Source organism: Silene latifolia, chromosome Y, assembly GCF_048544455.1.
Source record: "Silene latifolia isolate original U9 population chromosome Y, ASM4854445v1, whole genome shotgun sequence".
NCBI classification, from domain to species: Eukaryota; Viridiplantae; Streptophyta; class Magnoliopsida; order Caryophyllales; family Caryophyllaceae; genus Silene; species Silene latifolia.
Genome location: NC_133538.1, coordinates 129,425,728 through 129,497,816, shown reverse-complemented (window position 1 = coordinate 129,497,816; position 72,089 = coordinate 129,425,728). Strand labels below are relative to the sequence as shown.

Here is a 72,089-nt window from a genome sequence, read left to right as displayed (position 1 = left end):
TAAGACCAGACAAAAACCGACCTGCAACACTCTCAAAATCGCAGCCCTAACCCGCGACACAAAACTCCTGATGATCCCTTTTCTCCACTCGGTCAAAGCCTGTTTTGGGTGGTCAACGGCCGTCCATTGGTGGTCAAAGGCGGGTCAAAGATGGGTCAAGGTCGGGACGGGTCAAAGATATAAAAGTAATAACATAAAGGCTAGTATAAGATGGTTTACCTTACGATCTCAAGGTGGAGGGATAAAAGACGATCTTTCTTTCCTTCTCTTTTTCTCTCTTCTTTCTCTCTAGGATTCTCTCTAATTTTGTGTGGTGGGAAATGCAAATGAAATGGATGGGGAGGGTAGATGAGGATAAGGGAGTATATAATACATGTATAATGTATTATTATTATTATTATTATTATATTCAGTATTATATTATTCCGTCTCAACATAACTCGCTAAATACAATAAAATATTATTATTAAATAATTATTAAATACGGAATATTACAATCTTCCCCCTAAAATAAACTTCGTCCCCGAAGTTTCACCTCACTCTTCCCTTTTTGACTATTTTCTCGAATCCCATGTGCACGCTCTTCCCAAAGTTCGGTGTTCCATTCTCACTACTTCCTCTCAACTCTCACTAATTACTCGCATTCCGTACTTCCTTTTTCCTAAACTTCCGAATTGTTACATTCACTCCCCTAAAAGAGAACTTCGTCCCGAAGTTCAACTATCAACCTCAAAAAAAATATACGGTATCATACACTCATTACTAAATTCCACAAATTACTATGTTCCAGGTTCGACACTCTCTTCTACTTATTGCAAATTCATAAATAAATCAGATATGGTCCTAATGCCATGATATAACCCTACTCTACGAGCCTCCCAAACGTCAAGGTACAAGGTTCAGCTCACGGTTCGAAACCCTAATCCCATAACGATGATGAGTAGTGTTTTAGTCAATTTTTACTCCGCATGTATATCTTATTCCGACTCGATTTTGCGTACTTAATTGATTAAATACCTCATTTTACCTTTTTAATTAATAATTATTAGTTTTATTACATATATTACGAATAAATGTTATTTGTCGGGAATTTGGTACTGCTCTATTTATTTACGCAATTGCTAAATCCCGCACACTCTTTTACTAAATCCTACACACTTTGCTAAAATATTCCGTAACTACCCTTTATCATAAAAAAACCAAAAAAGAGTTCTCTCCCCCTTCTCTTTCACAAACCTAACAAATTCATTAACAATTAGACAATTATGAATCGGAATTCACACATACCACACATAATTTCTCCGTTTTATCAATAATTTTATTAATCCCGTCTTTTAATTGATTTAAATAATGTTTTTTATAAAAAATAATAACAATGATTTTTTTTTACAATTAGGCTTTGGATTGATGGAATATTGATGTAATGTTCTTGAAGTGGTGGTTGTGGGGTTTTCGAACTGGCCGGAGTAAGGTGGTCGAATGCACAGTGGGCAACCGAATTTGTGGCAGCGATGGAACGTTGTTGAACATGACGGAATGTTGTGTGATGTTGTCGCTGGTTGTTATGCGCGAGGAGTGGGTGGTCGCCGCAGTAGAGTGTGGTCGGCGCTGGGAGCGGTGAATGGTGGTCGGCGCAGGGAGAGGGCTAGGGGAGGGGTTGTCCGATGGTGGCTGTTGGGTGTTGAGTTACGTTTGGCTGTTTGCGTATTTTTTTTTTCTTTTCAATCTCTTTTGATTCTCTCTCTTGTTTTTTTTTTGTTTGGGGGTGAGAAATGGGAGGGGTATATTAGGAATAAGGGGAAAATTTGTGCGGGATTGAGTAATATGGTGTACGAGATTTAGCACGTCCCTTTATTTAATTTTGTAGGACTCGTGTTCGTGAATAAAAAGAAGACCAAGTGAGGCGAGACGGATTAAGACCGAGTCAATTTGAACAGAATGGTGATGAATCATAGAAAGGAAAGTCAAATTGCCAATTTGCCAAAATGACATCCTCTGCTCCTGTGATTTACTCAATATTTCGTCACCAGTTTACCACGACAAACAGTACCAATTTGAGTACCATTGCTGCGCCGATATCGATTCCGTGGCAGACAAGTTCACCCCAGCAGCCGTGCTCCTGCTCTCTACTCTCATCACCGCCATGGTCGGGCCCTTCGACCACAGATCCCAGAACCATCCTCATCTGCTCAACCAACAATTCGACATCCACCCAACACAAACCTCATTCCTACCATTAAACCACCATTGCTTCTCCTCCGTTCAGGCAGCCGCAGAGCTCACCGATGCTCAGACCACCGAGCAGCACCAGGTGTAATCACAACAACCACCAGCAATTCGCCTCTATCAATTCGCAACCTGCACACCACCTGCTGCTCCGTCGCCATCCATTTCACGCACCCTCAGCGCCCATCACCGTCTGACCGGAAATCGATACCCGAGTATCGCCCTTCAACAACCAGCAGCCCACCATTCAATTCGAGCACTACCATGCTCGATCCCAGAATCCAGGCCGCGAATAAACGGTTCCACCACCAAGTCATCACCTTCGTCTTGGTGATGCCCATAATTCATCATGGTCCAATTCTGATTGCATTTGAGGGCTCGGTTTGTTTGGCTGAAGTTTGAAGAAAGCAAATAGAGATTAGACGAGGAAAAGACTCCCATGCCCCTGGTTTTCATTTAAATCAAGTGCTGCGTTTTATGTTTGTGGGAATGTCGTTTTATTTAGTCATTTCAGCAATATAAAAACAAGAGGACAGCAAACCCTTATTTATCTATCAGACGCATCCTAAATAGAAAGGAGTAGACATAAGAGTAGTTTGTAGAAAGAGAACCCATCTTATTTTTCCTCTTAAATTTTCTTTAATTAAATTTGTAATCTTTCTTTGTTCTTAGTTTAATTACTCTCTAGTTTATCCAAATTCTTCTCTTCTCATTAGTTTAATTACTCTCTAGTTTATCCAAATTCTTCCCTTCTCATTAGTTTAGTTTTAGTTTTGGGTTGTAATTTTCGAAGATAAGAAGACATTCATCCTCCATTTTTCAATCCACGTTTGCTCATTTAATTTAAGTTGGTATATTTCCTATCATAATTTCACTCTATTTCAATTGTTTACATGTTTTTCGTTTCATCTTGTATTGTTTGTTTAATCTTGTTGCTAACCATGTTTGGCATGGTTAGTATTGGTGTATTTGTATTATTTGTGTTAATTATGTTTGAGTAGAATTAGTCTAGGGTTAAAGAGAGAGTTTGGGTAAACACGAGGGATGATAATGAGTTTTTACACTTGAATATGAGTTAAAAATCGAGTCTTTATATACTTGCATTGAAGGTGTTCGATGAAATGAGTGAATGAAAGTTCATACCTTTCTTTGAATTTTGCTTAACATTTCTTTACATGAGAGTGAATAAGAGTGTTTGCTAGCATGTATGTGATGAGTTTGACATAATATGAAAGTTTTATGGTGAGCTTAAGGTGACTAGGAAACTAGCTTCGATTCCTTGACCAAAACCGTGACCCAATTCTCGTAGACTTTTGCATCTCCCTCTCCCAACCTAAATGAACCCGAAACCCTAGCATCTACTCTCTTTGTCTTCATGCTTGTTTGTTTGTTTAATTAATATTCTTAGATTATTTTGTTAGCATAGTATCCATTCACATGTTTTGCATCCGACTAAACTAAAACGAGACAAAGATTTATACTTAATCTAACCCTGCCATCCTTGTGGTTCGACCCCGATTTATACTACTTGGGTTACTCTATAAATGTTTTTTTATTCGGAAATAACGACAAATCCGGCCATCAAATAACACCCAACTCAATTGGTTCTAAGTCTACGCATAAGTCTCGGGGTATAACTCGATCATTACTACACACATATATATCACATTTAATTTCATATATGCACTTGTATGCCAATCAATCAGAAACATGCGGACTCTATGAAACAACCAAATAATGCAATGTCACTCGTCATGTGACTCAACTATGCTCAACATTCCCATTTTCCGGAGACCATGTGAGACGGCTATCGCAACCCTATCAAAGATAAAACCTAACGGTCTCAACTAAAATGTAGCAGAGGCAGTCGAGTATCGAATCCACAGGGTGGTAATGTAATTATAGCTGTCTAATCCTAGTCCTATGGTAACAAATGGGGGTTGTTTAAATTTGGTTCTAAACTACGAAGTTTGAAAGGAAGAGAAATAAAGTAAAAAGTAGTAAAGGCAATAAAGTATGATTAAACTATCAAGAAGAGAGGGACATGTCGGGAATTCGGTTCACTACGGTAGTCCAGTGACTCAGCTGTAAATGATTCAGACGAAGTAATGTGAGATGGATGTTAAAAGGTCCTTTCGGTCCACTTTCTATCCTAAAATACCACTAACTTAACTTTCGTCCTCATTAGGGTAGTCTACTGTTTATAGTAGGCCTATTTAGTCCAATCTTTCGATCCATGATTAATTTTAGCCAGATTAAAGGGTGACATAGAAGCGTGCACTCAACTAGGTCGGAAATTACAGTTAAATTGCTATAGTGACAGAGTCTCGTAGTTAATTCATCTAATTCATTCACTACATCGTCACATTTCTACCGCAGATCCCCTAATCCCAACAGGAAGAGGTTTAGCTACTCATATTCTTAATTAAACTAACAGCAATTAATTTTCCAGCAGTAAACATGATGAATAAACAATAAATTGCGATAAGGGAAATTAGGGCAGAAACTAATTATAACAAAAGTGAAGAATTAAAGCAATAAAAGATCAATTATTATTAAAGGAAGATAAAGGAATTACAATCCAAGCGAATCCGGCGTAAAGAACACGAAACCCGAGTGAGAATAATCCCGAAATAAGGTAAGAGTCAAGGAAGAGAAGCAACGTAGCAATGTTTAACAGTAGAGAGTTTGATAATATCAAAGATAATCCTAATTAACCTAGTAAAGCGTGCTTAAATAGCAAACAAAATAAGTTTAGCGAGAAAAACAACTCACAGGCTGTTTAAAGCCCAAAACTAACGAAACCACTCGATCGAGTGGATTAAAACCACTCGATCGACCAACTCTTCAGCAACAACTACTCGATCGAGTGGAAAACTGCTCGATCGAGTGACAGGTCTTTGTGCAGCTTGAGGATCGAGTGGGAAAACCACTCGATCGACCATCAGAGGGTGTGGAAACCACTCGATCGACCGTCAGAGGGTGTGAAAACCACTCGATCGAGTGACTAGACTTCAGTTCAGCTCACGTCTGCGTCTAAGTGCCTCGTAATGCGTGCCACGACGCTTTCAAATGCAGTATCTCACTCTGGAACAATCCCGCCTCCTCTAAATGCATGCAAAAAGGACGAAAAAGAGTACGGATCTACTACTTTCACGATCATTCCTACAAAAAGGACAAAATGCACCAAAGTAGCCAATTCGGGGCAAAATACCATAAAAACAGTATAAATATGCATAGAAATACGTGCTGAAATAGGCTAAAAAGACTATACATTAGGCACGTATCAAATCTCCCCAAACCGAACCTTTACTCGCCCTCGAGTAAACTCAAAACTAAACTAGTGGAATGGAAATGATAACTCAGAGCTAGCTCAACTTGTCTACTTGAACCAATTTAATGCAACAAGAATTAACAGTTAAAGCTAAACAGTCAATACGCAAACGAATTATAAGCTGTTCAGGAATATAGCTGACCTATCGACCTTGCAAGACCAACAAAACTGGACTCTCACGTGATCACTCTTGTCTTATGAAGCAAAGAGCAAATGTTATATGTAAAAGAGAGAAGAAAAGACAGTCACTCACTTAACTGCGACCTACATAGCATGCATGCAACAAAAATGAAAGACAATTCAAGTACTAATGCACAAATTCCAACCGATAATGTCCGTCACAGCTGAGGGTTTGCAAATAATTTGGGAATAGTGAAGTTCAGGTGAGAAAAGGCAAAACAAGTTACGGAAATGTGGAGGTAGAAGCGTCAAGCTAGTTCCTAACAGGACCATAATGAAACCATCTGAATCTCAACTGAGTGAAAGACTAAGTACAAGTGCCCTTCATTTGGCACAAAACTCACTAGACTCAAAACACAATCTCCTCAAAAAAATATGGGATAGAACGGAGGAGTCAGACGGTCACAAACTTTCCTCTTTTAAACACCGTCTGAAATAACTAACTAAAACAAACAACCCTTTTCGATTGTACGTCTTCGAACATCTTCTCAACTCTTTTTCATTTTCACAATCTCTTTTTTTTTTCTTTTTCTTTTGTTCACTGTACACGTGAATTCCTCATTTTTTTCATTTTTTTTTCTTTCTCACGTTTTTCTCTTTTTTTTTTCAATACTCTTTTTTTTTTCTTTCTTCCTCTATACTTACACCAACTCCAAAACAAGAAACACGGACCAAAATGCAAAGGAAAAATATACCGCAGAAGAACATACTAACTAGCTTGACTAGGCAGGCTCAGTTTGGGATGTAGCTAATGGGTCAAAAGGCAATTTTGGCTTATGTGGAGCTAAATGGGTGTAAAGTAATAAGAAAGGGAAATTTGCAAGACCCTCCCTGCATGTGACACCAACCACAAACCCGAATATGTGCATTTGACGAGAAATTGAATGGCATAATTGTGCAAATGAGATGAACATGCTATGCAAGGAGTACTACTCAAAATTCCTAATGAACTGGTCATGAATGTCACCAGTTATGGCTCTAAAACTCAGAATTTTTAAGTAGTTTGCCAATTTATAGGTCAAATCTAAACAGTCAGCTTATATTTGAACAGAAATTCGTAGATTATGCGTATGACAAAGCTAAAAACTATTAACAGAAGTGCAAGGCTCAAGTAAATTGACAGGTTATAGTGCAATTTCATCATGGGAATCTACCGTTCCGACTCAACCTATATGCAAAAATAAACGTGAATATTTTTTTGAATTTTTGAATTTTTGAAATTTTCTAATTTTTTTTTTTTTTGATAGAAAATAAAGAACAATGCAAGCTGAAAAGTAGACGTGAATGCAAAACAAATGCAGATGCAGACTCAAAAGGATGCAACATACCGTCCCCAAACCAAAACGGACAACGCCCTCGTTGTCCTCCAGCATACACCAGCAGAAATATGGGGGAACGGGAGTATACAACCAAAAAGAAAAATAAAGACAATAAATAAAGGAGACAAAATAAAAGAGTGAAAAATACATAAAAAAATACGAACTTCCCCAAACCAGCCCGAAAACTGGGGAAGTGAGTAGACCAGTAGCTACTCGTCGTCGTCGTCGTCTCCATCCACCTTGTACTCCGGGTCCTTCTCCTCCTCTCTCCTCTTCCGCTCCTCCTCACGAGCTCTCTCCACTGCCACCTCTTGGTCCTCGTCCTCTGACTCGTCGGAAATCGGGTACCCCTCAGGTGGGTACCGTAAGAAGGAAGGGTGTGGCCAGTCCTCCAGGATCGGTCTGTGTCGCCGTAAGTGGTACTCGTACAGAGGGTGTAGGGTCAAAGCTAAGTCCCTCTCCATACGAGCCTCGACGCTCGCAAGCTCGATCAACAAATCAGAAATCGCGCCCCCCTTGGTCCTGGACCGCGGGGCGCTACAAAGGGAGGAGGTAGTCTAAAAGTAGCCGGAAAGACCGGCTCAGTCTGGGTCTGGTCAGTGGGAGTGGGAGGTGGGGAGGAGTAGGAGTGGTAGTAATAGTGGGAGTAGGGATCGGATCGGGAGTAGCCGTGGAAGGCTGGGTACTCCCTGAAGGTGTGGACCCCTCTCCAGTCTCAACTCGCCGCTTCTTGGCGGCAGGTGCGTCAGGAGATGGACGAAGTGGAAGGTGAAGTAGAGGCAAGCAAGGGCGAGACGGTGGCCCTTTACCACGAGGGTAAGGGCTCAAGACGGGGAGACTGTCGCAGGGTAAGTCAACGACAAGGAGCCGTCAATCTTCCAAGTCCGGTAGTCCGGGGTAAGCCAATGCTTTGAGCGAGCATGGCAGCCCGGACTCGGTGACCTCTCTCCCTCGAGGTATTGCAAGTCACGTGGCCAGGTGGGGAAAAGTCGGTGGGCAAGAATGGTGGCTATGCCACCACAGGCAATGGTTCTCGCCTCCTTCTTCCCCTGGTCGTGGAGGTACTGGGCGGTGAGGTAGGCAATGTTGAAGGTAAAAGGACCTTCACAGTCAACGTTCAGATAACCGCCCAGGATGGAGAGCTCGGTGTTGGTAGTGTTGTTCGGCTCCTTTCGGCCGAAAATAGAGCTCCCCATCAGTCTAAGAAAACAACGGACGGGGGGATGGTGGACCTGGTGGAGCTTTCGGTCCTGGAAACGGGTCTGGGCCAAGCACCGCCAAACCTGTTTGTAAACCTTCCTCGAGTCTGATTTCACGCCCGAGGAGGTAAGGTCAAGCAACCTACCAAACTCCGCTAGGGGCATCGGGAAAGTCCGGTTAAACAACTGAAGGAGACGACAGACAGATCGGGGTCGGCGTCGTATGCCCCCGAGGAGAAGATAAAAGAGCTGAGAAACTCAAGGCTCAGCTCTAAGAAGGTGCGGCCCCTCATGGTAATGAGGCCAGGCATCCCCGTGCCCCGAAGTAAAGAACAGACTGACTCGTAAATATCTAGTTTCTCTAATGCCGATTTATCTAAAAATCGGGAAGGCACATGTACACACTTGACTAAGTTAAAGAATTTCGAACGATGAACAGAGTTGACGAATAATACCTGTGGGTAGTCCGGGTGGGAGTCGAGGGAAGTGTCCCCTCGGACTGTAACTGTCTCAGAGGTAAGCGGAGCGGCGACTGAAGTAGAAGCCGAAGCAGCAGCAGCAGCTGTGGAAGTGCTAGCTGTGGTGGAAGTAGAAGTAACTGGAGCTAGTGTAGCTCTGACAAGTCTACGACCCCGGCCTCCGTCTCTGGAATGCAAAGCAGCGGCTCGCTCTCGGACTATGTAAGGAACCAGGGCAACTCTGAAAGCGGCTGCGACTGCTGGTGAGTCTGCCACAGGTGTAAAAGTGGTGGCTGGTGTACACGTAGTGGCTGCTGTGGTCGCCACTGAAGAGGGACTAGCAGCAGTGCTAGCTGTGGTGGTGACCGTAGTGGAAGTGGCAGCCTGAACTGGGCTTCCAGCTAAGCTAGCTGTAGCAAAGACCGTCCCTGCAGCTGAAACAAGGAAGACTGGGGCTGCAGTGGTGACTAAAGCAGAGCTAGTGGCAACAGCAGGGGCCACTGACTCAGTCAAAGGTGGACTGGAGGTGGTACTAGCAGAAGGTAAGGTACTCGACTCCATCCTGAAAACATAGGGGAGGGGTATGAGAGGAAAACAATGGTCAACAGAGGCGAAGACATCAGAAAAACTGCATGTGAAGCCATAAACACTCCCCTATCAGTCGAAAATTTCGACCTACAGCATACAATTTCCAACAATTCCTCAGAGATTTCGAAAAGGCAGTACGTGAGTGATGATAAAGTGACAATGTAATGACTGCCAGTGGAGACTAAAAACAGCATAAAAAACTGCATATGACAGCATGTAAGACTCCTAGCAGCCGAAAATTTCGACACACAATACAAGATTCCCAACAATTCACAGCATGTAATGGAGATAGGGGACGGAAAAACAGTTAACAGCAGCAGCAAGTAAGCAAGAACTGAAGTTAAACAAAGCATGACAGCATATAGACCGTCTGACAGTCGAAAAATTCAACTTAGAGGCCCTAATCGCGGAAACCTTGCGCAAATTTTGAATTAAACAAGCAACAACAGCGAGGGATTGGGATATGATCATCAAGCAAGCTAATTAAGGTCATATAAACACAATTAAGTCGAAAAATTCGACTAGACATGGATTTTCGAAACCCTAGTTCAATATCACCTCATGAAATTCGAGTTAATCGAAGATAAAATGCAAAGAGGGTGAATGAAACACTTACTTGATGAAGATAAACCTACAAATGCAAATAATCCTCAAGTAAACAGGCAAAAATGGCGGATTTCAGTCGAAAAACCCGCAAACCCTAAATCCCTTTTAAAACCGCGAAAATGGACACAAATAAGGGTGAAATTAAGGGGCTTTTGAAGATTAAAATGCAAATAAGGAAATGTAAGTGATGGATTTGGTGATTTGGGCAAGAAAATGGGGATTTGGGGGAGTTAAAATTGCAATTAGGGGAAAGGGATAGACGGAATTAGGTGAAATATGAAAAGAATTGGGAACAAAAGAGTTTAAGTGAGAAAACTCCCTGTACACGGCCCATTTCACTCGATCGAGTGATTTTAAACCACTCGATCGAGCCCTTTTATGGTCCAGCTGCTTGGTCGAGTAAAAAGTTACTCGATCGACCAATCCTTCTTTTTGCTTTACTCGATCGAGTAAATAAACTACTCGATCGACCATATTTTCACTCGATCGAGTACAAAAAGTACTCGATCGAGGACTTTCCTCTCGTAGGCTCTTGAATTTTCGTCTTTTCTTCCTTGAATTGCGTAAAACTTCCCCAAACCTGCATAAAAACACATCCAAGGGCTTCCCAAAATACCGAATACGCAAAAGCACAGTCTATAGTCTTAGTCTACGCTAAAGATTGTCTAAAAACTAATTGCCCTAATTAAAACGCAATAAAACAAAGTCAAAAGAAATTCAAAAATATAATATCTATTACAAGGTGTTACACGGGGCATTTCCCCGTTTAATTCTCATCAAATTTCAGTAGCCCCTTCGTGGGCTTCTGACTGGAGGACGTCACCTCAACAACATTGACTGTCCTCTTCATCTTCCATGAGCATGAATTATCACTTGAAACGGTAGGAGGAGAGTAGCTCGCATCCACGTAAGCGTCAGCTTTCCTCGTCCTTGCTCTTCTATCACCGTCTTAAGCATCCTTATTTCCAATGTGATTGATAATGGCTGCACCATGTCCCTTGACAGACCCTTCTTTGCTTTCATCTGTACCTGCAGTAAGGGAAACAGACGAACTTTCCTCCTTTTTGCTTTCAATATGAGGCGGAGGGTTAACAACAGCGGCACAATTCTCCAAATTTTCATTTGGAGTGTCAATAATAGGAACAATAGAAGAGAGAGCATTGCAAGGCTGGGCTTACATGGGAGCTCTCTGGAACTTGGACTGATGAAAAATCAGCTCCTCATCCCCTACCTGAAAGGTCAAAGTCTTCCCCCCAACGTCTATTACTGCACGGGCAGTGGACAAAAATGATCTCCCTAAAATAATAGGGGTGCGTGCATTTTCGGGGATGTCTAAGACAACAAAATCAACGGGAATAAAGAACTTCCCGATCTGAACAGGTACGTCTTCTACTATACCTAGTGGCCGTGATAGACTACGGTCGGCCATCTGGACAGTCATGTTGGTGCAACTCAGCTTTGTCAAACCAAGTCTCTTAGCCAGAGACAAAGGTAAGACACTTACGATGGCGCCTAAATCGCATAGCGCGTTATCAATCAAATGCATACCGATATGACACGGAATTGAAAAACTACCCGGGTCTGATTGCTTAGGGGGTAACTTATTTTGAAATAGGGCTGACCCCACCTCAGTCAAAGCTACGGTCTCACTGTCATTAATATTCCTCTTACGTGCTAAAATTTCTTTCATAAACTTTAAATAAGAGGGTACCTTAGTCAGCAATTCAGTGAACGGCATGGTGACTTCCAAGCTCTTCAAAAGTTCGACAAATTTGCCGAACTGCTGATTAACTTTGGTATTCTGCAGCCGCCTCGGGAAGGGAACCGTGATTGGTATCTCGAGTCCCTTGTTTCTCGCTTCCAATGTATCTTCCGGTGCAAGTTCTGTATCCTTTGGACGCTTCTTACCTCTCGAACGAGGTCTGTCCGGTGATATCTCACTTAAACGAGCACTAGCAGGCTCTCGAATAAGCTTCTCGTCATCAATACTACTCGATCGACCAATTTGCTCACTCGATCGAGCTGTTTCTTCATCACTGTCAGTCGATCGAGCACAATTTCCACTCGATCGACCAACTCCACTTCCTGCTTCAGTCGATCGAGCACAATTTCTACTCGATCGACCAACATGCTCTTCCTGTTCACTCGATCGAGTGGAAAAACCACTCGATCGAGGACTTTCATCTTCGACTCTACTCGATCGAACACCAGATTTCAGTCGATCGAGTAATTCCTTTGTCGTGAGCCCTTTTCTCTTATCAGAACACTATTCATCACCAGTTACAGCTTCCCTAGGGTCTGATTTCGACATTTCCGGTCCCTCATAAGAAAGACCGCTTCTCAATTCTATCAGATTTACCGTCTCATGTGGATTCTTCTCATTTTGAGTCGGTAATTGACCCTGCTTCCTCGAGGATTGATTCGCAGCAAGTTGGGCAACTTGAGTCTCAAGTACCTTGAATGACGCATTCTTCTGTTGTAATTGCTTTGAAATGGACTGCATCATAGACTTTAACTCACCCAATTCACTCACCCCACTGGAAGATGATGCACCTTGATTAGGAGGGTTGAAAGAAGGAGGCTTCTGATAGCCCTGTTGATTCTTGTGTGGAGGAATATACGGCTGCTGCTGATGCGGAGGAGCGGTAGGATTGAGTACATTCTGACTAGTCCACCTCAAATTGGGGTGGACATTCGGTTCGTAGTACTTGTTGTTCTGCCTGTAGTGTTGGAAGGCAGCACATCACTCATAGGAATTGGGACAATTATCTGAAATATGCCCCTCTCCTCCACATCTCTTGCAGCTGAAGGGACCGTCTGTAACGGCATTTACATGGTCAATTCCTCCCTTCGAGGCTCCTCCCAGCTCATATTTATCAAATCGGGCCGTGAGAGCCTCTAGTTCAGCAACAGAAGAAGATTCAGCAGCTCTTCTTTGATTTCCTCTCGAGTTCCCATATTCAGCTTTATGGGTGGCCAAATCATCTATGATCTTCCACCCCTTAGTCTCTCCTAGATTCTCAGCAAACCGGCCATTAGCTGCAGCATCCAAAATAGCCCTCTGATCGTCATACAGCCCGTTATAGAACTGGTTGCACAAGCTCCACTTTTCGAACCCATGGTGCGGAATGGTTCGCACCAACTTCTTGAAGCGGACCCATGCCTCGTGAAAGTTCTCGTCGGGCCCTTGCTTAAAGCTCGTGATCTGAGCTCTAATGGCAATAGTCTTTGATGCAGAAAAGTACTTCTTGTAGAATGCTAAAGCCAGTGAATTCCAGTCAGTTATACCGTGAGCAGCCCGGTCCAAATCCCTATACCACTCCCTTGCAGCATCGCGAAGTGAGAAAATAAACATGGTTTCTTTTATCTGATCCGCTGTCACGCCAGTGGGAGAGGGTATGAAGCAGCAGTAATCAATAAAGGTCTCCATGTGCTGAGCTGCATCTTCAGTTGCAGCTCCCCCGAATTGATTTCTCTCAATCAAGTTGATATAAGCAGGCTTCGGCTCGAATTTTCTTGCCTCCCCCGGTAGTACAAATCCCTTGTAGAGATCCGCAGCTGTCAGTTCAGAATGACTGGCAATGGATGCTTCTTCGGCCATTTCTAGAAAGTCCGGAGAAGTGACTATCTCAGTTGATGAATTGGAGACTGGAGATGAAGACGGATTTTCCTCAAAAAGATCGTTCTCGTGAAAGCTTGACAGAGTACTTAGCTCTTCCTCTGTCGGTAATACCCTTTGTGATCGCCTCAACTCGCGCAGAGATTTCTCAAGCTCAGGATTGTAAGGCAATAATTCACCGCCCTGTGACCTGCGCATAAGAGGAAACTACAACCAGGATATAAGAATAGTCTAAGGAACGGGTGTTCCTTAAACTGGAAAAGGACTAAAAATAAAACAACTAATAAATTGAACAATTGCCTCCCCGGCAACGGCGCCAAAATTTGACACGGCTATCGCAACCCTATCAAAGATAAAACCTAACGGTCTCAACTAAAATGTAGCAGAGGCAGTCGAGTATCGAATCCACAGGGAGGTAATGTAATTATAGCTGTCTAATCCTAGTCCTATGGTAACAAATGGGGGTTGTTTAAATTCGGTTCTAAACTACGAAGTTTGAAAGGAAGAGAAATAAAGTAAAAAGTAGTAAAGGCAATAAAGTATGATTAAACTATCAAGAAGAGAGGGACATGTTGGGAATTCGGTTCACTACGGTAGTCCAGTGACTCAGCTGTAAATGATTCAGACGAAGTAATGTGAGATGGATGTTAAAAGGTCCTTTCGGTCCACTTTCTATCCTAAAATACCACTAACTTAACTTTCGTCCTCATTAGGGTAGTCTACTGTTTATAGCAGGCCTATTTAGTCCAATCTTTCGATCCAGGATTAATTTTAGCCAGATTAAAGGGTGACATAGAAGCGTGCACTCAACTAGGTCGGAAATTACAGTTAAATTGCTATAGTGATAGAGTCTCGTAGTTAATTCATCTAATTCATTCACTACATCGTCACATTTCTACCGCAGATTCCCTAATCCCAACATGAAGGGGTTTAGCTACTCATATTCTTAATTAAACTAACAGCAAATAACTTTCCAGCAGTAAACATAATGAATAAACAATAAATTGCGATAAGGGAAATCAGGGCAGAAACTAATTATAACAAAAGTGAAGAATTAAAGCAATAAAAGATCAATTATTATTAAAGGAAGAGAAAGGAATTACAATCCAAGCGAATCCGGCGTAAAGAACACGAAACCCGAGTGAGAATAATCCTGAAATAAGGTAACAGTCAAGGAAGAGAAGCAACGTAGCAATGTTTAACAGTAGAGAGTTTGATAATATCAAAGATGATCCTAATTAACCTAGTAAAGAGTGCTTAAATAGCAAACAAAATAAGTTTAGCGAGAAAAACAACTCACGTCTGTTTAAAGCCCAAAACTAACGAAACCACAAAACCACTCGATCGACCAACTCTTCAGCAACAACTACTCGATCGACTGGAAAACTGCTCGATCGAGTGACAGGTCTTTGTGCAGCTTGAGGATCGAGTGGGAAAACCACTCGATCGACCATCAGAGGGTGTGGAAACCACTCGATCGACCGTCAGAGGGTGTGAAAACCACTCGATCGAGTGACTAGACGTCAGTTCAGCTCACGTCTGCGTCTAAGTGCCTCGTAATGCGTGCCACGACGCTTCCAAATGCAGTATCTCACTCTGGAACAATCCCGCCTCCTCTAAATGCATGCAAAAAGGACGAAAAAGAGTACGGATCTACTACTTTCGCGATCATTCCTACAAAAAGGACAAAATGCACCAAAGTAGCCAATTCGGGGCAAAATACCATAAAAACAGTATAAATATGCATAGAAATACGTGCTGAAATAGGCTAAAAAAACTATACATTAGGCACGTATCAAATCTCCCCAAACCGAACCTTTACTCGCCCTCGAGTAAACTCAAAACTAAACTAGTGGAACGGAAATGATAACTCAGAGCTAGCTCAACTTGTCTACTTGAACTAATTTAATGCAACAAGAATTAACAGTTAAAGCTAAACAGTCAATACGCAAACGAATTATAAGCTGTTCAGGAATATAGCTGACCTATCGACCTTGCAAGACCAACAAAACTGGACTCTCACGTGGTCACTCTTCTCTCATGAAGCAAAGGGCAAATGTTATATGTAAAAGAGAGAAGAAAAGACAACACTCACCTAATCACACCTACATAGCATGCATGCAACAAAAATGAAAGACAATTCAAGTACTAATGCACAAATTCCAACCGATAATATCCGTCACAGCCGAGGGTTTGCAAATAATTTGGGAATAGTGAAGTTCAGGTGAGAAAAGGCAAAACAAGTTGCGGAAATGTGGAGGTAGAAGCGTCAAGCTAGTTCCTAACAGGACCATAATGAAACCATCTGAATCTCAACTGACTGAAACACTAAGTACAAGTGCCCTTCATTTGGCACAAAACTCACTAGACTCAAAACGTATCACCATGCCACACATATATCGCGTCAAATCCGCCACATGATCACACATGTAATTGCACATCCGTTTTCGTCCATCATAAATACTTCCGTTACTAGCAGCATGAGACTCTGATTATGCATTCAAGATTACTATGCGACACACACATCACGACAAAACACACATAATACGGACATTGTTATCATACCAAAAATGAATTCACGGCAATTAACGTGTACCACACACAATCGTCACATCATTCTTGTCATCCAATTACACATGTCAATTAACAACTTTCATCTAAGTCTCACTTTTCATAGCAAAGCCACAAAATGTGGTCAAACTTAAACAATTCATAAGGTCTCATTCACCTGGGGTCAACATGTCTATCCGACGTGAATGAACCATTATAATTTGCAAACATAAGGGTATACACACGGTCAGTTCTAGCACTGACAAAGTAAGGGCCAAAACAGACCACTCGGTCGAGTGTAGGAGGTTACTCGGCCGAGTAGGCGGCCACTCGGTCGAGTGCTTAGGGCACTCGCTCGAGTGTCACCTGGGTATAACATTTCTGTTCTCAAACTCATTCCCAAATTTTTCTATTCCATCACATAGATGGTAATAAATCCCGATGGTGACTCATATACTATTAAACAACCGATTCAAACACAACTATCGGGCTTATGGCCGTCATTACTACACAACTTAAATAAAACATCCAAGGCATACTACCAACACGGCCATACTATTTCATCACCAACAACTGCACCGTAGTGCGACACTCTAGTCAGATCGGTAAGCACAACACTTACTGTAACTCAGGGACATGGCCTACTCACTCATCACTCTCAAGGAATAATAACAACATCATCACTCGCTCAAGCACTACAACAAAATCACGATGTAGACCGTGGGCGTTGCACAATAACGCTTGAGAGGCAATTTTACAAGCAACATCTACACTACTGCTCTCAAGGTCGAAATCTGACACAACCACTCTCACATATCATGTCTATGTACTTAGGTTAACGATTACATTACGTAGCACACATGATCCAATATATCAATCATAAGATTGAATCCTCAAGCATCACATGCCACACTCTTACTCTCATGCCCACGAAACCAACTTGATAGTACTAAATCCGCAATTGCATAGATCCCAATTACTAGTAATCAAATTGTCCACGATTATACCTCCTCACATGGGTTCACTTGAAACTTACAGCAAATTCCTCACTGAATGACGGTTACCACTTGCAAAACCTTCAACTCATATCTCGCTCTAGTACTCTCTCTCTCTCTCTCTCTCTCTCTCTTTCTCTCTCTCTCTCTCTCTCTCTCTCTCTCTCTCTCTCTCTCTCTCTCTCTCTCTCTCTCTCTCTCGTAATCCAGGTTCCTAAATTTTATCACCATTTATTCAATTCACATCATTCCCTAAGTCAAATTTCACACACTCCAATTACTTTTACCATCCATATTATCACTCCTCTTTCAACTCTCTGAGTACATCAACTATTCCCTCATCATTCCACAAGTTCTAACTCAACCATATGGAAACCAAAACATCTAAGTTGCACTCAAAAGGTCATCCTCACATGTCCTCAAATTGCATTCACTATCCATGAGTCCAAACAATCGCTAAGTATCCTGTTTTGATTCGCCATACTCAAAATATTACATGGGCCAATTACCGTCCTAGTGTTACCAAATTCTTAAACTTGATGACTATGTCCAATTACACAACTCTTGTTGGAGACACATGCCTAAGGGTTAGGGTGAGAAAACACTCTTTTTGGCTCATACACAACTCTATGCCCGGATATCCCGGGTTAACTCAACGGATAAGGATGATGGGAATTTAAAACAAGCCAGAACGGATAGGGAAAGGATAGGGAATCAAATAACATGGAGGGGATAGGAAATCAATGGTCGACACCAAAAAAAAGAATTGCCCTAATAGCACACTTGAAATATGATGAACCTTGGAAAATGATGGAACTTCAAAACTCAACTCTAATGAAATTTTACTCGAACTTGAATCAAAAGCGAAATGTAATATTAAAACTTTAGCATAAAGGTCATTTGTTTCAAATTTCTCGAAAACTTTATACAAGGTAATTCCTCATAGGATGGTACATGTCATTATAGGCCAAGTTTCAAGTATTACTTGTAGATACCCAGTATCAGCTGAGACTCCAACAAACACCCGACGATTATCGGACTATAACATGTTTTGGGATCGCGGCGTTTGATCGACAGTTTGTGTACAACTTTACGTCGGAAAACTTAAAACGATTTCGAAAATAAAAGATTTCAAAACATTTCAAAAATACCAGGAGTGTTTAATGCACGATGACGGGGTCGCAATGACACTAACTAGAGCCAAAACCGACACCGGACCAAAAACCGACTCAAAAATTCAAATCCCTACTCCAACAACGAGTCAAACCGAGTCAACCACCAAAAAAAAAACATTTCAAACCTTCTACCTTAAGTTTTCCCGGATTTATGTTTGGTCAAGTACCAAACATATGACTACAAAACTTAGGATAGAAAAATCATGATTGCGTTTGTGTGAAAGCGACAACTCACCTCGAAGACCCGCGACGTGGCTCGCGCCTCTTTGAGCAGCCCAGGTGGCCACGTCGCTCAAAACTCACACAACCAGTCATTTCCCTATAAATACCCCTTAAATGCCCCCCATTTGAGACTTACGCGAGTGTCCGCCCCCTCTTTTCTCCCTTAAAATTCTCGACTCAATCCGACGCGTATTTACGATCTACCGATCGTAAATACAAGCCTTACACATTGTTTGGTACCGTCATCATGCATTAAATCACTTGACCGACCACTACACCGTCACTAATCTTAAAACTCTCTTTTTACTTAGCAAAACGGTTTTAAACCGAGTTTTTTTCCGACCAAACGGGTTGTTACACTTACGTCGGTCACTCGCCATAACCAAACATGTAAGTATGAGGGTGTAAAAATCCTCTTTTTATCATGTTTTCATTTGTTTCATGACTATAACATGCTAAAACGTGCATAACATGAACCGAAACATGGGATAAACGAGCTAAAACTGATTTTTGGCCTGAGACAGAAGCCCCTTGGTTCGCCGGCTTGCCCGCGCCTAAATGGGGTGTTCAGGTCAGAGATCAACCGTGTTTGTTCTCGTCTTTCCCCTTTAATTCGTTTTCATATTTGTAATCGGTTTTTACCATTTCAAATATTTTCAAACCCTTTTTATTTTATTTCATTTGTTTTAACCATAAAACATTTTTCACCCTTGGTTCCTCATACCATGACGGTTAAATCCGTGTTTCGGTGACAATATTTGGTTAATGACATTTAAAAGGCATTTAAAACCTTTTATTTCATTTCTTTACATTTTGGGAGGTATTTTAAAGCCTTTCATCATTTCTTTACATTTTCGAAACAAATATATTAGTTACCAACAAAAAGTCATCCTTGGTTCTACGTACCATGCCGGATTTTAACCCGGGTACGATGATGAGTATCGACTAATTATAGTCAAATGAACTTAAAACAATTAGTTCATAATCACTTTCAAAAGTATTCATGTCAAGCTTGTTAAGTAGAACCCGACACCGAATATTATCAAAATAATGATGATTATTCGAGTATAGTTCTTCAAATCAACAAATGCGGTCTAAACAACCCTTTCAAACCAAATCGGGTTCAAATACCCATTTCTCAACATGTTTTATAACGTTTTCAAAAGATTAGGACACGGCATATAACCGTAGGCTAACTCGCGCCTCAAGCAGGCCTTTTCTTTCTCAGTTTTAGAACCAGGGGAGGCCCCTTTACACTGCCGGCTGGCTCGCGCCTCATGTAGCCGTCTGGTACAGGGCCTGTTCCCTTTCCAGCATTAGTCTAGGACGATCCCGACTCCGGTTAGCCCGAATATAGGACGAATCAGACGACTATTCGTTCGTTCAAAATCATATTTGCAAAATGGTTTACTAAGACAAACGTATCACGTTATGCACCCTAAACCTAATACGGTAAATGGATGTTTAATTTTCGTCTTGCATTCAAATCAATCATTAATCCAACTCGACATCTTATACTTGATACTTGGATTAAATCAACCGACTTAGAACGCTCTCACATGTTAGGTTTAAAGTATTGGATGCACATTCATGCATTTAAACCGTTTTATCAACTTTTGCATTCAACTAACTAAGATCGATCAGTAGAGGCCTCTACCGCGGGCGGGATTGGGTGTCTGATTAAAGGGCTTCCCAATACATACCTTGACCTCTTACTCAGACACTTTGGATAGTGGACGACCTTATCCAAGGCGTACGAGAGTCATTCTAGAGATAGGATGCTAAAGAGGGACAATTTCCTTATCTTTAGTACCTATGTCAAACGCTGCTTTGTGCTTCGATTTGACCGAGGTATAAAGTGGATTTCGAACGGGTTCCAAGTATCCCACAAATGCTTGGTTGCGACTCCGAATATCTCTAATCGTTTCGAGACCCTTACCGAGACGAAACCGACCGATCTAAAACAATCCGGTCGAAAGAATTTTTACGCCGCCGAGCGTGGCTTTCAAAAAACCGCTGTGTGTCCACGGATCGAAGTGGGCTCGCAGGTGGGCCATGTCCACAGATTTTCGACTCCGCTGGGGAAAACTAGGACACTTACGTCTTTGTGATCCCTAGATGATGATACTCGAACGAGGTCTTGGTTGGAATGCATTAATTGATATTACGGTCACGGTCGGGTTCCTTGTCCGGGCCCATAACCTAACCCTTTTCGACCAGTTGGCTCGTCTCGTCGGCGTGAGTTTTCTCATCCCCGCGTTTCGAATCCCGATTGGGTCAAGCATGCCATTGACGTCACACTTTTCTGTTTCGTCAAAGAGCTTCCATCACTTTCGAGCACAAGGCTAGGGCACCCTCCTTACACATTTTGTTTGGATTGGTATCCCACTCGCAAATCGGGGTTTGATCGCTTGGTGTGTACCCCACCCTTCTAAGCCAAAACCCGTGTTAGCATAATGCATAATATAATAAACTATGAGTTCTTATGTGCTACTTGATCATAAGTCCTTCCGTGTCATTTTCAAAAAAACACACTTTTCCGCCATTATAATGGCCATTTCAAACCTCGGTCTTTCGCCGACCGTTGCAAACCCTTTTTAGGCCGTCGTAGTGACGATTTTCAAACCCGATTTTTTATAACCATTTCAACACACCTTTCTAGACCGTCGTAATGACGATTTTCAAACCCGGTTTTTATAACCATTTCAACATACCTTTCTAGGCCGTCGTAATGACGATTTTCAAACCCGATTTTTATAACCATTTCAACACGCCTTTCTAGGCCGTCGTAATGACTATTTTTAAACCCGGTTTTTTATAACCATTTCAACACGTCTTTCTAGGCCGTCGTAATGACGATTTTCAAACCCGGTTTTTATAACCATTTCAACACGCCTTTCTAGGCCGTCGTACTGAGGATTTTCAGACCCGGTTTTTTATAACCATTTAAACACGCCTTTCTAGGCCGTCGTAATGACGATTTTCAAACCCGGTTTTTCACAACCATTTCAAATCACCTTTTTACGCCGTTATAATCGCTGCGTCTAGACACGGACTTTAACCCGTTTCGCACCGACAATGGCTCTTTCAAAACCCGAGAAAATCACACACCCTTTTCTCGAGACACTCTCGAGATCCCGAGGACCATGCACCGTCCCCGAGACCTCTTCAAACATTTCAAACTCGATTTTCAAAACATACAATTTTGAATTTCAAAACCGTCTTGGGAAACAATACACTGTTTTCCGAGCCGATTTAAACTCAAACTGTCTTTTGCAAATAAACTTAAGACAACCCATTCAACTGATCGACTTGCGGAGATCTCTATCTTTAGAAGCCGTCCACAAAGCGACGAATGAATCTTTTTGAAAATTTCCATTTTCGAAAACTTCAGTCCACCATTCCAATTCCGCCTAGTGTCTATCGAGTCGAAGCAAACGTACTTATGGGTCTTTATTTATGAGTCGTCTCACCACGAGACCCGTCCAATGGCGTCGCGCCATTATGTTGGACTCGTGTCAAAATTTCGGTCAACACCGTCACGTCATATATCGAGTCAGCACCGAGGGACCACACACGATCACCCTCGTCTTTTTGAGTCTGATCTTTATCTTGTCCTTTGTGTTATCTGCGTTCAGTCTTCGAACCGTGTCGGATTGAGTTGTAATATGAGCCGTTTTTATGCCTCAGAGCCATGACCCCGTCTTCAACTTCGCCTGTCAATCACAACAACAATGATAACAACAGAGATGTTACGACCGATTAGTTAGCCAACCTGCTCACCGCTCTTAAGGTCACAATGGATCGCGTCGAGACCCCTATCGACGCCGTGGAAAACAAAGAAACTGGAGAACATAATACTCCACCTCTAACTGAAACTGAGAAGAGGCTAAAGCTCTTGGAAGAACAGCTCCTAGCCCGGGGTAACAATATCCATCTTGAGAACAACCGAAGGTTCGAGCCTGTTGGGGATCAATTACCTGACAACTTCACCCTAACTGACGTACCTAAGTTCAAAGGAGTGGAGGACCCGCTCAATTATATCCGTGCCTTCAAAGACTACATGGCCATTAAAGGGGTCAAACAGGAACTTTTCACCCGGATCTTTCCATCCCCTTTGGAACCAATCCCTCGCCAGTAGTATTACTCCCTTGATCCGAAAAACCTTACAACTTGGGATGAGGTCGCAGTTGAATTCGCCAAACAATACGCTGACAATGTTGAAATCCAAACCAATACCCGTACTCTTGAGGTTCTAACCCAGAACGATAAGGAAGGGTTCACCGAGTTCTTAACCCGTTGGAGGAGGGTGAGTACTCAATTGGTCAGTAAACCGAGTGAATCAACTTTGATGGAAAAGTTCGTCAACAATCTTCGCCCAGTGTATGCCAACTTACTAAGGTATCAAAATATCAAGACCTTCCAGGATCTGCAAATTCTGGGGACACGCATTGAAGATGACCTCCGGAAGGGTGTCTTAGCCAAGACTACTGGCAGAGGCTACCAAGGATCCACCTCAACCGGATCCCGTCCCTACGGCCAAACAAACAAAATCGATGAGGTCTACCTCGTTGAACCATCTGCTAAGAGAGCTGAGCGCCCCCAGAGAGTGTTCACTAATAAAGTGTTCTGAAGAGGCTCATGGACCAGAGAAAGTTACAACCAATCGGACCCACCCCGGATTCGACCGATGCTAAGAAGTCCCGGTTCTGGAACCCCCAATGCCTACTGTCAGTACCATCAAGGGAAGGGGCATGCTACTGAAACCTGCTTCAAACTCAAACACAACATCCAAGACATGATTGAGAAATGGGATTTGCCTTTACCCCCACCGACTAAGCCAAACAACAAAACAAACCCTCTGGGGATCCACGCCATCTCTTATGATGAGCCAACATTGGACTGCTCACACCTCATCCTCCCAGTTGAGGACGAGGTGAATGCCTTGGAGTAAGATCCCTCAGACGGAGTGTTTGTGTTCAGTGCTGCCACTATGCTCACTATGTTCCAACAGGTTGAGGAGGCCATAGCCAGTCTCTCCGAGAGGATCACCCGACTTGACGATGCCTACCGTCGACGTATCTTCAATCCTCCGCCACCACGCCCGAGAAAAAGTCCCCCGAGCGCCCAAAACTACCCACACCAGGACGGATTGCTCCCGTGATCATTCTGGCATGCACCTCACAATAATCAACCTCACAATAATCAACCCCACAAAAACTACCCCCACAAAAATTACCCTCACAAAAATATCCCTCACAAAACTACTCACTAAGGAATACCCCTCCAAGGTGCCTTCGAGATCCTGAAATCAACGGCATCTGGAGAGACGACGTTGAAGATGTCTACCTTGTCCCAGAGAAAGAGAAACGGGCGAAAGAGATCGATCACCTAACCCGGTCCAGACGCCCCTATCAGAATCCGAACAATCCAACAGTCGTTCCAACGACGAATGACCAAGTCCTCCTGGAAGTAGACACTCAACCGAGGGCACCGGAGAATTCAATCCTCAAACAGCTTCAGAAGGCAAAAGCCGAGATCTCAATCTGGCAACTGATCGCAACGTCCTTTGACCCTCGACAGGCTTTGCTACAGGCCTTGGGAAAATTAACCGTGCCCTCCACCTCTTCCCCTGAAGAAATAGTGGCACATATGACAAGGGACGCCCCTGACTTGAACAACCCAGTCGTCTTTTCTGACGACAATATCCCTCCCTTCGGAGCCAATCATAACCTTGCCCTATACATTTCCGTATAATGTCTCAAGAAGAATGTGCCCATGGTCCTTGTGGATGACGGATCCGCGGTGAATGTCATTCCCCTCAAGACTGCTCACAAGCTGGGTATTAAGGAAGCTGATTTGGTCCCGACAAATCAAGGAGTACGCGCCTACGACGGCACTCGTCGCAAGGTCGCGGAGCTCATCACTCTGACCGTCGCAACTGGACCACTGGAAAGACAAACCAGTTTTCAAGTGCTCGACATCGACGCCTCTTTTAATATGCCCTTGGGATGTCCCTGGATTCACGTCGTTAAGGCGGTTACCTAAACTCTCCACCAGAAGTTCAGGGTCCCCTTCAACGGGAAAACAATCACTATTCCTGCTTCCCCGATCAAAGCTGTCATGAGAAAGGGAATAGCCTCCCAGGCCATTGGGGAAGATGATAATGAAATGTGGGGATTCCGAACCGTGAATGCCATAACTGATGAATCAACACCCTCTGATTGTGACCCTTTTGCCAACCTCACAGTCAACCGCATCATGATGCGCCAGGGTTACTTCCCGGGTTTGCCCCTCAATCCACTGAAGAGCACCTTACCTCCCTTGAAATAAGCTAAGGTCCCCAACATTCCCTTCGGGCTGGGATATGAGCCAACCGATGAAGATATCCAGGAGATGAACCTCCTAGTTCGAAACGCAAGAAGCACGGAGTTATCCTCCGTCCCTATCATCTGACTCTCAATGGATACTTTGTCCCCGAAGGAGAGTCCGAGCTCTACCATGACTTTCCGGAGCCGATCTATGACTTTGTGGCCAAGGCTAGGTACCCGGGTGTGGAACTCTTCCAGGACTGCTACTTCATCCCCAACAACACCGAAGCTGCTTCAACCGAGTCTAAGCCGTCGTCATGCCTCGACGGACAAGCTGTCACTCTCCTCTTTGGGGAAGATAACATTAAGCACCTCAACTATGAGGACATCATCAAAATCGCCCTCAAGGACAATTAATTTGACCCAATCGCCTTGATCTCTAACACTGACCCATAGAAAGCTGCACATGGCTGGAAGAAGATCGTCAAGTGGACCGATCGCCAAGGCCGCATTCTCAAGATCACAACTGGAGAAGGCCCTATGTTCAAGGAGGGAAGTGAAGAAGAATCTGAATCTGAGTCTGAGTCGGAGTCAGAGTCTGTCACAGCTCCTAAGTCCTAACACTCCTGATGTCCCAGTCCAGGTCCCCTTCCCACTATTCTATCACAAAGTCATGGCTGATTCAGAGGCCGAATCTACTAGGGTCACCTCCACTCCCATGAAAGGTGATAACATGGTTCCTGTTCCAGGGGCCACCTCCTCTGCTGTGTCGCCTCTGACTGACCACGAGATGTCTGTCCTCTCCGAGCTTTTCGCTCGTGTCAACTTAATGAACGCTAAGTTTGCTTATGACTCGTCTCAATTTAACTGCAATGCAATTCTGAATGACTATGAGGAATTTGACTTGAGTGACTACCCACCTCACCTAGCCAAAGAACTTGACAAACGGGAAACCAGGACCCCCATCATTGAGGAGACCGAACCTATTAACGTAGGGACCGACAATACACCTCAAGAACTTAGGATAGGGACAACCCTGGACCCCTCGGAAAGACAACAGTTCATTGACCTCCTCCACGAATACAAGGACGTATTCGCCTGGTCTTACAGAGATATGCCTAGGACTGACAGGGAAATTGCAGACCACGGGATACCCATTAAGCCCGGAGCTAAACCTGTGAAGCAGAAGCTACGTCGAATGCGTCCTGAATGGGCCCTAAAAATCAAGGAAGAAGTGAATAAACAGTTCAAGGCTAGGTTCATCAAAGTGTCTGAATACTCTTATTGGGTGGCCAACATTGTGCCCGTACCAAAGAAAGACGGAAGAATTCGGGTTTGCGTCGATTTCTGGGATCTGAACAAGGCGAGTCCAAAGGACGACTTCCCCTTGCCACATGTTGACATTCTGGTAGACAACACCGCCAAACATGCCCTCCTATCATTCATGGACGGGTATGCCGGATACAACCAGATTAAAATGGCTGAGGAAGACATGCACAAGACAGCATTCACTACACAGTGGGGTACATATTGCTACACGGTCATGCCCTTCGGTCTTATCAACGCCGGGGCTACTTATCAAAGAACTGCTACCACTCTCCTACATGATATGATGCACAAGGAGGTAGAGGTGTATGTCGATGACATGATCGTCAAATCAAAAGAACGGGACGGCCACATCGGCGCCCTTCGGAAATTCTTCGCCAGTCTGCGGAAATATAACATGAGACTAAATCCTCAGAAGTGTGCGTTCGGGATCACCTCTGGAAAACTCTTGGGACATGTCGTTAGCAAAAGAGGCATTGAGATTGATCCGACCAAAATCAAAGCCCTTCAACAAATGCCTCGGCCTAGGAACGAGAAGGAGATTCGGGGATTTCTCGGCCAGGTCCAATACATCAGCCGTTTCATTGCCAAGCTCACCATGATTTGTGAACCGATATTCAAGAAGCTTTACGCCTCCGATCACACCGATTAGGATGACGATTGTCAAAAGGCCTTCGACAGGATAAAAGAAATCCTATCCAAACCTCCTGTCCTCATGCCACCTCAACCGGGGATCCCTTTATCCCTATACCTGACTGTTACCAACACAGCCATGGAAGCAATGTTAGCGCAAACAGTCGATGGCGAAGAACGAGCCATCTACTACATCAGCAAAAAGTTCATTGAGTACGAGACGAGGTATACCCAACTGGAAAAGATATGCCTTGCCCTAGTATGGTCAACAAAGAACCTGCGGCATTACATGCTCAGCTACACGGTCCACATCTGCTCCAAGATGGACCCGGTCAAATACATCTTCAAAAAACCAGTACTAAACGGAAGGCTGTCTAGATGGACACTCATGCTGTCTGATTTTGATCTCAAGTGTGTACCCCTTAAGGTTATCAAGGGAAGAGCGGTTACCGACTTCCTAGCTGAAAATACCGTCAACGAGGATCCAACGACTGACACGTGGTCACTTCCTGACGAAGACATCCTTTGTGCCGATTTCGACGTATAGGACCTATACTTCGATGGTGCATCTAATCTGAGAGGCTTCGGGGTTAGAATCCTCATAATATCACCGGAGGGAGAACATGTTCCGATCTCGATCAAACTAGACTTCACCGTCACCAACAACGCCGCTGAATATGAAGCATGTCTCATCGGCCTACAAGCAGCCATTACACTTGGCATCAAGAGACTGAGGGTCCACGGTGATTCCTCGCTCATCATCAATCAGGTGTCCGGATCATGGAAAATCCGATCCGACAGCTTAGCTCCCTACCGAGCAAAGATCAATCAAGAGCCCAAATTCTTCGACCAAGTCGATTATTTCCACTTGCCGCGAGAGGAAAATCAATTTGCCGATGCCCTGGCAAAGTTTGCCGCACTCGTCAACATACCTGACGACATGACATCGATGCCCCTATGTGTCGAGAGAAGGAGCGAGCCAGCTCACGTTTGTGCCATCATCGACGATGAGGAAAGCCATGATGAACCTTGGTACCAAGCCATCCTCAACTACAAAACCAAAAACGAATTCCCTCCCAACTCTGATCAAAGAGGACAAAGAGTCATCCGCTTACTTGCATCACAATTCGTGATAAACCAAAATCAACTATACAAAAGAACACCCCAAGGAATTCTCCTCCTTTGCATTGACCATCACAAAGCCCAAAAAGTAATGAGAGAGGTCCACGATGGAGAATGTGGACCTCACATGAGCGCAATGATGCTTACTCGAAAAATCACACGGCTAGGCTACTACTGGACCACCATGGAAGCCGACTGCCGTAACTACGTCAAACATTGCCACAATTGCCAAATCTTCGCCAACATACAACACATACCACCATCCCTTTTATACACCATGACATCACCCTGGCCTTTCTCAACCTGGGGCATCGACATCATCAGGAAAGTCAACCCGGTAGGCACCAAGGGGCATTGCTTCGTCCTCGTCGCCATCGACTACTTCACCAAATGGGTGGAAGCACAGTCATATGCAGTCTTGACCGCCAAACAAGTGGCCAAGTTCATCCAGAACAACATCATCTGCAAATATGGGGTACCCCATGAGATCATCAGCGATCAAGGCTCTCACTTCCGGGCGGAAACTCAGGCCGTGCTGGATAAATACAAGATCAAACGACATCGATCATCCCCCTACCGTACCCAAACCAACGGAATGGTGGAGGCAGCGAACAAAATTCTTGTCACCATTATCAAGAAAATGCAAGACAATTACCGCGATTGGCCGAGCAAACTCCCATTCGCACTCTGGGGATACCGAACCTCCATTCGAACACCGACAGGCGCCACACCATTCTACCTAGAATATGGCATGGAGGCGGTTCAACCGGTAGAGTTAGAGGTCCCTTCTCTACGCATCCTACTGGAGAGTCAAGTCTCTGAGGCGGAATGGACCCATCAAAGGTACGAGCAACGCACTCTTCTAGACGAACGGCGACTCAATGCCTTGCACAACGTCCAACTATACCAACGACGTATACAACGGGCATTCAATAAGAAGGTTAAACTTAGGAAAATCCAAGAGGGCGACTTGGTCCTCAAGTCACTTCGAGCACCATTACCCGTCGATCCGAGGGGAAAATTAAAACCCAACTGGGCCGGGCCATACCTGGTCAAGAAAATACTTTCGGAGGGCGCAGTAAGACTGAGTGACCTAGATGGGGAGGACTTTACAAACCCGACCAACCTTGACCAACTCAAGAAATACTACCCTTGAACCATAGCAACCAACGACCTAAGCCTAGTTTTATAACTAGCAACCACCTCAACCCTTTTCAAGTCAAGTTCCTCAAACGCGTTCTGATTTGAAATTGCATGTTTTATCGAGTCTAAGTTGCGGCACCTTGCCCGTTTCGAATGTCTTTTGATCTGTCAAAGGCAACATCCATTTGCACTAAAACAAAAACCCCTGAACTACGAGCATGGTTTGATTTCACCTCTTCAGGTGGATACGTAGGCAGTCCCTCTTAGGCCTGAGGGATACAACCACAAAACCCAATCAAATTCTACAAAACATTTCGAACTACGAGCATGGTTTGATTTCACCTCTTCAGGTGGATACGTAGGCAGTCCCTCTTGTGCCTGAGGGATACAACCACAAAACCCAATCAAATTCTACAAAACATTTCGAACTACAATCATAGTTTGATTTCACCTCTTCAGGTGAATACGTAGGCAGTCCTTTCTTACACAAGAAGGATACAACCATCCCCACAATCAAAAACAACCATCCCTATAATAAAAAAAAACATCCCCGTCAAAAAAGGAGAAAAGGGAAAACCATTCCCTTTCCCACAAAAATACAAAAAGTAGCCTTTCTCCCTTCCTACAAAAATCCCACTTTCCCAAGTGCAAACGTTTAGGACGATTCAAATCGAATTGCCTTTACAAAATGGATGGAAGAAACAAGCATTCAGGCAATCCTCTTATTTAATTAATAATGGGATGGATTACAATTTCAACAACAAATAAAGCTCGACGAGTCTAGAACTTATCGAAGCTAAGGTGTCAACTAAAACACCTCACATAATAAAACTAGCACAAAACGCACAATAACTAGCTAGTACAACATAATAAAAACTCACAACAATAATACAACATAATTATAAAACGGGTAATGGAGGTTTCACTCTTCCATTCTACCCTTGCCTTTTCCCTCGGGGTACATCTTCCCCTTGTTCTTCTTGTTGGCCCGCCTAGCATGGACTTCCTCCTCGGAACGGATCCTCAATGGATCTAAGACGGCAACGGCCTCCGGTCTAGCACAAGACCCCGTGTTCGACCCAAAAAGAGCCAATGCACGGCCCACCATATTCTTGGGGCCGGAACTCCACCTCTTCGGTGGTCTCATCACGTCGGGGGTAGCTCCATCAACATACTCCTCAAAGAAGGCACGGTTAGCCTTGCCAACCTCTCGGTACTTCAAGTCGACAACCTCGTCCTTACGAAATTTGGATCTCTCTTCTAAGGACGGAGCACGTGACCACTTGACATAAGCGGGAGTCACCCATGTCGTGGCAATGGGGTTTGGTACCTCCCAAAGCGGCCGAGTGGTACCCTATAAAAATAAAAATAAAAACAAAGAACGTCGGCCGAAATTTCGGCATTATGACGGCATAAAATTGACAAGTCCAAAAAAAACAAAACCTGCAAAATAAAACAAGGGCAATCCCGCCGAAAATCCAACCAAACAGAACAAAAAACAATTCACAAAAAAAAAAAACGCACAAAAAACGACTCGCCCATCTTTTCAAGTAAAAGACGAGTAAAAACCACAACAACAAAAAACGGCATTTCAAGACCCATACAAGGTCCGACAACGAACCAAAACTTCATTCCCAAGGCAATGGAAAATTTTTCTACGGCTCGGAAAGGCAATTCATGCGCCAATTTGAGCACAAGCCGGTCAAAATTCAAAAACGACCGCAAAAAGGGCAAACGTGATTTTATCACGCCTCAAGGCGACCTAAACTACCAATAAGGTCCAATTTAAGGCAAACTGACTCAATTCAAGCTCAAACAGACGTTTATTTTGTCAGACATAAGACCATCACAAAAGGCAAAAATTCCAATTTTGCCCACAATACCCAACAAAGGTCCACAATGGCAAAAATGATCTTTCCCGACTACAATCCAACCTAGTGGGACCCATTATCCAAGCAAATAAACTTGGCATTGCGAAATGAGACGGTTTCTCACCTCACTCACGTTTTTCGAGCATAGGGAGCGGGAACGGGGACCAAAATGCAAACTAAAAGCACCCCTATACTCCTAAACATGCTTCTAACCTAATGCAATCGTCAATTTCACTCGAAATGGGCTCAATCAAAAACGCCCAAATCGATTTTCTAGGGTAAAATTTCGCCCTAATTCAATTAAGCTAAAAGGCCAACAAAAACAAATGGATTCGAGAGGAAATGCATACCTTGAGACGACATTATTGTTGATGGCACGAATGGAAGCTAGCAAAAGTCCAACAATGGCGATTCTTTGCGGGTTTTTATGTCGAAGGTTGAAGATGAATGAGGAATGACGAGCAGCCAAACCTCGCGTCTTTTTACAGAAAAAAGGGAAGCCCCTTTGGTTCGCCAGGTGGCTCGCGCCTCAATCAGGCGTCCCTTAATCTTTCAGCGAATTTTGGGCTTTGGCCCAATTTCCACATAACAAACTTCAAATTTTCATTGACGATATTAAAGATCGTCATTTTCTCAAAAACAAAAACAAATAGTGAAAATTTCACTTCGCTATTTTCGAAATTTTCAAACAAACGGCGATCAAAACCGCCAATTTCAAAAATAATAGTGAAAATTCAAAATTCACTATTTTCTTCAATTTTCAAATAATAGTGAAGATTCCGAATTCACTATTTCATCAAATGTCAATGGCGGCACATAAACCGTCACTTCAATCAATAGTGAAGATTCCAAATTCACTATTTCATCAAATGTCAACGGCGGCACATAAACCGTCACTTCAATCAATAGTGAAGATTCCAAATTCACTATTTCATCAAATGTCAAAGGCGGCACATAAACCGTCACTTCAATCAATAGTGAAGATTCCAAATTCACTATTTCATCAAATGTCAACGGCGGCACATAAACCGTCACTTCAAATAATAGTGAAGATTCCAAATTCACTATTTCCATCACATGTCAATGGTGGCAGAGAAACCGTCACCCCAAACGTGATAGCAAAATTCAAAAGTTGCTATTTCCTTCAAAATTCAAACAAACAGCGATCAAAACCGCCACTGCAAATTCAAACAAACGAGTAGTGGAAGCTTAAATTCGCTATTCTTTCAAATATCAACAGGGGGCTTCCTCGTGGAACTCGCTCATTTCAAAAAACAGTGATAGTGAAATTCAAAATTCACTATTTCCACGGCGGCATCACGAGTTCGCTACTTTCAAAATAAGCCCATTTGACGTGGCTATTCTCACGGTCCGTTAACCGACCGCTCATGGCTGGCGAGCTTTACTACGCGCCATGGCTGGCGAGCCTTACTACGCGCCATGGCTGGCGAGCCTTACTATGCGCCATGGCTGGCGAGCCTTTCACCGCATACACCCAAGGACATATCCCGAAGATGCCTCGGGTACAACTCCTTGTCACAGCTGGCGAGCCTTTGTACGCACACACCCAAGGACATATCTCGAAGATGCCTCGGGTACAACTCCTTGTCACAGTTGGCGAGCCTTTGTCTGCAAACACGCAAGGACATATCCGAAGATGCCTCAGGTATGACTCCTTCTTATGGCTGGCGAGCCTTCATACGTAGTCTAACGGACTTTAAACGACCCGCACGGATAGTCAACATACTCTAAACTGTTCCCGACGACAGGTCATTGACTCGTACCCTCGAGTCGCCTTTGCGTCGCCCTTCCCGACTGCAGGTCCTTGGCCCGAATCCTTTCGAACCGCCTCGACGTCGCTTGGGTCTCCAGGTTGTAATCTTCGATTGACCTGGGGGCTCTACTTTGACTTTCACCCTGTCCAAGCCTTAGTCGAAATAGGGGCTCTGTAGATACCCAGTATCTGCTGAGACTCCAACAAACACTCGATGATTATCGGACTATAACATGTTTTGGGATCGCGGCGTTTGATCGACAGTTTGTGTACCACTTTACGTCTGAAAACTTAAAACGATTTCGAAAAAAAAACATTTCAAAAATACCTGGAGTGTTTAATGCATGACGACGGGGTCGCATTGACACTAACTAAAGTCAAAACCGACACCGGACAAAAAACCGACTCAAAAATTCAAATCCCGACTCCAACAACGAGTCAAACCGAGTCAACCACCAAAAACAAAACATTTCAAACCTTCTACTTTAAGTTTTCTCGGATTTATATTTCGTCAAGTACCAAACATATGACTACAAAACCTAGGATAGAACAAATCATGATTGCGTTTGTGTGAAAGCGACCACTCACCTCGAAGACCCGCGACGTGGCTCGCGCCTCTTTGAGCAGCCCAGGTGGCCACGTCGCTCAAAACTCACACAACCGCTCATTTCCCTATAAATACCCCTCAAATGCCCCCCATTTGAGACTTACGCGAGTGTCCGCCCTTTCTTTTCTCCCTTAAAATTCTCGACTCGACTTCTTAGGTCACAATCTGACGCATATTTACGACTTACCGGTCGTAAATATAAGCCTTACACATTGTTTGGTACCGTCATCGTGCATTAAATCACTTGACCAACCACTTCGACCACTACACCGTCACTAATCTTAAAACACTCTTTTTACTTACCAAAGCGGTTTTAAACCGAGTTTTTTTCCGACCAAATGAGTTTTTACACTTACGTCGGTCACTCGCCATAACCAAACATGTAAGTATGAGGGTGTAAAAATCCTCTTTTTATCATGTTTTCATTTGTTTCATGACTATAACATGCTAAAACGTGCATAACATGAACCGAAACATGGGATAAACGAGCCAAAACTGATTTTTGGCCTGAGACAGAAGCCCCTTGGTTCGCCGGCTTACCCGCGCCTAAATGGGGTGTTCAGGTCAGAGATCAACCGTGTTTGTTCTCGTCTTTCCTCTTTAATTCGTTTTCATATTTGTAATCGGTTTTTACCATTTCAAATATTTTCAAACCCTTTTTATTTATTTATTTTTTTTTGGTGAAATGTAAGAATTCCATTAATAACCGTAACAAAAGTTACAACACCGTTTTTTTGGTTACACAACAGTTTCAATTCCTAAAAAGGAATCTACAAATGCAATTTAACACTACTTAGCCACATAACATCTCGACTTACTAAATTAGGCTGAAGCCGTGAACTAACTCGCATTTTTAGTAACTTCATTATCTGTGAAACAACTAGAGTAGGCCAAAGAATACAGCCAGTAACTCAAGCCTGATTACGTTGGATCCATATGTGGTATTGAGCTGCAAGAACAGCACACAGCAGGACCCCTTTCTTCAACTTTGAATGCGCCTTAACCTATCAAAGATACCAAGTCAGTTGCAGGAAGAGCAACATTCAACAGTTGACCAAGCTCATCATAGATCTTTCTTGCATATTCACATGTCTGAAACAAGTGAATATGATTTTCTATCCCCTTACCACATAGTAAGCAGTCAGCATCAACAGCTATACCTAGGGACAGCAGCCTCTCCTTGAGCAGAAGTGCCTCTCTAGCCACAAGCCAAGCTATAAATTGATGTTTAGGGATACACCAAGTATTCCAGATCTGTGTGTCCCATGTTACAGTCTGGAATTTCTGTCTGAGAATCTCATAACCACTTTGAATTGTATAGCCTTTAGTATCTAACACCTATTGCCCATTAGAATAATCAGCAGCCAGTTTATCCTTGATCCTACAAACTGACTTCCAACCCCAACTGATATCAGTCCCAGGTTGATAATCATCCCAGTTTTGGCCCTTTAAATAAATTTGATTAACACACTTCACCCAAAGTCTATCTGGATTGTAATATATCCACCATACTAATTTGCCCATAGCTGCAATGTTCCAGATATGACTATCTCTAAGTCCCAGTCCCCCCTCAGACTTGTGGGAGCAGATTTTCTCCCAGCTCACTCTTGGACATCTGATAAAGTCAGGCCTTCCATCCCATAGATAATTTCTACAAAAGGAATTGACTTTGTTGAGCACACCCTTAGGTATAACAAAGATATTCATCCAGTAGTTGTAAAAAGCAGTAAGAACAGAGAACACTAACACCAATCTCCCAGAGTATGATAATTTTTTTGAACCAAAACTTCTTATGTGAGTGATTAGTTTCTCCACCAGAATACTACAATCCATTTTAGACATTCTGCCACAGGTAATGGGTACTCCAAGATACCTGAATGGCAGGAGACCTTCATGAACCCCAGAAATTTGTAGAATCTCATGCTTAATATCATTAGGGACCCCATTAAAAAAAGCATTAGTCTTGGTAGGATTCATTTGAAGACCAGAGGCATGAGAAAAGGTGGAAAAGGATCTCAAAATAACCATAATAGACTTCACATCTCCTTTGCAGAATAGTAAAAGATCATCAGCAAACATCAGGTGGGACAATCTCAAGGGACTACAAAGAGGATGGAATTTGAAAGGAAATGTAGCAGTGGTATAGGCTAAAATCCCACTCAAATACTCCATAGCTATAGTGAAAAGAAGGGGAGACAGGGGGTCTCCCTACCTCAGACCTTTAGCCCCCTTGAAATGTCCAAAAGACTCACCATTAAGAACAAGAGAGTATGAAGCAGTTCTTGTGCACTCCATGATTAGATGAATAAATAAAGGAGGGAAATTCAAATAGGTGAGCATTTGTTCCAAGAAATCCCAATTAACTAAGTCATAGGCTTTTTTTAGGTCAACTTTGAGCATGAACCTAGGTGACACAGACTTCCTTTTATAACATCTAATCACATCCTGACAAATTAGGATATTCTCCACAATACTACGACCTTTAATAAACCCACCCTGGCTATCACTAATAATATGGGGAAGAATTTGAGCTAGCCTGTTGCACAACAACTTAGAAATACACTTATACACGACATTGCAACAAGAAATGGGTCTAAATTGTGTGACATTTTTGGGAAAGTCACATTTAGGGATTAAGGTAACAAGAGTATGATTAAGTTATTTTAAAAGTTGACCATTGTGGAAGAAATCATGAATAGCCTCACACACAGAAGGACCCACAATGTCCCAGGAATCCCTAAAAAACCAACTGGAGTACCCATCAGGTCCAGTAGCCTTATGGGGGGAATAGAAAATAATACCTGTTTTATCTCATCATTGGTGATGGGAGAAAGCAGGATAGCATGATGCTCCTCAGAACAAATATTACCCAGCTGAACCACATGTTGAGAGACCTTTGTAACAGATGAGCTGGTGCCAAGTAAATCAGTGTAGAAATCAATAAAAGCATTCTGAATTTGAGTAATATCTTCACACAGCACACCCTTAGTATCCTCAATTTTCATAATTTTACTCCTCACTTGCCTTGTTTTGATCACACTGTGGAAGTATCTGTTGTTGCTGTCACCTTTATCCACCCATGTGACTTTGGATTTCTGAACTAAGAAGGTATAGCAAGCATCCTCCAGAAATATCACACTGCTAGCAGCTTCAATTTCCATATGAATAAGATTAGGATTGTTGGGATCAATCCTTAACTTCTCCTGAATGGATTCAAGATACATCCTAGCTCTGGCAGCATTGTTCTCAATATCATCAAAATCATTCCTATTGAGACTCTTAAGTGGCCCTCTAAGATTTTTAAGCTTATGAGCTAACTGGTACATTTTGGTCCCAGGCCAATATTTACTCCAATGCTCTTGGACACAAGATTTGAAATCAACAGATTGACTCCACATGTTGAGGTATTTGAAGCTTCTCCTCTTCTTAGGTCCATCACATTGTTCTTGCACCACACATGGTGTATGATCAAATGTGCCTTCACAATAAAAGTGAGCATAGGCAAGGGGATTTGCAGTGAGCCACATTTGATTCACTAAAACTCTGTCAAGACGGCTATAAACTCTGGTGGTAGGATTTTGCTTGTTGCACCAAGTATAAAGAGATCCATAAGCTGGACAATCCATCACTTCACACTCATCAACACATTGTTTAAAATCAGCAATTTCTTCCTCTGTGCTGTGACCACCCAGTCTTTCAGTGGGACTAAGGACAGTGTTGAAATCACCACAAATAACCCAAGGTCCCTGAGTCTGAATTTTAATTTGAGAAAGCTTTACCCACAACTCTTTCCTTTCTTGAGTCCCATTATAAGCATAAACCATAGTAAGAGTAACCTGACACTTAGACTCCACATCCGTGGCTACTAAGTAAATAAATTGAGCATCATAAAGAATAATTTGAACATTGAACATAGCAGGATTCCAAATAATCCACACTCTACCTTCATGATGAAGGTGAGTGTTAGTAGTGATACACCAAGAGTTGCAGAAGTTGTTTTTAACAGCATTTAGAGACAAAGGCTTGACCTTTGTCTCAAGGAGGCCAAACAGTCCTATCTGGTGATGATGAAGAAAACTTTTAATGCTATTTTGTTTAGATGGATTGTTTAACCCCCTCACATTCTAGAACCCCCAGTTATGCATTACCCCCATCTGGAGGTAATACACTACCAATTGTCCCTATTCCTACTTTAAGGGTCAAGTTGTTCAGAGTTTCCAAAAGATTATGGGAGCCAAATTGCATAGCCTGATGTCCAGTCTCTACAATTTCTTGCCTACTCAGACGAATAATCTTGCGAGCAGGAGTATTAGCCATGTGGTACTTCCCATTTCTAGACCATGAAACTTCAAAATTGTTGGGTTTTTCAAAAGGGATACTTACAGGGATATCCTCTTGAATATTGGGGTGAGGTGACACAACAGTGACAGTGACAGCAGGTTTCTGAGTCTGCTTTGGTCTCCATTGTTTTTTCCCCACCGGGTTAACAGTCTTCTAAGGGATATCTTTCTTACCATCCTTCTTGCCTTTCCTACACTTAGCAGCTTCATGACCTACCCCTTGGCACTGAGTGTAGAGAAGTGGCTTCCATTCAAACTCCACTTTCAGAGAAATGGTACTGCCATCCACATCACGGAATTTGACTGCCTCAGGGATAGGGTGACCAAAAGGAACATCAATCATCACTCTGGCAAAGCTAAGACGAGTTTTCCCTTGGGTAGCATCATCACATCTAACAAATTTGCCCATAATACCAGCAATTCTAGGTAAACACTTCCCCCAAAACTTAAGAGGAAGGTTAAAAATTTTGACCCATACTGGTACTTCTTTGATATCTTCTTTCTCCAGGGCTACACCTTCATCCCAAGGGCGAACAATTAACGGCTTATTGTCAAACAAAAAGTGGCCTTGTTGCAGAATCTGTTGACGGGCTTGATTAGTGCGAAAACGTACCAGGAAAACTCTATTAGCACAGAAGGAGATCTTATCAATGGGATAATTAGACCATAAGCGCTTGAGAAAACCTTCAACTACTTCAACAGGCGGATTCGCACCAAGGACAAACCCATACACATAATTTTTCCAATATTCTAACTCTTATTTCACATCTTCATCTGAGAACTGCAGCAAGTCAGAGGGTTCCTTCGGAATGGTAGCCAACGGTTGCTTCCCACGGCGTCTGGTTTGAGTAACCCACTCTTCAGTAGGGGCTAAAGAATCCAGGTCATACGGGGGTATTCCGACCAATTGATTAACATTCGCCGTCTTCTGAACTTGCTCACAATCAGGGCCACTAACTACAACGGTAGTCGAGGACGAAACAGACGAAGATGCTTGATTATTTGGTACTTGTATTGGGGGATTTGAGACTAGAGGAGGGAATTGAATTGGGTCAGTACAATCGATCGACATCGATTAATTTTAGGAATTTTTTTGGTATTTTTTAATTAGAGTTTATCAAAATTAGGGTTTACGAATTTTTGGGAATTTTTTGGATTCTCTCTCTCTCTCATCTCTCTATTTTTTTTTTTTTTTTACCCCCCTTTTCATTTTATTTCATTTGTTTTAACCATAAAATATTTTTGACCCTTGGTTTCTCATACCATGACGGTTAAATCCGTGTTTCGGTGACAATATTTGGTTAATGACATTTAAAAGGCATTTAAAACCTTTTATTTCATTTCTTTACATTTTGGGAGTTATTTTAAAGCCTTTCATCATTTCTTTACATTTTCGAAACAAATATATTAGTCACCAACACAAAGTCATCCTTGGTTCTACATACCATGCTGGATTTTAACCCGGGTACGATGATGAGTATCGACTAATTATAGTCAAATGAACTTAAAACAATTAGTTCATAATCACTTTCAAATCGGGTTGAAATACCCATTTCTTAACACGTTTTATAACGTTTTCAAAAGATCAGGACACGGCATATAACCGTAGGCTGACCCGTGCCTCAAGCAGGCCTTTTCTTTCTCATTTTCAGAACCAGGGGAGGCCCATTTACACCGCCGGTTGGCTCGCGTCTCATGTAGCCGTCTGGTACAGGGCCTGTTCCCTTTCCATCATTAGTCTAGGACGATCCCGACTCCGGTTAGCCCGGATATAGGACGGATCAGATGACTATTCGTTCATTCAAAATCATATTTGTTAAATGCTTTACTAAGACAAATGGATCACGTTATACACCCTAAACCTAATACGGTAAATGTATGTTTAATTTCCGTCTTGCATGCAAATCAATCATTAATCCAACCTGACATCTTATACTTGATACTTAGATTAAATCAACCGACTTAGAAAGCTCTCACATGTTAGGTTTAAATTATTGGATGCGCATTCATGCATTTAAACCGTTTTATCAACTTTTGCATTCAACCAACCAAGATCGATCAGTAGAGGCCACATCCGCGGGCGGGATTGGGTGTCTGATTAGAGGGCTTCCCAATACGTACCTTCACCTCTTACTCAGAAACTTTGGATAGTGGACGACCTTATCCAGGGCGTACGAGAGTCATTCTAGAGATAGGATGCTAAAGAGGGACGATTTCCTTATCTTTAGTACCTATGTCAAACGCTGCTTTATGCTTCGATTTGACCGAGGTATAAAGTGGATTTCGAACGGGTTTCAAGCATCCCACAAATGCTTGGTGGCGACTCCGAACATCTCTAATCGTTTCGAGACCCTTACCGAGACGAAACCGACCGATCTAAAACGATCCGGTCGAAAGCATTTTTATGTCGCCGAGCGTGGCTTTCAAAAGACCGCTGCGTGTCCACGGATCGAAGTGGGCTCGCAGTTGGGCCATGTCCACATTACTATTCGATTGGTACAAAACATAACTTAGAAGAGTCAAAAATCTGGGTAGATATATCATTCATTCATTGTTTTTTTTGAAACGAAAACTTTAAGGCGGAAAAATTTCTTATGCACAACTTCACAAAACATTGTACTTAAAGATGAATAATGATGAGTAAATAAGGTACATCACGAGCGGAAAATCTAAGCTTATGTATACTTTTCACAATATTTTCAGTAAATTTGTCAACCTTTAAGACGAAAAAATTTTGATTCACACCCTTTTATTACAAAATTCCAAAATAATGTTATAGTTTTACAATACTATTAAACCATATTTGGTAAAATCAAAAATATTCATCTTCCTCACTTAGTTCAAAATTTTAGGCTAAAATATGCAAGAAAATCTTCATTTTTAAGACAACGTACCATACCACTAGGGATAACGGTAGTCTTTGTAAGACGATTAATACAAGTTTAACTCATGAAAATGAAAAGTAAGTCAAACTTTTAAATTGAAATTTTCGCATACAAGGTAAATCCGACATTAACAACAAGCGTTAAGCCTTTCTTGTTCAGTATGACCCAACAAGAAACACGAAAATCCAGTTATCGACTCAAAAGCACAAGTTTCTAAGCTCATCTATGGTGGGAAGGACAAATTTATCGTAAAAATCTGATTTTTGACCACTCTCATGATATAGAAAATCAACCATTACTACGAAACTGAACAAAGTCATGCAATTATTTGATAAAACCTGAATAAACATGTGCATATATATATATATAAAACCATTCCAAATTGCAAAATGAAGAAGATGACTCAACTACATGGTCGAAATTTGAGAAGACAGATAAAGAAAAGTGGAGTAGCAAAGTGTAATTCAAACAACAAATCAAATATTAAAATTTTGAATTATTTCAAGATAAATCGATGTCGAAGTTACGAGGTTCGAGATAGAAATGAAAAGATAAGGTAGAAAAATAAATTTTACACGAATTTCCAAACTAAACAGGCTCACTCGGCCGAGTACTTAGGGCACTCGGTCGAGTGCAGCTCCACTCGGTCTAGTGACAGGTTACTCGATCGAGTGGAAATTCTTCCAGAAGTTTTCCAGTTTCTTAATTTGCCCACTCGATCGAGTGACAGGTCCACTCGGTCGAGTGAACTGTCCACTCGGCCTAGTGATTGGTCAACTCGCCCGAGTACTACTCTACTCGATTGGGTTTGGTCTCGCACTCACTATCTTTGGTACATTACTCTCATAATCATATCTACTCTACCAACAATCATCACCGTTTATGGTTTAACAACGACACTAGCAAGTTCAAATACGCATATGATATCTACATGCCAAGATTCGGGACTACCATCCCTCATATCAACACACGCTAATCATATCTACGATATACTACTCATATGAGTCCATTTATCCATCCATCACATGTTATCACACTCTACACAAACGATTCTATCATATGACAACATACAACGAGTAACAAAACACATGCATTCATACCACTTTCACTATGATCCTATTACATGCCACATGCAAACACGCTTTAATACTATAACACATACACATTCATATTAAGATTCACATAATGTTTCCCATACTCCTAGCCACCCACGTAGTGACCAACTAAGACGATAGGCACTAGCTTTGGTATGAGGGCTCCTACTCATCCAAAACCGATCTCCTATGGTACTCATGTCGGATTCATTTTACTTAGACTCTCCTAGGTTTATTTTTGGTTCATTGGTTTTAGGTTACAAAATCGTCGCTCTAATACCACGTTATAACACCCCAACTATCCGGCCAAGATAATTAGAGCGTTACCATCTCGGTTTTCCGAGGTAGGATTTCAAAACTTCAATCAAAGAACATTTTATTAATGTAATATTTAATGAATTACATAAACGTAAACAAATGATTAAAAGTACAACTCATGACATCTATACTCTTCTAGCCAACTAGACTCGTCTCGTGACTCATCAAGCGCGTCCCGACTCCCGCGTGCTACCCAAACAACCTGTACTTTCCCCATATGATCGGAAATATTATATGGATCGACACAGGCCACCCCGGAAATAGGTGACAATTACACAGACACAACAAATGTCAGTTTCAATAAATAAATAAAGTGTGACCCGACTCTAGTGTGTGTGAATATACAACATGACTATGTTATGAATGAACCCCTATCAAACGACCACCACCACGGTACCGGGACACGACTAGACATACCGACAACCACACTGGTACCGGGACACGTCCAGACATACTGATAACCACAAACAGGTACCAGGACACGCCTAGACGTACCGGGTTCGGAAGCCAACCGGATCCCCTGCCAGACGTCGTGTCTCAACCACACGAGTCTCTCCGTAACTCAAGCCATTAATGTGCACATCCCTCTTGGAGTGGGGAGCTCCAAGAGGCGACTTAAGCGTAAGATGGTCTCCCAACCGTCTTACGTCTCCAAAACAACAACAATGCAAATCCTCTAACATATACAATCACAACCGTCACAATATGAAATCCATGACAGACAATATACACCATGACATGCCAAACATGCCATGGATACCATTTCCTCAAATATCCCGACTCGTCGAGTCGTCATGACCAACAACATGCAATACGACTCAGTCGATGTAATTAAATGACAAAAGACTCATTTTATAAATAAATATGACAATGAAACTGAGTAGGATAAACCTACTTCACTGCAAATCCGCATAATCATCCGTCACAGAAGCTAGGTCCATCTCGTAAAATCGTCTCACAAAACCCATTTCCTAAAATACGATAATAATAATACAAGTACGTATAAATATACCAATCTAATACGTATACAAATACGTATAAATATCCGAATTTAATACTAATTGAATACGTATACACTAATTAAACCCGTCTTATACAAATACCCAAACCCGACTCACTACACACCACCACCATGCCCCCCACCGTGGGCCACCACCCGGCCATGGTGGGTCCGGCCTTCCCAGCCACCATCTAGACCCGCACCAAACAACAACAACACCAACAACAACAATACCAACCAACACGACAAAAACAACCAAAACACGGCCACCCAGCTCCACCGTCGGTCCCCTACTGACCACGGTGGGCCCAGCCACTCTCGGCCACCTCGACACCATCCCACGTGCCACCAACCACCCTAAACACGACCCAACAACAATAACTAACAACAACAAGCAAATACCTTAACCCGACACCTCATTTTTCTCCCCCATTTCCACCACCTACAACCGCCCTAACCGCCACCCATGACCACCCCTCAACTCAACCCCTCAACCCTCAACCCAGATCTGCCCAAGACCAGACCCAAACCGACCCGCAACACTCTCAAAATCGCAGCCCTTATCCACGACACAAAACCCCCAAAGATCCTTTTTTCCACTCGGTCAAAGCCTGTTTTGGGTGGTCAACGGCGGGTCAAAGATGGGTCAAGGTCGGGACGGGTCAAAGGTATAAAAATAATAACATAAAGACTAGTATCAGACGGTTTACCTTACGATCTCAAGGCGGAGGGACAAAAGACGATCTTTCTTTCCTTCTCTTTTTCTCTCTTCTTTCTCTCTAGGATTCTCTCTAATTTTGTGTGGTGGGAAATGCAAATGAAATGGATGGGGAGGGTATATGAGGATAAGGGAGTATATGTATATGGTGGGAGTATATAATATATGTATAATGTAATATTATTATTATTATTATTATTATTATTATTATTATTATTATTATTATTATTATTATTATTATTATCATTATCATTATTATATTGTTCCGTCTCAACATAACTCGCTAAATACAATAAAATATTATTATTATATAATTATTAAATACGGAGTATTACACCTTTATTTCGGGGGTTTTCCGGTTAATCCTGGATTTATTTTCAATCAAAATATAGACAAGAGTAATTCGTTGATGGTTCGTCGCACATTACTTCAATGGATACAAGTTATTTGTCAATGATCTATGGAGCTAGTAAGAGGTATTTTTCCTTTTATAATTTATCAAATGAAGATTCTCCTCATCAAAAGTTGCATGAAGATAGCGATACGAGGCCGAGCCGAATTGTCAGATCATGGTTTGAGATCCCTAGTTTACAAGAAATTTATTTTTCTTTGGTTTCTAATAGATTCGTTTTCGATTATAGTTATTCTTTGTAAGTGTTGTATGACGTTCTATTAATGAAATTATTCTTCTATTTCAAAAAAAAAAAAAATAAAGTTGTGAAAATCTAAATTATGAAACATCTCCAATTTTTAAAAATTGAGATTTTTTTTAATTTGTGACGGACAATATTCGTCAAAAATTATCAGATCATGGTTTGAGATCTCATGTTCTCTTTCCATCTTTTATATTTTTCAATCCATTTTTATACTTAAAAGAAGAAACAATCTTTTATGGAGTATACAAAAATTAATCAAACACGTTATACTGATGCAAAATGTCTTTTTTATAATCAATCTTAATATCTTATAAAAATGGTGGGTTAAGTACTATTTTTTTGCATGATATTCATCTTATATAAATATTAATATTAATGTTTTAAAAAAATTGTTGATTTGCCTTTAATCCAAGGGGTCAACTCATTTGGGTTGGGTTTCGACCCTAAAATAACGGGTCATTTTAGATTTTCAGGTAAAACTAATGAAAACATAAACATTGTCGAATGAGATTAAATATACGGTGTAAAACTAAGGTGAAATTAAAAACTTCGATTAAATAAATATAACAGTGTCATTTCAATTGTTTAGTTTATTTTTGTATATTATAGCGGATAAGATGTCATAATTGACACTTATTCTTATATATATCTTTAGAATATTTTTATTATTTGAATTGGTAAAGGGATGCAATGTCTTTTGTAGTTTACCTTATATGAGTTTTAACTTCAAAGAATATACTTCGTATTGTACAAGCAAGGTCATATGAGCACATAATTATATTATCACATTAGATCGGGTGATACGGGTCATATTAGAATATACTACGTATTTGTTTTACTTATGAGCACATAATTATCGCATTAGATTGGGTGATTAGGGTTAGATTAGAACACAATTAAGGTCATATGAGTCACTGGTTGAGTTGGGATCAATGTACAAGTCAAAGTGAGTTTCCGGTGCCATATTTTATACCATTTTTTAAATAGAAAATAAATTTAAAAAATTAAATTAAATTTAATATTAATATTTAAATCATATTTATCGCTAAAATTTCTTAAATTGAAATAATTATAAAATTTACGTTTTTTAAACATACCGAGCTTTTTAAACTTAGTCTTACTCTACTAGCGTGGGACAAACATACCGAGCTGTTTCGCACTTTTTCAGCTTCTATTCCTCTTTCTTTTTCAGTTGGTCTTTCTTCAACAAAGATCCTCTCCATTTATTTTATCTCCATTTCCTCTCACAAATTCATTTAATAATATTATCTCATTAATACTCTATTAACCCTTTATTTTTATGCATAAATCGTAAACCGTTCGATGTTGACACAGAGGCGAACCCAATGAGTAGCAAAGGGTAGCAACCGCTACCCCATTGAAAAAAAATGTTGTTTACACGTATTTAAGCTGCTACCCCAAATATGATCTTAAAGAATAAATAAAACAAGATGCCTATTGTATGAGTTAAAGCTACTGTGCTCCAGCGGTAAGATATGTGGCTATCCATCTAGAAGAGTTGGGTTCGAGTCTCCCTATCTACATATTCTATTATCTTTTTTTTCCTTGTTTTCATATCCTCCTTAAATGATCTTTAAATGGTGTGAGGCGTGAGGGAATCCAAAATAAATTCTAAATTAAAAGCTCCCACCCTACAATAATAGTTCAATAATTACCTTCTCCTCCTAGTTCCTTCGATTAGTTATTTATTTCAAATTTTTTATGTCCATTATATTTATGCATTGGGACTTTGTGTTTATATTTTACCTAACAATTTTATTACGATTGTATGAAAAATAAAATGAAGCTAATGGTCGAATTATAATATGAAAATTTGAAGTAGTTACATAGTCCTCCCTCCGTCTCAGTCAATAGTTCAATAGTTTACACTTACTTTTTACTTTATTTCCCCTTCACAAAATAATGAAAATGTAAACTATTCATGGAAACAAAGTTAGTATGGCTAGATTTTTTTTTTTTTGTATACAAAGCTATACAATCAAAATCAAATAACGATGAGTTGTTGAATTATAAAATGAGAATATTAAGTTAGTTCGGAGCACTCATTTATTAGCGCGTTTGTATTTTGAGTTTCTATATGTTATAACACATTTTTTCATGACTTCCCTTTTTCCGTATTATAATCCATTTCATATTTTCGCTACCCCAAACTTGAAATTCTGGGTTCGCCCCTGTGTTGACATGATACAATCTGAGCCGTTGATAAGTAATGGCCTTTCCATTTCTTTTTAGGAAATGGAGAGAATTTTGGCTCGTCTTTCTTACCGATCATTTGGTCATTTTCAAAAAGTCGGTATTTTGATTTTATTTTACAAGTGTGATCACTTTTGGAAAATAAGTTATGATAAACAGTAAAACAGTTGGATCATTATAGTTACATTTAGGGCTTAATTGAAATGAGAGTAATTATTAAGGGACTAATAGAGCTTCAAGGATTCATCGGTTATAAGATGCTCAGCACGAGTGAAAGCGGTTTTGCTTCGAGGGAAGATGATGTATGAGCATCGAGGGCATGAAGACTAAAGTTTTGGTATGGGTTAAGGTTACGGGTGTAGGTGTTGAAGGCTATAAATCTGAGAATGTATGCTTTACTGCTGGAATGAAGAAATCTAGGCCTAAAGAAGTGTATGATACACCTCTTGTAGCGTGACGAGTGGAGGATAACTGAGAGCTCTTAGAGCAATTTCAATGGTATAATTTTTGGACCTGCTTGCAATTTACCTAAATTGTCTAGCTACAACGTGATCATTGGGGAAGAAAAAGTATGGTATGCTTGAAAGCAGCCCCTGCTTACACATGCTACATGCTAGAATTAAAAGGCAAAAAAGTACATGTAGAAAAAATATTGGAAAGTAAAGTATACAACCATTTTTCATTTGTGCGTGTAACTCAATTGCAAATCCACCAAAATTTCTGGGGGAGTTTGTTTTTACTTCCAAAAAATTTGAGTTTTTGTTGCTACAATATTGAACGACACCCTTGACCCTAGTGATACTCCATATATCATGCAATAGCTACATTTTTTTAAAAAAAAAAATAAATAATTTGTCAAAGCTACTTGTATAATAACCCTATATAATAACATTAGACAATTTGATAAACTTTGCTTTTATTTTCTTCTACAAAATTTCTATATTAAATTTATATTCTATTTAAAAGTACTACAATATTACGTTAGATGGAAAATTCTGATTCTCCGTTTAGTGAATATTTTGACTATTTACGAAAATTTTCCAATATCGAAAATCAAAATTCATCACAACAATTGTCAAATTTTCAAACATCGCATATTGGTCAACTTCGAGTGAACCTAACTTTGTTCATGAAAATATAAGACGGGAAAGTATAGCGGCATTTAGCATAAACCAAGAATCGTCTTGTCAAGGGTCGGGTGTACAAAGTGAAACTCTGGAAAATGAGGCTATACAAGAGGAGGTAAATGTTCAATCCAGTAAAGGTAAGACGGAGAAGTTTAAATGGAGTCAATACAATGATGAAGATTTATGCACGAGTTGGTTAAATTTCACTAATGACTCTATCAAAGGGACAGATCAAAGTAAGGACCAATACTGGCGAAATATTGTTGAATATTATAATCAATGGAAGAGAGAAGGTCCTTCGATCACCATTTAACAAGCTGTAACATCCCGTTTGATGTCTATGAGTGTCTTGATTTTGGATTTGATAGTGGATGATATTATGGAGCTAGCAGCGTTAGAGGATGGTAGTTGGTTATGTATGGAGTTGGTGTCGTGAGAGATATATATATGTGGAGTTGATACGATATCGTGAGCCATGTTGTGGAGGTAGGAATAGTTAGTGGAGTTGGTGTTACGAGTTCATGTTTGGGTTGGAGTTTTGTTTCGAGTTCTTAGTTACGTTGTTGTGTCTTGATCGAGTTAGCATGTTTGTTTTTATGTATGGGTTGAACTTCGGGACGAAGTTCTTTTTAAGGAGGGAAGACAGTAATACTCCGTATTTATATGTCTTGGGGTACTCTATCGAGTAGCCCTTACTCTGTCGAGTAAGGGCAAGTTGCGAAGATAAATAGTTTCGACTGTTGGGCACTCGATCGAGTAGTCAGGGCACTCGATCGAGTAGGGGGGTACTCGATCGAGTACCTTGGGTACTCGATCGAGTGTCCGGTTTTACGGGGGAGTTTTCTCGGGTTTTGTTAATTACGCGATTAAGGTATTTAAACCAATTCGTCTTTGTTCTAAATCACTTTTTACAAAACCTAAAACCTGTTTAAGAGAGAAAGCAACTTGTCTTCTTCCTAATCGCGTTCTTGACAATTCCCGGAGTTCAGACGGTCGGTTTGCATCGTAGTTTGTGTCGTTGGATTCCTTGCGTCGAGGGTAAGCTTTTAATGTAATTTATATAATGTTTTGTTAAGATTAGTGAAACCCTAATTTAGGAATTTGGGGTTTTTATGAATAGTAATTGAATAGTAGTATCTATGTGTTGTATGGTAGGAGGAGAGTTCATAGAAGAGGCGTTTTGAGACAAATTTGTAGATACCGTCTGCGTGTTGTGCTTTCCGGTAGGGATTTCCTACTCGCATTTAGTCCCATAATGGGATATTGGTGACGTCTTTGTAGTTAGTTGTTTGATATGATGATTGTGATTGTGATTGTGATTGTGGTTGTGTTTGTTGATGGTTCTCGAGATGCGTTCTCGGTTGAGTGGGGTCACTTGCGGGAGTGATCTCACGCCCTAGTTTCGCCCTTCGTGGAACCCGCCACGAAAGGGGATGTGCACATTAATGGACAGGGTTATCGCTCGTACGATGAGCGGGGCTTAGGTGGGAACGGCTGCGGTCCCCCATCGGCAGGGGGGTCCAAAGGGACGATCGATATTGAGATGATGGGAGTTGGTGATGTATGTGTGTGTGTGACGTTCAAATTGTCTGTTTGTCTTATTGTGGTTATCTCTATTGATTGTGTGATTAGTACGACCCTGTTGTTTTGTAAAACTGCGGTGATCCATTCGGGGATGGTGAGCGAGATATTGAACAGTATAGAGATGATACGGGATAGTTGGGATGGCCACGACATGACGATAGAGTCTTCCGCTGTAGTTTAGTTTTATTTACATTTCGATTGAGAACGGATAGTTTGGAATAATGTATTGTGCTTTCAGTTTGGTTTCGAGGATTGTACTTATTCATTAAATTACTTATAATAAATGTTGTTTCTGTTTTGTCTATTTGATTATCATACCTCGGGCAAACCGAGATGGTGATGTCTTCATATACCCGAGTGGTCCCGGTAAGGCACTCGGAGTATGGGGGTGTTACAAATGGTATCGGAGCGACGATCCTGAAACCTGTAACCAATGAACTTAATGAACATAGGGAGTCAATTAAAATGAACCCGGGTAAAAGTTGTAGGAGCTAGTGCAAAGGCTTGGGAGACGTCCTAAAGCCGCAAGGGGTCGCCCTACAACTTTGAACCGGTCACATGGGAAAGTGTTTGTCGAGTCGTATGTGTGTTTGGTTAATCGGTTTATGAATGTGATGGAATGTGTTAATTGTTGGATGTTGAAGTAGAAAGTTGAGCATGTGAAAGAAAATGGTGATATGAGGAAACTTGTTGATGAAATATATAGAATCGTGGTTGGAATGAGAAACATGATGGATGATTCATAATGTGACATAATAATAACATGCGAATAGAAATGTTGTGTTGTACACGTATATTTTGTCTGCATAGAGTTGTATGATAAGTTTATGTACTTGTCCACGATTGTTCATGGGTATATGTTGTAAGAAGTGTGTAGCTGTAATTGATGAATTAGTTGGAAGAGATTAAGTAAGTAATTGCATAAGAATATGAAATTCATGGGTGGAGCATGTTTATGTGGGTAAATCGTGATTGACAAGTTAAATAACCTATGTGCATGATGAATGTTGTTGCTTGATTTTTGAAAATAGTAACGTATGATTACGAATACTGGTTTTATGAGTTTTGGACTGGTTTTGTTTGCTTGGTTGTTGTTTAAGTCGTTTGGGAAGTAAAAATCAATAGTTGTGTTTTTCGTTTATAAAGAGGTTGTCTTTAAACTGTTATAACTTGAGATGCATAAATGATTTTGATGTGATTCCAATTGGAGATGATAGCTTGTCCTTTTACGATTCTAACGATAGGTCACACGCCCAAATTGACCAAGTAATGAGTGAGTTATGACTGTTTTTAAAAACTGGACAAAGTCTTGAGAATTAGGGTACTCGATCGAGTATCCTTGGTACTCGATCGAGTAAGGGGGAACTCGATCGAGTACCTCAGTTACTCGATCGAGTAGCCCTGGTGATTTGTTTTACGTGCTTCTGATCTTGACCTACTCGATCGAGTAAGTCCCTTACTCGATCGAGTGGCCTGTACTCGATCTAGTGACCCCTGTTTTGGGTAATATGCTTATCTTTTGAATTCGTTGCATATTATGTTTAATTCAAAGTTATTATTTTGCTCTTTTATGCATTGTTTTACATGTATATTGGTCTTGACGCGTAAGTTACCCAATCTTGTGGTGTAGTGAGTGGCACCTGTGGTGAGTATGAGTTCGGTGGGAGGACATGAGTTATATGTGTTGTGATAGATAGTGGAAAAAGAAAAGGAAGATTGGTATGGTGTATAGAGACATAGAGCATGTTTTGTGAGATGAGATGAGTGATATGTTTGTATGTTGAGTAACATAAAAGTAAGTGAATGTGGGCAAAGGATGATGTGAGTCTAAGGAACGTGAGAATGAAAGGATTGAGAGTAAGGATATGGATAGTGACAACCTGAGATGTGTAAAGAATTATGGAGGGAGGTAGTTAAGAGCCGTGTGGGTTAAGAATATACATAATGAAAGTTCGTTTTAAAGGGGTTGAGAAGAGTGGTATATAGTGAACTTTGTGGAGACATGTCGCGGGGTGGAGATTTGGCTTTTTAAGAGATGAAACTATTGTGGGTTTTCCTTGGGCAATTAGCGGTATGAAAGGAATTTTGATTTCTAGAGATGTAAGAAGGAGATGCAATTGTTGAACAAGAACGTTGATTTTATGGATGGATTAGTGGCAAGGGTGATTGATGACATAATAAGAGAATATTTGTGGTAAGAAAGAGTGAGATGATATCGATATGAAATAATTAGATGTGAGTTTTGGAGCGAGAACGAATCGGATTTCTAAAGAGTTAGCTAGAAGGAATAAGGAGTTGAACTATTAATTGGTATTATTGAGTGTAAAAAGAAAATAAGGATAAAAGTAAGTCGAGGAAAATATTCACCGGAGTCATGTGATATAAAGGTAAGGAATCATTGAAATGTGTGATAGCGTCACGAGGATGTTAGTTAATGGTTATAGAGGAGTTTTGGGACAACATGATTAGTAATGAGTTTCGAGGAATTAAGGAAAGTAAGAAGTTGGTAGAATATTTGCACGATACGAGATTTTTGGCGGAGAGTTAGATGATGATACAATTAAGGATAGTATTGGGAAGAATATTGAGGTAATTTTGTTGATGGATTCGATGTTTGTTATTTGGGATGTCAACCAAAGATAGGAAAGAAATCGTGATGTTTAGAGATAAGTGTAAGAGGTTTGATGTTCTGGGGTAGTGTTATCGTTTGTGGTGTTGTCACTAGTGGTTAAGAGTGATGGTATATTAGAAAGGTAGCAATTCTAAAGAGGCTGATTTGGTAGGGACCTGATTGTTGTGTATGATTGTGAGAGAGTATAAGATGTGGTTAGACGAGGCGGATGCTAATAGTTGAATAGTAAAGGTATGGTTATATTTGGCCGGAAGTGATGGTTGTGCGAATGGGGGAATATGTTATGAGGGGCATATGAGTTAAACTCGGGCGACAGGTAACCTTTGTTGAGTGGTAACTTACGTGGTCAGGATTGACTAGTTGGTTGTGATTACGGGTCTATGATATGTGTAAATGTTTGTGTGAGGTTCCGACCTCACAAGAAGTGGTATGGTGTGATAATTATAAAGTTGTTTTATGAATGTTCAGAATATATATGTTGGACACGGTAATTTAATTGAATGATATCCAAAAGGGTAATAATTTGATTAATTGACATGGCTAGTTATAATTTTATGTGTATTAATAACACATGTGTATTCCATGAAATGGTAGAAATGATGTTCATGAGATGCTTATCTGTGTATCCATATAATATGTTGCGTGGTGACTTAATAAAGTGGATTTGAGTAAGTTTTTCTTGTCTGAGAAGTTATCTGAGTCAGTGTTTATGGGAATTGTATGCAGTTGTGATGTCTATCGGTGTGGTTGTGGTGCTTCGGGTGGTGATCCGGGCACGGTATTTAGTATTGTGATGCGGGTATTTTCGCATTGTGGTGTGGCTGTTGGTGGCGGTGTTGTGATGCCGTCACCGGTTGTGGTGGAGTAGGCGGGATGATTATGATACGAGTTTTCGAAAGTGCATACCAGTTATACATAGATTGTTGTTTTGTTTGCTGTTGTTCTTTGTGAGTTTTGGTTGAACATGTAGACAGTTGTCTTGCTTATTGATGTTTTCTTTACCAGGTTAAGTTAAGAATGAGGTAGAGTATGATATGAAATAGAGTTGAATATGTTTTCGTTGTTGTCATGGTATAGTGATGTTCTATTGATGGGACACGGTTGTGAGAGGTTGTTACAGTAATTTTGATCTTGTTCTAGATAAGGCTTTAGTAGACATGGTAATGGCAAGTGAGTCGTAGAACATGTGTGGTAATGACCCGAAAGATGCAGGTGGTTCATAATCTTTTGTTGAGACAGTGAGTGTAGGGTATTGGGAATTAGTGTCATGTTAAGTTGTGTATGAGTTTTGCGGTAATGGAAGAAAGAACTTGATGATCTAGTGTGCGTGTACATAACGAGTGTGGATCGTGAGTTATGCTTCTGGGAGATAAGTGCCTTACATAGAGAGGTATGTTGTTTTGCAGAAATAATGGAGAGTTAGTATGGTGATTTTGCTAGAGTTTTGAGGTATAGGTTAGATGGTGTGACGAATGAGTTGAGGTATGAGGAATGTTTAAGTAAGAGAGCCTTGGATATATGCATAGCGAGTGTTTAGATTATAAGCGGTTATCTTACACATGTGGTGGTAAAGAGAGTAATGAGATGTATCTAGTATTTAGTATTAGTGAGTTACGAGGACGTAACATTTATCTTAAGAGGAGTAGGATGTGATAAAAGAGATTTTGATGGGTGTGCATATGGTAGTATATTTGAAAGTAGAGTGTTGGTGTAGCATAAGATATGGATTTGTATATGTTGTGGTTGATAGTGTTAAAAGGTCACGGACGTGCTTGTAGTAGTTTGATGTTAGGAATGCGAGAATACTTCGATAGTGTTGACAGTTGGATGATGAGATTATGAGTGTGAGTGAACTTCGAGGACGAAGTTCCTTTTAAGGGTGGTAGAATGTAACATCCCGTTTGATGTCTATGAGTGTCTTGATTTTGGATTTGATAGTGGATGATATTATGGAGCTAGCAGCGTTAGAGGATGGTAGTTGGTTATGTATGGAGTTGGTGTCGTGAGAGATATATATATGTGGAGTTGATACGATATCGTGAGCCATGTTGTGGAGGTAGGAATAGTTAGTGGAGTTGGTGTTACGAGTTCATGTTTGGGTTGGAGTTTTGTTTCGAGTTCTTAGTTACGTTGTTGTGTCTTGATCGAGTTAGCATGTTTGTTTTTATGTATGGGTTGAACTTCGGGGACGGAGTTCTTTTTAAGGAGGGAAGACTGTAATACTCCGTATTTATATGTCTTGGGGGTACTCTATCGAGTAGCCCTTACTCTGTCGAGTAAGGGCAAGTTGCGAAGATAAATAGTTTCTGACCTGTTGGGCACTCGATCGAGTAGCTGGGGCACTCGATCGAGTACCTTAGGTACTCGATCGAGTACCTTGGGTACTCGATCGAGTGTCCGGTTTTACGGGGAGTTTTCTCGGGTTTTGTTAATTACGCGATTAAGGTATTTAAACCAATTCGTCTTTGTTCTAAATCACTTTTTACAAAACCTAAAACCTTTTTAAGAGAGAAAGCAACTTGTCTTCTTCCTAATCGCGTTCTTGACAATTCCCGGAGTTCAGACGGTCGGTTTGCATCGTAGTTTGTGTCGTTGGATTCCTTGCGTCGAGGGTAAGCTTTTAATGTAATTTATATAATGTTTTGTTAAGATTAGTGAAACCCTAATTTAGGAATTTGGGGTTTTTATGAATAGTAATTGAATAGTAGTATCTATGTGTTGTATGGTAGGAGGAGAGTTCATAGAAGAGGCGTTTTGAGACAATTTGTAGATACCGTCTGCGTGTTGTGCTTTCCGGTAGGATTTCCTACTCGCATTAGTCCCATAATGGGATATTGGTGACGTCTTTGTAGTTAGTTGTTTGATATGATGATTGTGATTGTGATTGTGATTGTGGTTGTGTTTGTTGATGGTTCTCGAGATGCGTTCTCGGCTGAGTGGGGTCACTTGCGGGAGTGATCTCACGCCCTAGTTTCGTCCTTCGTGGAACCCGCCACGAAAGGGGATGTGCACATTAATGGACAGGGTTATCGCTCGTACGATGAGCGGGGCTTAGGTGGGAACGCGGTCCCCCATCGCGGTGGTCTGGTCCAAAGGACGTCGATATTGAGATGATGGGAGTTGGTGATGTATGTGTGTGTGTGATTTCACCGTCTGTTTGTCTTATTGTGGTTATCTCTATTGATTGTGTGATTAGTACGACCCGGTGTTGTTTTTGTAAAACTGCGGTGATCCATTCGGGGATGGTGAGCAGATATTGAACAGTATAGAGATGATATGGGATAGCTGGGATGGCCACGACATGACGATAGAGTCTTCCGTCGTAGTTTAGTTTTATTTACATTTCAGTTGAGAACAGATAGTTTGGAATAATGTATTGTGCTTTCAGTTTGGTTTCGAGGATTGTACTTATTCATTAAATTACTTATAATAAATGTTGTTTCTGTTTTGTCTATTTGATTATCATACCTCGGGCAACCGAGATGGTGATGTCTTCATACCTGAGTGGTCCTGGTAAGGCACTCGGAGTATGGGGGTGTTACACAAGCTACAAATCATTGGTACTGTAACACCCTCATTTATTAAGGAGCCTTTAGCAAGACATTCCCAAATAAATAGGACTGTTACCATCTCGGTTTTCCGAGTTAGTAAATAACAAAGTACAACATATCAAAGCACTTTAATTAAAACTTTAGTGAATACATGTTTATTACAACTTAACCAACTAAAACTTAATATAAAATACAATACATCTCGCAGCAGAAATAAATAATGTGATGTAATTGTTCTAGGTGATCTAGACTTCAACTATGGTCCAAGTCGAGCTCTCATCCCAATGCTCCCAAGTCAGCTAATCTTTAGTACCTGTCAAATCTGCTCCCCATAAAACGGTTCACCGCAGGTGTTCATGAATACACTGTCAACCGCGAGGTTGAGTAGGAATAAATACTAACAACAAAAACAGTACATACGATAACAATCCAATTTCCGTTTACATTGCACAACTCCCTGGCAACGTGCTCCTTCCTTTTACTTAGCACACATAAGCCAAATTCTACTCGTTACACTAATCATCCCGCCAATCCCTGGCCGGGGCAGCCTCAACCCGAAGGTGAGTAAACACACACTACATTACCAAAAGGTAATGTCTGCCTCAACATATAGTTGATTAATATCCACCAGATGGCCTCCAGACCAATCTGGGGCCTGCTTGAGTAAACACGATAAATATCGTCTGCCAGAATAAATCTGTTAAACCACTCCACATTACTATAAGTAATGTCTGCCAGAATAAATCTGTTAATACAACAACAATACTCCACCACAATATAACCAACATATACAATGTAATTCTCCCTTCCAACAGTTACGATATGATTAACCAACATATGCAATATAAATCTCCCTTCTAACAATTACGATTATATCAACCAACAAAATTCACATATGATCAACTCACTTTAATATAAACCATCCAACAAACATTATCGAGTAAAAGTTGAGTAGGATTTATCCCTACCTCGAAAGCAAGCACTCCAATTACGCAATCCAATTAGTAGAAATCCAATATAAGCGTCTCAACAATACCGTCACCTAACCATAAATAATTATTTACAATTACTAATTATTCTCAACTAATTTATTTAATCATCTTTAGTTATATTACTTAAATCATTAATTATCCAATTAATTATATTAATTTACTCAATTATAATTTACTTATATTAATTATTTCCCGTGTAAATTAATATACAAAACCCGTCTTATAAAAACCCGACTCGACCCAACTAACAATTTAAATAAAACAAAGCAAACCCATGGCACACCCACAAAATCCACGTGAAGATACACCCACGTCCACACATGCACGTAACAAACATAATCCACACCCCCACAACCACGGTTTTTAACGTGTCCCTTACCTCACCAAAACCCGCGTCCCACGACACTTGTAGCCACCGACACCACTGCCCAAGCCTACCACAGCCTAGCTCGCACTACAGCCAATCCCGTCGACTGCCAGGCACTAGCCTAACCACCCTATCCAAGCCACACAACCGCGCCCTACACAGACCCCCGAAAACCTGACACAACCAACACTACACCCTCACTCACCTCCTTAAACCACCCTACGACCACCATTGGCCACCACCGTGGTCTCCCTTGACCCACGGTGGTCCCACCACTGACCACAACCACTCACGGCAGCCCACAACCACCCAGAAACGATACTAACAACCCCTCAAACCCTTCCCCCTGTTCTCGTGTTTTCCGGTCAACCACCCGCACCAACCACCACCAACTACCCTTCCAACACCACAACACTGGCCGCCCAACTTCCCCAATCACAACCAACCATGTCTCAGATCACGACGGGTCCAAATAAGGGTTCAATTATCCATCCCAATCCCCACAACCAAAACCCGTAACCCCCCCGACCAGCCACTTTTAACCGCCCCAAAAGCCACCCTAACAAGGTCAACGTCGGTCAAATAAGGTCAGGTCATAATCTCGGCAGTCCAAACTTTCCCTAGGTCCAAATCTCGAGTCCTATGGTGGTCTAGTTATGGAGTTATAATAAGTTAAAGTGTATACATAAGATGGTCTGAAATATTACCTTGAGGCGAGAATAAAAATTAATCTTTTCTTTCCATTAGATTTCTTCCTTCTTATTTTATAAATTATTTCTCAGATTATTGTGTATTTATAGTCCCGAATTAGAGAGCATATGACATAGAATAGGAAACTAAGAACTATTTCCTTATTCCAATTATTATAGGAATAACTAATATAATTAATATTATTACATATGCTAATCTTACCATAGCTAGTATTTCCTCATACAATATTTACTTATTTATTATTGCCATAACTTTATCATTATTATTGAGATAATTATTATTACATTTAGATATTTATTATTTCCATATTATATTATTATTAATTCCCGATATAAATCCCGATTACACTCATACCAATTTAATAAATTTCGGTCCAATTAATCAATGGCACACGGCCCACAGTCGATTATTAGCTAAGCCCAATTTACGATTTGGATAATTAATTTATTAATTAATTATCGTCTTACCTATAATTATTATTAGAAATATCATTAATTAATTATTTAAATTACATAAATTATTCTCATAAATTACTATTAAAATACGGGGAATTACAGGTACAAAATGAGTGCCGATGTTAGCAAGTTCAATGGATGTTATATCAATTACCAAATAGTCACCTAAGTGGTCACGACGAAGACCTTTTAATAACCAATGCCAAGGAGATGTTCAAATCACAAAACAAGAATAGAAAATTTTCTTATATACATTCTTGGAAAATTCTTCGAGTTGCCCAAAAATGGAAAGGGTTCGCTAATCCACAAAGCGGTTCCGCAAAGAGAACAAGAAATTTATCTTCTGGAGCATATACTTCATCTTCCTCAAATCCTAATATAAGTGAAGTTGATAACAATGTAGAAGTGATAAAGGAACGACCAATAGGACAAAAGGCAGCGAAAGAAGCAACACGAAATAAAGGCAAGGCAAAAAAAGCTGCTAGGGCCATTGATGAGAAGTGGAATAATTATAAAGATATGCAGGATAGAAGACTTGCGTTATGTGAAGATGTCATTCGACAAAAAGATGAATAAATACGTCAAAAGAATTTCGCAATTTTGTGTAAAGAAACATGAAATATGGATGAAAGAGCTAGAAAAAATCATGACCAAATATGTGAAATAATTAGACAGAAGTACGGAATGTCATGATCAAGAATAAAATCATGTTCTAATTAAGTTATTTTTATACTCAATTAAGATATTTTTATTTCATTATGTAGTCATTAGTCATGATCATGATTAGAATAATGTAGTCTTAAATTAATGTAGTCGTTAGTCATGATCAATTAGTTTCTATTATGTAGTGATTAAAATAATGTAGTCTTATAGTAGTCATTATTCATTATATAAAAAAAGTCCTTATAAAACTAGCCGTTACTAAAAAAAATGTAATAATAAAGTCGTTAAAAATTAGCCGTTATAAAAACTAGCCGTTGTAAAAAAAAACTAGCCGTTACAAAATAATTTCTATATATACAATCTTATTTCATTTCTTAAGACTCACTACCAAATTTTAAAAAAAACTCGTGTTTTTATTAATACTATATATTCTCATTATAATACTCAACTATTTATTTAAAAATGTCTCAAAATTCCGATACAATCAATTTTGATTTGGATAATTTTTTGAAGGAAGAATTATTTGATGAAACACACGAAGAAATGGGGCGTTATGTACTCGAACAATATAATAATCCATCACAAAACATTGTGCCTCGTGATTGAGTAGGTGGGGCTGAATGTCTATACAATGATTACTTCTCAACTACGCCAGTTTATCCGGATCATATTTTTCGAAGGAGATTCCGAATAAAAAAGGAGCTCTTTTACCGGATCGTAGATTCCCTTGGAAACCACACTACATACTTTCAACAAAGAGTTGACGCAATATAAGTAAAAGGTTTGTCCCCTCTTCAAAAATGTACTACTGCTGTACGTATATCAGCTTATGGTACCCCGACTGATGCTATTGACAAGTATATTAAAATTGGCAAAACCACGACTATAGAGTGTTTCTTTAAATTCTGTACTGCTATTATTGAAATGTTTGGAGAACAGTACATGAGAAAACCAAATGCTAATTATGTCCAACGATTGCTTAAAATGCACGAGGAATGTCATGGATTTCCCGGTATGCTTGGTAGTCTAGATTTTATGCATTGGGCATGGAAAAATTGTCCAACAGGGTGGAAAGGACAGTATACGAGAGGTGATCATGGATATCCGATAGTCATGCTTGAAGCAGTTGCCTCTGTAGATCTATGGATATGGCATGCATACTTTGGTGTAGCTGGGTCAAACAATGACCTCAATGTGCTTAGTAGATGGAATTTATTTCAAGATAAATTACAAGGTATAGCTCCAGAAGTTCGATTCACGGTAAATGGCATTGAATATAAGATGAGGTATTATCTTATTGATGGTATATACCCTGAGTGGACTGCTTTTGTTAGGAGATTTCCACACCCCCGAGACCCAAAAAGACTTTTATTTAAAGAAAGACAAGAGAGTGCAAGAAATTAAAAGACGTGGAACAAGCTTTTGGAGTACTACAATCTCGTTTTGCTATAGTTCGTGGCCCAGCGCGTTCTTGGCATAAGAAGAGGCTCCATAATATCATGGATACTTGCATTATACTTCACAATATGATCGTCGAAGATGAGCATCACACATATAGCGTCACACAAAATTAAGGTATTTTTTACGTGATACATACCCTCGTGTTTTTTTTCGATTTTTATGCGGTACCTCTCATCTTTTGAAAACATCATTGGTACCCTTACATTTAATGAAAATTTATTAAAATACTTAGAAAGATCAAATCCACCATTTTTAAATGTTTAGTTTATGCATTTTTATTGGTTTTTTGGTGATATATATTTTGTCAAACTTTTGTCACAAATTCCGTTTACTTACTGTAACACCACCATATACCAAGGAGCTTTAACAAGACCTTCCCTAGCATATAAGGGCGTTACCATCTCGGTTGCCCGAGGACAGTAATAATCAAACGTCGATAAAAGAACGTTTAAGTTATATTACAAACGATTAACAAAATTAATTTTATAAAAGATACAACTCAAAACCACTATCAGCTACGTGAACTACTTCTGTCGTGACTCATGATAGACTCATCCCGCCAAGCACCCAACTATGATCCAGATCACAACCTGCTAAGACTGACTGCTCACCATAGTGGATCACGGTAGACACAAAAGGAACAAACAACAAAACAAAACCACACAAGGTCAGCAACTGAGGGAGCAAACATACAAAAACAGACACAACACACGCACAAGAACACACACACCACATCTTCTCCAACCAACCACCATCACCGACTGTCCGCTGGACCAGCCCTGCCAGTGGGGGACCGGAGCCGTTCCCACCTAAGCCCCGCTCATCTATCCGAGCAATAAACCCATGTCCATTAATGTGCACATCACCTCCCATGGCGGGTTCCATAGAGGGCGAACTACGGGCGTGAAGCCACTCCCGCAAGTGACTCCACTCAGCCGAGGGCGGACCTCGAGAACCACAGACAAACAATCACAATCAGCTGTACCACAACTACGATTATCAAAACAACACAAGTTCAACCAACTACTACAACCAATCATGAATACTGACACTAAATCAACCAAACAACATCCACAAACACTCTAGACAATCAACAGTACTGAGTAGGTGAAACTACCTTTAGCGAACCGCAGCGACCCTGCGTCCAACCAAAAGATACCAATCAACCAAGCAAAACACCTATGTCAACAGTACAACCATCTATCATTATTACTACCAACCTAACTAAAAACAACGATGACGATGATGATGATGATAACATACCTATACATAGCAAGCCGGCGTCAAGACTGCTACCCGACTCATGCATCCCATCCCCCACGGTGTAAGCATCCTCAAGGACCTCAAGAGCAACGATTATAGTGAAGGAGAATGAAGGTAACGGCATCTAGGTTTAGAAAGAAGGTGCGGAAATGATTTGAGGTTTCACGATTATCGAATTATAAATCCCCGCTGCAAACTCGTTACTTGATCAAGTAACTAACTTACTCGATCGATTGACCCTTACTCGATCGAGCTCCCAAGCTACTCGATCGAGTAGCCTCAGCTAGATCGAGTCCCACACAAACCACAGCTCACATCGTCACAAGACATCACTCATAAGGCTTCCGATGGTCAAGATAGGTGCCTAAGGTCGGTCAACGGGTCCCTAAAGGGCGGGTATTACACTTACTCTTGAGTATATTTTCTTTCTTAAATTTAATCGTTTGAAAACTCAAATTTTATTAATTAGTTTGGGTATTTTGTGGACAATTTATAAAAGTTAACGGTACCGGTGATGTTTTTTAAAAACCGAGGAGTACCACGTAAAAATCGGAAAAACGCGAGGGTACCATGTAGAAAATCTCTAAAATTAATTTCAAACTAATCAGATTTAAGAGTAGGAGCCTACTATCCTATCTCTTAGAAATAAAATATTTTTTTAGCTATATTTCAAGAATGAGCATACATCTATTTATATACTTTAAATAAAGTTTTAATGAGTCATATCGTTATATATATTCTATCAGATATCTTTGTATTACCTATGTTAAAAGAAGTCTCTTATTAGTTTTATATAGATACGTAAATATTACTCCGCATTAGTTTAAGAAGTTTTCACATATCTACCAAATTAGGTGTCGTATTATATATTTTGCATGAAGTTCACCGGGAACAACCAGTCTAAATTGTAGATAATCTTAAACAAATTCTATTGTTTAGTGATCTAACAAATTCTCCAAACAGGCTACATATAGAATTGAGATACATGTTGTTTTGCGTACCACCATTCAACTTTTACACCATCGTATTCTTACGGACTGGAATGTATTGGTAGATGTTGTAGGTTAATCTAATTTGTGAATCTCATAAAGGTCACCCTAAGTTATCACGTTTTATATTGACTAAAAATCAATGGCGCGTACAACGATAAATATAGGTAACTACATAATACAACTATGTTTTTAAATGTTATACAACTGATATAATACAAAAGGGAGTACCTTTTATGTTAAAGGGACTGGTGATCCATTGATAATCAACTAAATCACCCCATGTGTGTTCCAATTTCAACATAGTTGGACTTTTTTTTTTATCAACTTAACTGACGTTACTACCAAACCGTGACATGTATTACAATACGTTATTCAATAAAACTTTAGGACACTCAACATGCATATTGTTAAACATGATTCTAATGAGAGCCTCGTGCAACGCACGAGCATCCCAACTAGTATATATATATAGAATCAGGTTCTCGTGCGAACCATCTTACGGTACGAACCGTGCGAACCAATATTAAAACACTCATTTAATTACCTCCCAATTCTTACAACAGTAAGAATTACACCCCCGACACATTTATAATTAAAGGTAAGCTTCAATTCACACTTTTATTTCTTATTTAGTTACCAATTTGTATTCGAAGCACTCCGGTTTACTAAATAATTCCAATTCTGAAAGTTAGGGTTTCGTAAATTTTGATTAGAACTCGTTTTCCTGATTTTGATTTGATGATAGCTTAGTTTGTGCGTCCCGTGGTAGCTTTATTTGTCCTTTTCATGCTAGATACATTTATCTATGCTGATACATACTCAAATTTCGTTGCATTTGTGAATGCTCTAATTTCGTTACATACACAAATTTTGTTGCATTTATCTATGCTTGTACTCGCGGATTTTGATTTCTGCTAGCTTAGTTTCGTCTTACAAGTTCTTTGCTAGAGTTTCCTCTAAATTGGTTTTTCCTGGTTCAACAGAAATGAAGAAAAAGGCGATAGGTGATCCTAGTCCAAGTCCAAGCAAGACGAAGGGCTCTCCTTCTAGGAAAAGAAAAAGAGATCATGCTTCCATTATGGTTCTACCTGAAGGTCAGTTTCTTAGCATTTCCATTTTCTGCTAGTCAGTCTTTACCTTAACATGAAATCATCGTTGTGACATGTTCCTTTATATATGAACAGCTTCGAAGCAATTACAGCCAAGCAGTTCGAAAGCCCGTGCAAGTACAAGTAAGTCTACTCTAGTTCCAATATCATCCAAACGATCTCCTCGCTTCTGATTTGCTTATTGCCATTGGGGAGGGAGACATAAATGATGTTCCTGATGTATTTTTGAGGACCAGAATGTCACCAAAATTGCTTCTAAAATTTATCAAGCAACATATGAGTGATAAACAAAAGTCAGATATCCAGTCAATGGGTTTTGGTGGCCTATTACTGCTTAACACTAACATGGTACCCGGGTATTTATCTTATTGGTTGGTTTCCAACTTCAACACGTGTTCAACATCTCTTATGGATGAAAAACTTGTGATTACCGAAGAAGATATTCACCTAGCTACTGGTATTCCCATGGGTCCTACTGAAGTAGAAATAGCCAGCTTAAATGACTCGAATGAGGAGTTTTTGGAACTAAAAGGTGCTTGGTTGAAGCAGTTTAGTGATAGACACGCAAAAGTAACGACATCAGAACTATTTGATTTGATGATTACCCAAAAAGAAGGTGGAGATGACTTTAAAAGGAACTTCATAGTTTTTATAGCCTCAACATTTTTAATGGGTGTTAAAGGTATTCATGCAAGCCTTCGAATTTTGAAGTGTCTTCAGGATCTTTCTTGTGTTCAATCTTTGAACTGGTGTGGGTTTACACTCAAGCACCTAATTAACAGTGTAGATTCTTGGAACCGCACCAATTGTGACACATCTAATTTTGGAGGTCCAGTCATGGTTCTGCTTTTTATCTATCTGGATAGAGTTAAATTCAAGTATGACACGATTCCACGAGTCTTCCCGACATTGTCTTCATGGTCCAAAAATGCTATTTCAAAACGGATGAAAGATGAGCAACCGGCAGGGTTTGGGAGGGGAGTTGTTCAACCTCATATAGTAAAGCCTAATGTTGATGGAGAGAGCAATCCCAACCTATCACACACCACAGTTGGGCCTTCTGTCCAAGAGCCCATGGACCCACCTGCTGGACCTTCTGATCAAGCACCTGAGACGATAGATAAGTTGAAGAAGGGAAGCTATATTGTTAAGAAGTTAGCGGAAGCTGCAAACGGGTTTGCCGTTGCTTATAATACATTCTTGGATGTCCTCTCTCGGCTAAAATAGAGCGCCCGATTGTGATCTTGTGCGTCGAGGATGGCGTCCATGGCAGAAGCATTGGGTCAAGGCTATCAATCGTCTCAGCCAAGCAAAGATGAAGTCAATCATGGAGCTAAAACGGCTTCTGTAAATGGAAAGGGGATTGAAAATGACAGTGATGAATGCAAAATGGCTGGAGGGATTGAAGATCTAGCTTCTGATCCACTTAGTGAATTTGCTAAGCGCAAATTCTCATCCGAAGACGAGTTATGGGCAGCACTTGTGAAACTTGAAATTGCTTTGGGTAAACGCCCCGTTAATGAAACCAAGCAGCTTGTAAGTGAGGTAACAAAGGAGACTCTAAGTGAGGTGCCAAAAGAGACTGTAAGTGAGGTAAGAAAGGAGCCTTTAAGTGTACCTGCCACCTCAAAGATGTCTCCTGTCATTTTAGTGGACTTGGGAGTCTCAGGAACTTGAGCCACTGAACTTTGAGAAGCAAGCATCTACATCCCGACGGTTTACACCACCTCCAAGGTTTACACCCCCTTCTTTTCCGTCACCTCCTATTATTACGCCACCTTCTTTTAAACTACTCAGTTCAGAGTCGCAACACGGTGACTCTCCACAATCACCTCCATGTGAAAGATCACCACAAGTGCCCCCTCTTGGATCACCTCTTTGTGTATCACCTGTCTCTTCCTTATCACCAGAGGGAGAGCCAGTTATTCCTTCGTTTCCTGCATCTCCACCAGCTGAAATTCTGCCACATAAGAGGAGTAGAGTGACTGCTGAGGTGTTTTGATCACCTTTTCTACAGAGGAATGTTAGTGTCGTGGGGGACTTGAATCAGTCTGAAAAAGAAGTATTGGAGTATGTTTTTGGGGAGTCGTTTGATGACAGTATGCGGCTTGAAACGGTCGGGTTAGATACTTTATTTTGATCTTGTACATACACTTCTACTAAATTTTCTATTTACCCTTGCAGTGAAATTCTTTTCGAAAACGCCATCCATTCACTTACTCGGGCAGATTTGAAGACTATACTCTCCGGTGAGAGACTGTCTGAGACGGTTATATGTATGTGGTGTCACATGTTGAATCAGAGTGAAAAATCAAAATCACGTGAATCATTGTCAAGGTTTTATATGCCTCTCAGAATGTGTACCGTAAGTGTCATTTCAGTCTTTTACTTCTTATTCTTATTTCTTATGTTATTAAAATTATTCGTCTTGCATATAATTAGAGACTTCTCTAAATGTTTTCAGACTAGAAGAGATTTTGATGATTTTGCAGGAGCGGCTCTTGTGAGTCTTTATTAATGACTATGTTAATTATTGACATGTGATATTTGTTGTAGCTAAATGTTATGACTTTTTTTCTATCTTCAGATTTTTGTTCCATACAACTACACGCAGCAATTTGTGTTTTGTTTTAATTTCCCCAAACAAAAGTTAGAAGTCTTACACCATATGGAGAAGCATTCCCGGACTATGCGGATCATATTGAATATGCAGATGTGTTTCAATGTTATCAAATGCGTATGCAGTAATTAGTAATGTTAAGTGGCAATCAACACTGTTTTTCTAAATCTTGTTTGGCAGAGGAAGTATGTGACTAAGTACTTGAGAAAGAAAATGCCTACTATCGAGAATGTATATGGGAATACACTTGAGGAAGTTCCTAAATCAGTTATTGGTGTTGCTGATGAAGCTGATAGTGGGATTTACCTGCTCCGCTTATTAGAGACCTACAAAGGTGATAAAAAAGATAATTCCAGTGATCTACATACTGTAAGTTCATTGCTAAAAGTGTTATATTAACTTTACAAGTAGATAAAGTGTTTACTACCAAATCCCAAGCTTGAATGCCAAATTATTGGATGTTCTGTTGTATTTTGTAGAAGCAAAGAAACTCAAAATTTTCGGTGCAAGGGTTTGCTACCAAATAGTAACTTTCATCAAAATCGCTTCAAAGACAAAATTCTATTTGATGCCCATGCTCTCTGTTCACGTGTCGATTAATAATACATATATACTTTGTATTACCTGTACTAATTTTATACTTGACATTTGTAACGAGTTTTTTTTTAATCTATGCTCATTTTATTCATTTGCATTTCAAAGAAGAAAAAAATTGAATAGAACATAGCCTCCATTTCCATACACTGACGATGAGCTTCTCAATCTAGTTTTCAACAACCGCAGAAGTATACCGTAAGCTCTCAATTTACTATCATATTTTTATTTTTTTACTACTGATTTTATTAACATCAATAATTTTATACATACACTGACATTGAACTTGAACCTGTCAGATACTTGTTTGAGATTCTAGTTAACACAGAGTGGATTAATGTCAATCGAAAAGAATTAAGAACTTTCGGTGCGGGCAAATGGTTAATAGACAGTGTAAGGACTCCTCATATTTATTCATAGTTTACTTTTGTTCAAGTCTTAGGGGACCTAGGTTCATTTATCTCGACATTTTGTGTAACCTAGACATTTTCAAACTATATATATTTGTAGGTTATTGATGCAGTTGGAGTGATGTGGACATTGAATAAGCCAAATATTCTTTACTTGCCCGTAACAGTCAAGGTGATAAATCAGTGTGTCTTACAATGGCTGGGTGTTAAAGTTGATAGTAGTTAGTAGTATCTAACATAGCTTTTTCTGCAAAAAATGGCAGGGTGTTAAGGTTGATTCGAAAACAAAGAATTGCATTCGGCCGCCCCTATCTTAAGATGCACTATATGCCTGATAATGGAAGCACTATTGATAAGGTAATCGGGTTTGGACAATGGTTATGAATTGTATATATTCAGTGTCACATGTTATGTGACATCCATTAATTTATGTTGCAGGTGTTTTGGACAATTGGTAATAAAGATGGTGATCATTGGTATGCTTTACTCTCTGATATAAAGAAAAGGGAAAATTATATATTAGATTCACTTAAGCCAAGAGCATCAACTACACAGCTTCGAGAGCGAAATGAATATGTGGAAGAGATTGTAAGTTTTTTCTTACTTAGCAGCTTTTTTTAATTATTAGATTAACTTGCAACGCTCTTGAGACCATTATCATGTCAGGTCTACAATGTTGCAAATGTTCTCGGCAACCAACCTGGGTATGGACACCTTAGTCGATGGTCTTGTTTACAACTCACAATTTCAATGTCCCTCAAAAGACAATTTGTTAGTTTCCGACTACATTATTTTTTTTCCATAGCAAAATTTATTCACATCACTATAAGATCTAATTTTATGTTTTTGCGCAGGCATGACTGTGGATTGTTTGTTATTAAGTTCTTAGAAGCTGTAACAATTGATTAGACTTTATTGAAAAACAAAAACCACTACAAGGTTTGAATTAAATTAATTTAATGTTACATCTTTTGTAACATTCTATATGAAATTGAAGCTAATCTATTTTTTTCCCTAGGATATGGCTGTTTATCGACGGTATATTATGCTTGAACTTTTAAAATGGGACAAGAATACAGTAAAGGTAACATTTTGATGAGTGTACATATTTAATAGTCCTCATTAATTGACCTAGCCTCATGACACTATGGCACCCATTTAGACACTTTTCTTATGAATTGATTTTTATGCAGGTCTTCAAGTTAGGTTGAATTTCAATGTTGCGTTTGATGAATGTTAAAACAACAAATTCATGTCTTCATATGAGATGGACGGAAGAAATTTGTCAAAGCTTTGTTATAGTTTCTTTAATTTTTGATGTCTTTAATGTTGCCATGTTTTCCTCCTCATTTATGACTGGTTCATATGTTTGATGTCAACGTTTTTAAAATATGACTTGGTTGAAATATGACTTGGTTTTGGCCTTCTAGATGTGTCATATATGACTTCATTCCCAAACTAGTATTATGATTCCTTTGTATGTCCAATTAGAATGGCGCGCTTTCGGCCTGTACGCTTTGTAAAAACTTGTCAAAGTTATGTTGACGGAATTTCTTGTTTGGTTGCGGTCTCATTTTTTTCTTTCTTCATGAACTTTGAGCTTCTCCGAAAAAAAAAACATAGATGAAATTTTATTTTACCCGTAGCGAGCGGCCTAATCAAAACCCTAAACCCTTTCTCGTTTCACTTTAAGGAGAATTTTATGCACTAGATACGTCTTTAGCTACTAGGTACGTTCCGAAATAGTCTTAGGTTCATTTTAAATATATTGTAGGTACGTCTTGTCTAAATAACCCATTTCCGATAACAAGGGAAAGGGTTGTTCGGGTCCGCCTAATCCAACCCTAAACCCTTTCCCGTCCCGTTTTAGGATACCCGCCCCCGTTTAATCCCTTTTACGTACTAGGTACGTTTTGAAATAGTCTTAGGTTCGTTTTACATATATTGTGGGTACGTTTCGTCTAAATAACCCATTCCCGATAACAAGGGAAAGGGTTTAGGTTGGATTAGGCGGACCCGCATTAGCGGTCTGCCTAATCCAACCCTAAACCCTTTCCCGTCCCGTTTTAGGATACCCGGTCCCCTCGGAAAGGGGTTCACCCTTCCCCTTTTAGGGCTCAGTTTACGGTTCCCATTTCGATAACAAGGGAAAGGGTTTAGGGTTGGATTAGGCGGACTCGCGTTAGCGGTCCGCCTAATCAAACCCTAAACCCTTTCCCGTCCCGTTTTAGGATACCCGCCCCCTGTTTAATCCCTTTTACGTACTAGGTACGTTTCGAAATAGTCTTAGGTTCGTTTTACATATATTGTGGGTACGTTTCGTCTAAATAACCCATTCCCGATAACAAGGGAAAGGGTTTAGGGTTGGATTAGGCGGACTCGCGTTAGCGGTCCGCCTAATCCAACCCTAAACCCTTTCCCGTCCCGTTTTAGGATACCCGGTCCCCTCGGAAAGGGGTCACCCTTCTCCTTTTAGGGCTCAGTTTACGGTTCCCGTTTCGATAACAAGGGAAAGGGTTTAGGGTTGGATTAGGCGGACCCGCGTTAGCGGGACGCCTAATCCAACCCTAAACCCTTTCCCGTCCCGTTTTAGGATACCCGCCCCCCCGTTTAATCCCTTTTACGTACTAGGTACGTTTCGAAATAGTCTTAGGTTCGTTTTACATATATTGTGGGTACGTTTCGTCTAAATAACCCATTCCCGATAACAAGGAAAGGGTTTAGGGTTGATTAGGCGGACTGCGTTAGCGGTCCGCCTAATCCAACCCTAAACCCTTTCCCGTCCCGTTTTAGGATACCCGGTCCCCTCGGAAAGGGGTTTACCCTTCCCCTTTTAGGGCTCAGTTTACGGTTCCCATTTCGATAACAAGGGAAAGGGTTTAGGGTTGGATTAGGCGTAATCCAACCCTAAACCCTTTCCCGTCCCGTTTTAGGATACCCGGTCCCCTCGGAAAGGGGTTCACCCTTCCCCTTTTAGGGCTCAGTTTACGATTCCCGTTTCGATAACAAGGGAAAGGGTTTAGGGTGGGATTAGGCAGACCCGCGTTAGCGGTCCGCCTAATCCAAACCTAAACACTTTCCCGTCCCGTTTTAGGATACCCGGTCCCCTCGGAAAGGAGTTCATCCTTCCCCTTTTAGAGCTCAGTTTACGGTTCCCGTTTCGATAACAAGGGAAAGGGTTTAGGGTTGGATTAGGCGGACCCGTGTTAGCGGTCCGCCTAATCCAACCCTAAACCCTTTCCCGTCCCGTTTTAGGATACCCGGTCCCCTCGGAAAGGGTTCACCCTTCTCCTTTTAGGGCTCTGTTTACGGTTCCCGTTTCGATAACAAGGGAAAGGGTTTAGGGTTGGATTAGGCGGACCCTCGTTAGCGGGACGCCTAATCCAACCCTAAACCCTTTCCCGTCCCGTTTTAGGATACTCGTCCCCCGTTTAATCCCTTTTACGTACTAGGTACGTTTCGAAATAGTCTTAGGTTCGTTTTACATATATTGTGGGTACGTTTCGTCTAAATAACCCATTCCTGATAACAAGGGAAAGGGTTTAGGGTTGGATTACGCGGACCCGCATTAGCGGTCCGCCTAATCCAACCCTAAACCCTTTCCCATCCCGTTTTAGGATACCCGGTCCCCTCGGAAAGGGATTCACCCTTCCCCTTTTAGGGCTCAGTTTACGGTTCCCGTTTCGATAACAAGGGAAAGGGTTTAGGGTTGGATTAGGCGGACCCGCGTTAGCGGTCCGCCTAATCCAACCCTAAACCCTTTCCCGTCCCGTTTTAGGATACCCGGTCCCCTCGGAAAGGGGTTCACCCTTTGATGAGTCCCCATTTTGTGTCTATTTCACCTTTCTTTTCTTTGCATATTTCCCGATCACATGCGGGTTTTGACCCTTTTTAGCCCCATTTTTGTAGCTTTAGCCCGTACTATGAGATTTGTATGCCTCACTGCAGATTTTGCATAAGGAAGAGGGCTAAGGGAGCTAGATATTGGACCTTCAAGAGATGCTTAGAAGAGAAGAGTGAAGTGAAGAGAAGAAGAGTGAATCGAAGAGAGGAAGGACTCCCGGCCGGTCGGCCGGCAGCCGGTCCACCGGCTGAGAGTCCTACTATGCTTACGTTGACTATTGAAGACCTGAAGAAGGAGTCCCAGCCGGCTAGGCGGCAGCCGGTCTGCCGGCTGAAGACACCCCCCTGGAGCCGGTCAACAGCTGGCGACCGGCCCACCGGCTTGCCATACCTGATGATTTAATTGGAACTCAAAAGTTCCAGAGGGTTTTGTGTCGGTCAAATGACCGGCGGCCGGTCCACCGGCTCAGACTCCCTTTTCCGCATTTTGAACTCTTTTGTAATTTTCGACCTAAACAATTGTAAGCTATAAATACCCCCTCCTTAATTCATTTTCGACACATAACCCTAGATCTGAAAACTTTCCACATTTTCCCTTAATCTTTCCTTAATCAAGCCTTAATCTTTCCTTAATAATTAGCAATTACTTAGTGAAATTAGTAAGCATTAGTAAGTATCAATTGTTTACACTTGGTTTTGAAGATTGTATTTGGGATTTTGAAGGGTTTTCCTTCTTATTATTCAATCAAGCATTCATCTTTCTTTGTGTTGGTATAATTCCTCTCCTTTCCTTTACTTGTTTATCATTTGTTTACATTTCCCTTGTCTTTTATTATTGTCATAACAATCATCATGTCTCTTCTTTATGTTATTTGCTTTCCTTCTCTATTTAGCATAATTTCCCTTAATATGAGTGAGTAGATACCTTCTAGGGTTTAGGGGGAGTCTTTATGGGATTTATGGGCATGATTGTTTGAATATTTTGGTATTTGGTGAATTGTTTATCCTTCTTGTTCATGCACACAAGGTGTTTGTTGAATCGCTCAAGTGAAAGCTTTTGCCTTTCTTTCATTATTGCTTAATTCTCCCATTGAATGAAAGTTTGTGGGGGTCTTGTTGTATGTTTAAGAGAGGTGTCATACTTAATGAGAATTAGTTGCCACCTTTGAGATAATCAAAAACATTGATTTTATATCTTGGGATAAACTCTCACCATTGACCCCTTGATTTAT

At 40.7% G+C, this 72,089-nt stretch overlaps 3 protein-coding genes and 1 pseudogene across 3 annotated transcripts; 2 read left to right on the top strand and 2 right to left on the bottom strand.

The window, feature by feature from the left end:
* Window positions 1-34,028: 34,028 nt before the first annotated feature.
* Window positions 34,029-35,430, bottom strand: LOC141628905 (uncharacterized). Its single transcript, XM_074441991.1, has 3 exons — window positions 34,648-35,430; window positions 34,276-34,596; window positions 34,029-34,127 (listed from the first exon to the last, which is right to left on the bottom strand). Exons 1-3 carry the CDS (start codon window positions 35,428-35,430, stop codon window positions 34,029-34,031), a joined length of 1,203 nt encoding a protein of 400 aa, XP_074298092.1.
* Window positions 35,431-35,921: 491 nt separating this feature from the next.
* Window positions 35,922-37,575, bottom strand: LOC141628904 (uncharacterized). Its single transcript, XM_074441990.1, has 2 exons — window positions 37,426-37,575; window positions 35,922-37,316 (listed from the first exon to the last, which is right to left on the bottom strand). Exons 1-2 carry the CDS (start codon window positions 37,573-37,575, stop codon window positions 35,922-35,924), a joined length of 1,545 nt encoding a protein of 514 aa, XP_074298091.1.
* Window positions 37,576-58,040: 20,465 nt separating this feature from the next.
* Window positions 58,041-58,478, top strand: LOC141628903 (uncharacterized). The gene has a single exon (XM_074441989.1). The coding sequence runs from the start codon at window positions 58,041-58,043 to the stop codon at window positions 58,476-58,478; it is 438 nt and encodes a 145-aa protein (XP_074298090.1).
* A 549-nt stretch (window positions 58,479-59,027) lies between these two features.
* LOC141628902 (protein ANTAGONIST OF LIKE HETEROCHROMATIN PROTEIN 1-like) lies at window positions 59,028-60,139 on the top strand (annotated as a pseudogene).
* Window positions 60,140-72,089: the final 11,950 nt, after the last annotated feature.

Excerpts from the sequence above, each read along its gene's own strand:
- LOC141628905 (XM_074441991.1), bottom strand. The coding sequence starts at position 35,430 with ATGGAGTATTTGAGTGGGATTTTAGCCTATACCACTGCTACATTTCCT. Across the intron at positions 34,597-34,647 it reads TCAGTTGGGGTTGGAAGTCA|GTGTTAGATACTAAAGGCTA; the intron begins GTTTGTAGGATC and ends AATGGGCAATAG. Across the intron at positions 34,128-34,275 it reads CTCTTCCTGCAACTGACTTG|ATAATGAAGTTACTAAAAAT; the intron begins GTATCTTTGATA and ends GTTGTTTCACAG.
- LOC141628904 (XM_074441990.1), bottom strand. The coding sequence starts at position 37,575 with ATGGCTAATACTCCTGCTCGCAAGATTATTCGTCTGAGTAGGCAAGAA. Across the intron at positions 37,317-37,425 it reads GAATAGGGACAATTGGTAGT|ATAGGACTGTTTGGCCTCCT; the intron begins GTATTACCTCCA and ends CATCATCACCAG.
- LOC141628903 (XM_074441989.1), top strand. The coding sequence starts at position 58,041 with ATGTTATATCAATTACCAAATAGTCACCTAAGTGGTCACGACGAAGAC.